At 43.1% G+C, this 72,089-nt stretch overlaps 2 protein-coding genes across 2 annotated transcripts; one reads left to right on the top strand and one right to left on the bottom strand.

The window, feature by feature from the left end:
* The first annotated feature begins 13,660 nt into the window (after window positions 1-13,660).
* Window positions 13,661-27,549, top strand: dpy19l1l (dpy-19-like 1, like (H. sapiens)). The gene is made up of 22 exons (XM_067237784.1): window positions 13,661-13,879; window positions 14,195-14,219; window positions 14,332-14,419; window positions 14,508-14,645; window positions 14,846-14,966; window positions 15,370-15,463; window positions 15,750-15,807; window positions 16,333-16,424; window positions 16,813-16,912; window positions 17,725-17,802; window positions 18,709-18,795; window positions 19,089-19,148; window positions 19,238-19,318; window positions 21,764-21,865; window positions 22,106-22,177; window positions 22,606-22,679; window positions 22,891-22,918; window positions 23,633-23,752; window positions 23,887-24,061; window positions 25,204-25,303; window positions 25,531-25,656; window positions 25,796-27,549. Exons 1-22 carry the CDS (start codon window positions 13,663-13,665, stop codon window positions 25,965-25,967), a joined length of 2,208 nt encoding a protein of 735 aa, XP_067093885.1. The 5' UTR covers window positions 13,661-13,662; the 3' UTR covers window positions 25,968-27,549.
* Window positions 27,550-27,714: 165 nt separating this feature from the next.
* On the bottom strand, window positions 27,715-32,567 carry LOC136943812 (uncharacterized). Its single transcript, XM_067237274.1, has 13 exons — window positions 32,525-32,567; window positions 32,289-32,357; window positions 31,852-32,128; window positions 31,480-31,637; window positions 31,077-31,145; window positions 30,640-30,916; window positions 30,268-30,425; window positions 29,865-29,933; window positions 29,428-29,704; window positions 29,056-29,213; window positions 28,658-28,720; window positions 28,217-28,493; window positions 27,715-28,002 (listed from the first exon to the last, which is right to left on the bottom strand). Exons 1-13 carry the CDS (start codon window positions 32,565-32,567, stop codon window positions 27,816-27,818), a joined length of 2,082 nt encoding a protein of 693 aa, XP_067093375.1. The 3' UTR covers window positions 27,715-27,815.
* Window positions 32,568-72,089: the final 39,522 nt, after the last annotated feature.

Raw genomic sequence — 72,089 nt, 5'->3', positions numbered from 1 at the left:
ATGCCTCTCGTCATTAGCCTCAACATAATCAAATCATTTTACTCATTCAGAAGTTCTCGGGAAGGCTGCACGGATGACAAACGCCGCCGAGAACGGTTCACTCTTTAACTCTTCTTGGCCTGCCTCCTGCCAGGAGACCCGGCTGGTGTAAGAGTAATGTTGTTGCCAGAGCAGCTGTTAACAGCGTTCACTTGAACACTCATTGGTACTATATGCACTCATGTGGAAATGTGTTTTTTATTTGACCAATAGATAAAACTAGTAAACATATGGATACTGTGTCTCGGTTCAGATATAATTATTGGGGTATTAAAACACTTTTTATTTAACTATTTAAAAAAGGTTTGCAATTTAGAAGTATTTATCATCCAACATCTTGCCTGAAATCTCAAAATATATATATTATGGAATGTTAAGTATTCTAAACCTCTGTCTCTACTGGATATCCCAGTATCGCCCCCTAGAGATTCAGGCTACAAAGGCTGCATAGACCAAGAGATCAAGGCAGCTTTACATCCTGTACTAGATAAAAGATAGTCAGTCCAAGCTACACTGTATTGACTTGGTTGTTGCTTGTGGACTTATAAAGGATTTAAATTCACATCAAGCAAGGTGAGGCAAAGGTGACAAAACGACAAGTAAGTTACAGGTGTGAGACGAGATGCTGAGATTGATGATGTTTGGGTGTCTGTGATATAATTGGGACAGCTAGTATATGTCTTTGTTTATTTATATGTGTGTGTGTGTGTGTGTATGTGTATTGGTTTCTCTATGTGTATGAGAAAGTGTGAGTATATTAAGTCTCTGGTCCAGCTGCTAGTATTTGTTTGTCTTTGGTCTGAAGGCCGAGGGACTGGCCCAACCCAGTGACAGACGTGCACAGTCCTATAACGCTCTCCTGCCTCCGGCCTTTGAGAGAAATATAGTTCCCTGGAACTCTTGGTTCCCATGAATCCATGCTGTGTCCCAGGCTGGCAAGGGGAGCACACCCCAACACATCAATTCATCAACGCCGCCGCCCAATCTCACATGTGGCCATCTCCTCACAGTGTGCCAGGGTGTGTGTGTTTGCAAGTGTGTGTGTGTGTGTTTTACACACATTAGTCCTGAACACACAGCTCCTTTGTCTCTGACCCGCCTGCATATCTCCTGACTCTCAGTCTCAGTGTCATTGTTAATGCAGGGCTGACGGTGATAGAATCATGTTTACTATAGGTGTTCAGTGCTTTCTGAATGGCCTAAACAATAATGACAGTTATGAGCATTAAACACTAGGCACAAACTGGAAATGTCACACATAATATATATAGGGTATATAGTATACATATTACATATGACCAATTATGTTATGGTTAAATTAATTAACTAAATATTTCATTAGTAGAAAAGCTAACTTTAACCCACTAAATCTTTTTGAGAATTTCAAATGTCTGTGTTATTGATTTTGATAGGCTACAATTGTAATTTGGCATTTTAAAGAATATGTGTGACAGTTTTAAGTAAATAATTTTTTTCTGCCTTTCACTTAATAAAATAAAATAATTAATTAATAAAAATAGTTAAGAAAACATTAATTGATTGTGTAGACTTCAGTATGAAGAAAAAGGTCATTTGTTTTACAAAAGAAATGAGTAAAAGAATAGAATTGTTTCTCATTCTCTAGATTGGCCTAGTATAAATTACAAAGTTGCAAAACTGCATATACATTTTTGTTCAAATAAAAAGAAATACTATCTTGCCTAAATGCATCTAACTTTGCTCTTTTCGATTTAAAATTCACTTTCCTGATTAAACCTAAATAGCCTTCAGGGACTGTTTTTTGTTGGTAAACTGAGAAACCTATTATAAATGTTGGCTATATACATTGTTTAACTCCGCATGATGTGTACCAATTATCTCTGAATTTCTTGTCAGTGTCAACCACCTAAACTTCATTCAGGAAAAATAAACCTGAAATTCTATTAAATCTATTTAATTGAATGTAGAGAACTGCATGTGTCTGGCAGGGCCATGTGCAGAGGCTTACATAATTTATCTAACGGTAGCGTTTATGAAATTGTCGAAACATTAAGCTAATCTTATGCTAAACTTGTTCTTTTAATTCAAATTCTGAACGATGATGTTTGGCAATAACTATTGTAGCTATATTGACAATATAATTGCTTATGACGTTTTCATGTAGCCCTAACAGTTTATCCAGAAAGTGTGTATTATTTCTATCCTAAAGAACATGCCTAGATCAATCATTCTGATGAAAAAAACAAAATATTCCTATGAGTTTAGTGCCTCTGCTAACATTCAAAACAATTGTCAGAAAGATAAATATGCGCGGTGAATAGCTATCGTAAAATTGCCTCTCTGTTCCGGGAACGTCCAAACATAATCCGTTCCGCTTCATCATCCGTCCTCAATGACAACGCAGTGCGTCTTGCGCGCGGTCGGACCGAAGGAGAAGTCTCATTTCGCGGGTAAGGCTCAGGCTTGTGCTACCTCATGTTTGGGCCTTTTGCCATGGAAGCCTCCGGTTGGCCTCGGCTGGCGAAACTAAATAAAGATGTTTACTGACAGCCTAATGAACGGATGAGCCTTCTTGATTTAACCTTGATGAATGGTTTGCCCAGGTGTTTTCAATAACGACAATAAGCACTGCAAGCCACAGGCCCACAGATACTAGTATAATGCATTATTAGACCATTAGAGGCAGGAGAAGGGAGACCACTTACGCACTAGCCTATCAATAATGCCGTGTCCCAGTCTGCATTTAGGGCCGGGGAATTAGTCATACTGATATTCTATTTAATAAAAAATCACAAGAAGACGCATAAAGAATCTCATTACATTTTAACAGGGTTACAGTAACCCTGGAGGACCACAAGTTTAATTTTCATAAGAGCACCCATTCCTCAATTATGTCAAGCAGACAAAATGTAAATGGCAAATGGAATGCTAACAATATCTCTAGCAGCGCATTGGCAGATAGAAGAGCAAGGGTTTGGTAAGGCACTGAGAGGGGAATATGTGTGTCTGTGTGTGTGTGTTGCGCTTGTGAGTAAACAAGCATTCTTATGTAGGTATATACAGTACCAGTCAAAAGTTTGGACACATTTTTCCATTCAAAATGTGTCCAAACTATTGACTGGTACTGTATGTGTGTATGTGTGTGTGTGTCTGTGTGTCTGTGCAGTCTCATGCAATTAGGTGTAAGAAAAAGAGAGACATGGAGAATGTGCTGGTTCAACATTTGTTCAAACTGTTGCTTTACGGACGCCACACTTGTCTACAAAACTAACCTGTTGAACCCCAACTCTTTAAAACACACACAAACACATACAGAGTGGGGTGAGGTGGTGGGGTGGGGGGGTCAAAGTCTATTTGGGGGAGGACAGGAGGAGCCCAGTTGATGTCTGGTGTTACCGAAGACAGAGATATCTCTGGTTATTTTTGGTTTGTATGCATCCCTCCAATCCGTCCAAAACACCACCAACGGCCACACACACACACACCACACCCTGGGCATTTCCAGCACCATACAGTAAATACTAGGGTGGAAGTTGACACAAAACAACTTTATCAAGTGTACTGTACAGTCAGTGCAACAGTTTCTTCTGCATTACCCTTTATAGACACTTACTAACAATGTCACCAACACCATTTACATATTTTCTCAACTGTGTCCTTTGTTGACTGAGGTGAGTGAAAGGTGCCACTCTTCACTTTCCCCCTTTCTCCAAATACAAACACCCCTAGAGCTCTCTCTCTCTCTCTCTCTCTCTCTCTCTCTCTCTCTCTCTCTCTCTCTCTCTCTCTCTCTCTCTCTCTCTCTCTCTCTCTCTCTCTCTCTCTCTCTCTCTCTCTCTCTCTCTCTCTCTCTCTCTCTCTATCACACACACACACACACTCCCCCAAAGTGTCAGTAGCAGTATTGGCATGTGGCTATCAGCGCTCAGTGGCAGGGGGCCTCAGTAATAATAAACGACTAATTGAGCAGCGCTGTGAGCGGCCTGTTAGCGGGCCGCCCTGCCGCTGAAAGATTACTGCGGCGAGCCTGGCCACCAAGGTGCTGAAAGAGGCTATTACACCTCACCTCTGTACCTGGGAGGAGTGTTAATATAAACTCTTGGTCTTCCAAATACAGACACACAAGCACCCACACACACAGGTAAATAAACACAGACTCGCACATCAACAAACACACACATCCACACTTGCAAATGCACCTACAGTCATTTACAGTACAGACATGCAAACACACACACATATTACTTTCTCAGCAGTAGTTCAGTGCTAATCTAGTTTACTGCTTTTGGAACTCTTTGGCACCAGTAAACCATATAAAAAACGTTTTCCATTTGTAATGGAAGTAATGTTAAATCAAATCTTTGTAAAGAAACATTTTGTAATATTCTTCCAGCACTGTGTTGGGGTCAAGCCATCAAGTATGCATCCCCTTTTGAAGAAACAGAGAAAAAAAATCCTGTTTCCGCTCACCCTTAGTCTCACCCCCTACAGGACAAGTGGGGGCCCCTGGAAAACAAGCCCTTATGCGGCGTGCATGAAGCCATGCAGAAAGCTCATAATCTTTTAATACGCACACAGGCAGCAAAGATTAAAACGTTGGGGTGTTGACAAGTGACAGTGAACTTTCTCAAGTGTGTAAGCCGCTCTAAAGAAGTCACAGAGCACGGGGTCTCCCCACCAAACGGTCAGGGGCTCTTCACCTTAATTAAAGTAATTGGCTTTCCAGATTGCTTTCCCAATAGTTGATCAGGTACATCTGTAGAATAAGAGGCTTAGTAGAAATATTTTGCTTAATGAGAGAGGGAGGCCACAGTCTAGGGGGGAAATAGGGTTGAGTGTATGTGTGTGTGTGTGTGTGTGTGTGTGTGTGTGTGTGTGTGCATGTGTGTGCGGTGTAAGTAAAAATATAGAGTAACAGAAGATAGACTTACTTAACTTCCTCTTGTGCATTCTTGGTTAGCAAAACATTTTAATTTCCTATCATGAACACTGACAAGGTAGAGAAAAATGCATGGACTAAGGCAAATGTCGTTTTCACCACTGCATGTCCTCGATATCACCTCAGTTAAACCCCTTACCATTTTAGAATTGCTAATTTGATTGACAATGCAATAATTCTGACTGTGATGGTCTCCATTAGTTGGCAGGGCCCAGCTGGGTCACCCTGAAGACGGGGGAGTGAGGGGAGGCTGGGGCCCCTGGTATTGTGTAGGGTCTGAAAGAGAGGTTAGCATGTTAGGCTAATTTAATTACACAGATCCTCAGTGCTAGTTAGGTCTGCAAGTGAGTATAAAAGTGTGTGTGTCTGCATCTGTGAAAGTCTGCATGTGTTTCTGTAAAAGTGAGTGTGTCTGTGTGTGTGAGAGAGAGTGTAAAAGTGTGTGTGTGTGTGTGTGTGTGAGTGTGTGATCGATTGTGTGAGTTATACTACGACAACATTTAATGTCTGTAGTAAGCACGTCTGTGCAAATGTGTAAGTTCACATGTAAGTTCAACAGCAGGGCTGTCCAACTCTCACCCTGTTTCATCAAACCGAGAATGTCTTCATCTCTTGTTGACAGAGCTAAACGTTAGCGCTGGAGGCTAAGCGCCAGTGCTAATATGTAGCCACATAACTTCTGTGCTTTTTTTTTTTCTTTCTCTACAGCTTTCCAAAGCGAACTAATCCCTCAGTTAGCCCGGCCCTGCACTGTTGCCGTTGCGCTTGGTTGGTTTCCACGCTCAGTACGGACCCAGTGGCGTGAAGCCCATCATATGACTGCATGCTCTGCACATCGGTCTAATCATATGGAAGAGATGATCACAGGGCAGGAAATCGTAGCACAGGGCCAAAGGAAACAATCTTTCTGCACTGGCTTAAGCCAATCATGTCCTCTCTCTCTCTCTCTCTCTCTCTCTCTCTCTCTCTCTCTCTCTCTCTCTCTCTCTCAAGGCTGGACCCCTAGCTTGCCCTCTTATTTTCTCTCTCATTCTGGTATTTGGTTGTGTAAGGTCCTTGTTCTGTACGTGGATTTTTATTTTGTAGCAAAAATATGAAGGAGAATGGTTTTCGGATCTAACTTAAACAAAGCAATTTGATGTCAATGATAACTAGCTGTAGTAGTAAACATAAAGACTTGAACATTTTGTTTGCATCTAATCCTCATAGCTTTGCTTGGTAAAAGTGAATACAACATCATAAAATTCCATTTGACAAACATCAGGAAGGAAAGACCTTAGGAAGATTTGACACATCAACCTTCACTGTAGTCTCATTAAACAAAGCCTCCCTTGCCTGATAGAAGGACAAGGAGATTCAAGAGAGCATTGCGAGTCATGCTTATCTTTGCTACACACAGAGTTCTCTCTCTTATCTCATCACATCAGTTGTCCTGCAGGTGAGCCTCGCCAGTGCTTTATCTGTGGAAGTCAGATAGCTGAGGTCAAGGTGTGCGGGTAATCCAACCGGCATTTGTAGGATTAGGATGAGGCAGACTGCCCTGTCCTCCGCCGCAACACCACAACAGGTGTTCAGATCACCTTGGCTTCCTTGACAACCACTGGAGCACCTGCTGAACTCGTCCAAGATGGAACACAAACTGACAAAGCAAGGTAACATGGCAATGTGATGACCCTGGAGAATAGTTATGGGAGGTTAATCAAAGTTTTATTTCAGATCACTTTAAATGATTTGATAATAGTATGTTCATTTTTAGCAGAAGCATTAATCCAAAGCGACGTACAGGGAGGATTTGAACATTTAAGCTCTTGATTTGCTCTCAAATGCTTTACCACTAAGCCTAACCTATCTCCCTATCAACTACAGTAACTGTAGTCACATGCGACCAATTGTCTCATCCCAGACAACACAACATCACATTAAATTGACACAAGAATGCAACAAATTACAATAACCATTGCAAGACAGTGTATCTGTTGCAAGACAATGATAACTAGCTGTGTGTACCCATTTGTGAAAGGCAATGACGTTGCGAGCACAGTGTGGTAAGTGTGTATGTAGTAGCTACATTGCTTCATAAAGTAGCATAGAACATAGGTCATCGAAAACCTAGCAACAACGGAACACTACAAGACAACTGCAAACAAAGACCCAATTTACAAAACTTCCCTGTCTGCCCCCCCCCCCTTCCCCCCATCAATTCCCCCTCACAGTGAGTGACGCATCCCCCCTCCACACACAAACACTGATTTGACAGGCGCTCTCCCTCTCTCCCTGATTGATGCAGTGTTGCGGCCCTGTACCCCTGGAGACCCCTAATTGAATTGGTTTCCAGAGAATACTAATGGGGCGTAATGTTGAGATAACTGATACCCAAAGAATAAGTGATCATTGACAGCATGTGTTTCTTGCCAGTAATAAACATGTCACAGAAAACAGTGACCCAGTTGGTGCATAATTCATTTCACTTCTGACACCCTACCACTACACACACACACACACACACATACATACACACATATGGGCACACACACAAACATGGGCACAAACACAACCATTATGTCTGAGAGAACAGACATACAGTATATTCAGCTTCAAGTTGAAAATGAGCTTTTCTATAATTACTCTATGAATGGATGAAATACATCAAAATGTTCACTCAAAAACTTTAAAAGGTTTGAAATGTGCATGGACTCAAGCTCTTACACACACATACAAACCCTAGCATCCACTCACTGTCAGTGATCACAGACCTCTTCCCACTGTCCTGTGGTTATTTTGGCACCCATCGCCAGCCCCAGCCCCAGATGCGTCCCAGTTTTTGGGCCCATCTGGAAGATGTTTGTCCAGTGCAGACTTGGGAAAGCTTCAGTGTCCTGAAAGCTTAGTACATAAACACAAGTCACTGATTCACACTATAGCCTGCCCATCGTGTCATTTTTTACCCAAGCTGCCAAAAAAACACACTTACACTGCTCTAATAATGGGATATAGAACAAAACATGTTTTATGTCAACATGTGGCTTACTATATGATTAATTATTAAAAATTGATATATTACCAAACAATTCTGTAGGTGCTCTTTCAGACAATTGATCAATGTGATTTGACGGGATTAGTATATCTCCCTAATAATGCCAGGAATCTGTGTGTGTGTGTGTGTGTGTGTGTGTGTGTGTATGTATCGGTGTACAAATTAGAAATGGTTTAGTTTCCCACGATCAACTCAAGAACCGGGCACTCTGCAAAGTTCGTATTTTGTAGGTGTCGTTTTTATAATCCAACACACAGCAGTGCTGCGATTGACGTTGTTTGGATGAGCCTTTCGACATAAAATAATGAAAAAAGTATTAGATGCCAGCTTGGCTTGCTTTCTTCGCTCTGGACTCAGCCATCTTGAGTTGACTGAACTGCACTAAGATAGCTCTCGCAAGCCGAAACTACAGTAGGCCTATATGGATATAGCAAGGCATAAGACATGAACAATATTATTAATATCAGTGCGATACAGAAAATCCAAGGCTATTTTACTGAAGAAATACTGGCTAACTAACTAAGACAAATACTATATTTAAAGTGGTTTATTTCAGTATGGTATTGGAATTATTAGCCTATCTACAATTGTTGCTATGTAGACTAATGGCTCTGGACTACAAATCACAACGGTTTAGACTAGAAAGACAACAGGGATTAGATTTTCATTGCTTTAGGCATCATCACTTGCTGGACAACCTTTCAATTGGCAATTCACAATACGTTATTGTGTACCGTATAGCCTACTGTTATTTAGAACCGAATTTTCTTTTATAACCTATATGGCCAGGTTGGCAGTGCTGACTGCTGGCATATAAATCAGCTGCTTTCAAAGTGTTTTGTTTATGGATGATATGCTGGCTAGTAGGGATGGGCGGATCGATCCTTAAGTATCGATATTTTCGATACTGGCATTGTATCAAAAGGATCGATTCTCAATTTGAAATATCGATCCTACCTGGGATTTTAGAATATTTTTATAATAGTTGTAGGCCGTATAGTATATAAATTTACTTAAATAAGAAAGTCAATGGGAACTATTTTTTCTTCCGCTGTGTCTTTGCTTATCATCAGTTCATCAGCGGCAGCGCCCCACGCTCTCTCACTCTCACTCAGTGAAAGCACACTCAGCGCAGATTCGAGTGCATTGCTGCGGTCATGACTGAAAGAAAAAGAAGCATAATCTGCAGTTATTTCACTCCAGTTAACAACGATGAAGCTTTATGTGACATTTGTCAAACAACAATACGCCATTATGGCAATACCACAAACATGACAAGCATCTAAAAGTTAAACACCCTAAAGAGCACAACGAAGTACAGCTGACGCGAGCAGAGGAGGCAACACAGACACGTAATGCCTATTGCGGTTTCTTTAATATTAATAAGGATGGCTTTAAGAATGAATTATAAAATTACAAAAAAATATTTCATAGAAGTATCGGTAACGGTATCGATATCGACGATACTGGTCTGGAAAGTACTTGGTATCGGATCGAAAAAAAATGATTGGTATCGCCCATCCCTACTGGCTAGCTAACAGAAGGAAAATATAAAGTGGATACTTTAAGTATAGATCATTGAATTTTGTTAATGTTCGTTTATTTAAATAAGTTAAATATGTTAATGTAATGTTTTTACTGATGTCAAAACAGCCTGCACATTGCAAATGTGCTACGACATTATAATCACCAGCTGCATCAGGGACATGGGCACCTTCCTACCACTTTAGCCTCCTTGGTCATTTTCTTGAGGCATGGATATAGCAATCCACAAACGGGCATACGACAGGAACAATACTCTACGAATTTTGTCTCATCGGTCAGTAGTCGTGTCTTATGTAATGATAAATGAGAATTTGCTTTTATGATATGCATAAGTGACTAGAAAAGATGAGGTCGAACAAGTACTCCAGAGAATTTTAATTGTGATCTGAGAAATATATAGGTACCAAAGCCACTGAGAAGAAAGTTATCACCAGCTGCATCAAGGGCACTGCACTATCTATCTATAATTCCAGAATCCTGTGTGTGCCACCAACTGCATCAGGGGCACTGTGCAATAGTCATATTAATTATAAAAAATAGTTCAGATGAGAGGTTTAACATAAAATATGAACACACCAGGGCTACCTAACATATAATGTTGGCATTTTAGCCTCTTCTTCCCAGAATGTTATTTTCTCTCAGCATGGGTTGTGTGGACTGGCTGGCTTCAGTTACCAGGTCTACAGTCAGCAGCCCCAGGGCCTCCTGGACAGAAGGTGTCATCAACCCCCGGGCCATCATCGGTTCACTACGCCAGAAGCGCCACACATCTCAACCCTCGCTCTGCTCTACTCCCCCTCCGTCCACTCGGCTTGGGGGCAAGCCAAGCCAGCGGCTCTGCTGCGCTCTGTTTGGTGAAAAAACAAATGCCCTCAGTGTGGCTGCAAGCTGAGCTAACAGCACAGCAGTTTTCAATGGTTCATCCCTTGCCCTTGCCCGCCCCCCCTGTCCCCGTCCCTAGGCCCACCACCTCTGATCCTGTGAGGACGGATAGGGACTCTGCCCACACTTACTGTCTTTGGGATCAGTCTAGCACTTATGAATCAGTCAGGAGGTTGAGAAAATGCCACCCTGTGCTTGGCATTGGCTGGGGGGTGTGGTGGTGGGGGGTGGAAGGCGTATGGAGAAACTGGTGTTGGGTGGGGCAGTGATGTTGAAAGCTTGGCATTTGGAGGCAGCAGAGAAAAGGGATTGAATTCCACATGACGTGCACATGTGCTGGCACAGGAGTGGCCGGATGGCTGGGGCTGGGACAGGAGGGCAGGAGACAGAGGTAGGACGAGAAGGAAAAGGGTGATGACGTACTGAACCAGACCGTTCCAACCACAACTGCTCCAGGGTGGTGTAACAATAAGCATCCTGTCACATATGTGTACGTAAAGGTCAATAAGAGGTTGTTGGAATTGGGAGGGGGCAGTTGTCCTGTTTCTGCAACGTTAATCTCAAAAGAGAAGACATTTCATGCCATAGAGGTGCTGTACTCCATCTCTATACTCTGAACCAATGACATGGGTGGTTAACACTGAACCACACTCAAATCCATATAAACAATATTAGAGCCTTTGACCATTATCTACTGAAAGCACACTTTGTATAGAACAAAGATAACGGCCATAGCACTGATATTTTGTTATAGATTGTATTATAGCAGGTATGTATTTCATGGCATATAGTTATGTAGAATGATCTTCCAATGTTTTACTTCTCACAAAACGAGCAAGCTCTGATGTTTGTCATCAATGTACGTTCACAGGCACCTGTCCAGCCAAGCATCCGAGTGGGCAGCTTGGGGTCAGCTGAGCTTCCCAGGAAAAGCGGGCAGCGCTCGGGTGACACCCAGACACGGAGAAACAAACACACAGTCTCCTGAAACCCCTCATTCCACTACATCTGCCCTGCTTCCCACCACCCATTCCCCGACCGGGAAACAGTACGCCAATCAAGCGACTCACATGTTTGTTTGTGGAGATGGTGAGAAGCTGTCATGATGTCACCACCACAAGGCAACTCCAGCTCAGCATGTCCCTCTCCAAGCAAAACAGATGTATTAGTTCATCTTTCCAGGTCTTCCCACTCCTTTGGACAGTCAAACCACCCTTCAAACATTAAGCACTAACTCAATGTTATACAGATGAGGCAGGTAGCTTATGTATTGCAGTCCACAAGGACCTTGAGGGCTCAACACTACTTGACCAAGAGAAAGAGTCATGACTGCATACTCATGCAGAGACTTAAATGGTGAAACAGATAACCTGACAAGAGAGATGAAGATGTTGATATGAACATTGAGCCCTCTTTTGTATCTCACAGAAAATGTAAATTTAGCAGCAGCAACAACATCAAATTAACATATATTTTTATATTGTCTGCTGTTTCAACATTAAAATATGGTACATGCAAGCAGAGGAAAAATGTAAGTCAAAGTTTTTAATTCATAGCTCTGTAGTGACATCTTGTGGTTTTAGTTTAGTAGTTATATTTAAATTAAGAATTCACTGGCTTTGAATGCTCACATTGTTCAAGGAGTTATCAAACCAACCCTACAATCTCGTAAGGACACAATACGACTAGTTGAAAACACAGCTTCAGTTCGGTTTATAGACAGAATAGGCTTGTGGTTTCCTACGCAGATAAACCCATATTTAAGGGGGGGGGGAATAAATGTGTGTTGGCCTGCGGAAACCCGTCGACCCGTCGCATAAAGATCGAAAATCGTTTTCTGTCAAAATTGAGATTTTTGATGTTTTGTATAGTTAACACCCTAAACTTCATTGTAATGTACAAAAAGTATATAATTACTTATGAAAAACTGTTAGTTTCAACGTTTTTTGGACATGTTAGCTAGCAACATTTTCAAGCCCTGTCAAATCGAATTATGAAACGGAGTGGAATCTTTGAATGCAGTTTTCTCCCTTATCACTTTTTGACACAGGTCAACATTAAAATGATGTTCAACTTCAGTTGTGATAAAGATATCTGAGTGATTTAAACAGATTTGTATTCAGGAGAGTTTGTAGTTTTCGAATATGTATAATACCCAGAAAGTCAAATGTTCACGATGTGAAGGGTTTCCGCAGGCCGCCACACAAATAAAAAACAACATAACACATCACTCTCCTCTCCTGCCCATGTCCCATGACCAAGAAGCGATGGGATAAAAGGCAGATGCGACTTCTCCGGTAGACGCTCTGGCATGCGTGTGTGTCCCACTAACTGTAAGATTAATAGCTACATTTAATTATTCCCTTTTTAAAGCCACGGCAAAGGTAGCACTAACAGACATGTGGACATAACATATAGTGATGATACAGCCGGCTCTTGAAGGTGAACGTCGGGAGGTGGCTCGCATATCTGAAGAGCCGACTCTATTTTTAATAGATTAATACAGCCTATAAAAACTAAATGATTATGAAAGAATGAATTTTAATTGTATTTAAAATAATTGACTAATTCAAAGAACAACAAAAAAATAATTGTAGGCTTAAAGGCGCACACGATCATCCTCACATTCTGTTCCTGTCAATCCTGCATGAGGGAGGGCCGAGCCAACTCACACACAGTCAGAGAGTAGTCAAAACTCGGAGGAGATGACAAATCAATGCATTTTTTAAGATATGTGGTTACGGTCGAGTATGATTTCATTTCATAATTTAATTCAAATTTTTTAAAGAGCCGTTTGGGAGCCAAAAGAGCCGGCTCTTTTTGGTGAGCTGAGCCATACGAGCCGGCTCACGAAAAAGAGCCGGAATGCCCATCACTAATAACATAGCCTACATGAGATGTCTGTGTGTGTGTGCACATTGAGTGTGCAATTTCTATTCTATCGCGAGACAAATTGAGTATTTTAAAGGAAAGTAAAGTGGTTTGAATGGATAGTACCAATTGATGTCTTCGTTACCATGGTTACTACAAAAGCGTGAAGTTTGTAGTATCTTGCTATTTCCAGTTGGGGGCGAGTTTTCACAAGATTTATGAGACACTGTGAAAGAGTGAACTCAAAGCATCATTGCCCAGGTAAAGAAAGAGCAGCAGAAGCTTGAGCTGTCGCTACTAGGTACAACTGTGCACCAACCTAGGAAACAGCCTTTCACCTGACCTCAGACTCATTATTTTCACCCATGAAAACATGGTTGTAAAAACAAGAAAACAAAACGTGAAGGATCAAGCGCCCCAGGCAAGCGACAAAGACAGGAGTCCGCTTATGTCGACAGGCATTGGGAAAAGTAGGCGAACAGGCAAAGATGGCAAAGGGACCTCTTTCAACAGCTTGCTGCAGAATAAGAATGGATTGTTCCCTGGGCATTCATTAATCAGAAACAAGCTTGGATTCACGCTGGCACTGGGTACGTGTCACCACCAGCAGCTACTGTAGCTAGATAGCTAACGTTAGCAAGCTAGCTAACGCAACGACGTTAGCTGGCTACTGTAGTTAACTACAAACAGTTACAGTATCGGACTACAGCAACAAGCTAGCTAACCACACTTGGCTTCTTGCAATTGTACTTTCTACTGCTGACTTCAATCAACATTTAGCAATAAGTCATTTGCATTAGCTTGGTGCAGTAGGACTCTCTACCCTAGCTAGCTAGCTAGCGAGAAACATGTTTGGCAGTTTTAACTGGGTTCAAAGTTTAAAGTTTTGTCTTGTTTATTCACAGCTGCTCTGGCTGGATACCTCCATTGGTAAGGAGTCTGCAACCTGTCGGGAAATTCTCTTATTTGTCCCTTAATCATTATATTATAATGTGCTTATCATTTTGATGAAGATAAGCTGAAAGTTTTTTAATTTTTGTAGGTACCATCTCACACACCTTTTTGAGAATGACAGACATTTTTCACACCTGTCAGCCTTGGAGAAGGAAATGGCCTTTCGTACAGAAATGGTATATCTGACAGAATTATGGTATCTAAACTTCAAGATTCTCTTTTCTTGCATAGTTTTCATGTCTGATAGTTCAACTCCTGTTACAGGGCCTATACTACTCCTACTTCAAGACCATCATTGAAGCCCCGTCCTTCCTCAGTGGCCTGTATCTGATCATGAATGATCATCTAACAGAGTATCCCCTGGTTATAAACACACTAAAGCGGTTCAATCTCTATCCAGAGGTAAAATGATGTAGTTACACCTTGCTAAAACTAGCTGCCATTTCTTAAGCCTATATCTTTCTACTTGGTGTACGGTATTACATCTGTTCTATAAATCTTCAAGGCGAAAGGAACTCTCCTAAAATGAAGACTTGTAAGAGTCTTTGTAGTGGGTTTTCATCCTCTCTCTGTTTCACAACCACTTCTCCCCTGTTCCCTAGGTTGTCCTGGCCAGCTGGTACAGAATCTACACGGGCACAATGGACTTCTTTGGACTCCCTACTAAGATGTGTTGGTCTATCAACAGAGGGGATGGGTTGGCCCCTGTTGACAGCTGTGAAGGTACTTTTCCAATCACTTTTGTTAAAATGTGTTCATATATTAGTGCAGCTATAATCTCAATATCTTCATAGGGACTCCAAGGACATGTAGGCTTTTACTTGTGTTGAAGGTCCTATGGGCTAGAGTCAAAGATCCCTACAGTATCTATCTTTCTTTTTTTGTCCAATGACCAATAGTCCTGTTCTGATCTTCAGTAGGTTTTGGTACACAAGAATGACCCCCTCAGTCTAGAAATGAAAATAAATTGTCTTCCGACTAAAGATTTCCACTGTGTATTTGCATGTCGGTCAATGTAGGAAGGCTGATATTATACAGTCTCATTCATTCAATCATTCTCTCTCTCTCTCTCTCTCTCTCTCTCTCTCTCTCTCTCTCTCTCTCTCTCTCTCTCTCTCTCTCTCAGGTTTGGGTGACCCGGCCTACTTCTATGTCACTTTTGTGTTTATTTTGAATGGCCTGATGATGTGCTTGTTCTTCCTCTATGGAACTTACCTTAGGTAACCCTTCACTTTTGTTACTGTTGTGGGAAAATGTATATGGTCAGTCAACTGTGTCTGGTTCCTCTTGCAAATCAATGTTGGGCCTGGATTATATGCTGTACTGACTGTACTATTTGTATGACGCTTTGGATAAAACCATCTGCTAAATTATTGTAATGTAGAATGTAGATGCACTTGGAAGAAAATGAAAATCCTCCCTTAATCTCTACCCTGATGTTGTTTTTGTCCTTCCACTCTGATCTCATTTTCTTTTTTTCCTTCCCCTTTCTCTCGCTCTCTGCAGTGGTAGCCGGCTGGGTGGCACAGTTACGGTCATCTGTTTCTTCTTCAACCACGGAGAGGTGAGTGCATCACACACACACACACACACACTTCCCCACTGTCACTGCCCTGTGGAAATATACTTCTAGAGAATCAGGCTGGCAACACCACCAGCCATCATAGAGACTCCCAGTCAGTATTTGCCAAGCTGAGTGCTTCCCCACTGTCTTCAATACAGTCAGCATCTCACTCTATTCCTTATCCAGATCAATACGCTGACATTTCTATCACACCCTCAGCTCTGCTCCTCAATACTTGCCCACTCGCGTCCTTCACCTCCTGCTTCCTCAGTGGATTTTTGACATTTTGGAAGTATCTCTGGCATTTGGCTTTTGAGGGTGTCAATGTACCCTCATGGCAATGTGGGCTGTTGATGAGTAAAAGTGTTTAGCCAATATGAGTCTGCATCCGTAAGTGTATACAAATAGCTTGCCAGTTGTCATCATTGCGTGTTCTAGAAATCCCTTCCCACGCATCTGTGACAGTGAATGTGTTAACGCAAATGGTGAGTGTGTGTGTGTGTGTGTGTTCCCTCCGTATCACAGAGCACCCGTGTGATGTGGACTCCGCCCCTGAGAGAGAGCTTCGCCTACCCCTTCCTGGTCCTGCAGATGTTGCTGCTCACTTACATCCTCCGGTAACACCGTCATCCCTCCTTCCTCCCTCCCATCCTTTCTCCATCCCCCCCCTAATCTCTCTTGAATTCCCATTGTAGCAGTCTACAGATTTGCGGTACTGGATGCGGTCACATCCCCTCTTTGTCATATATATTTCACTGTAACTAAATGATCTGACACACTCCATTTCCACCTGGGCTGCTGTGTATATCTGAGTTAATGTGCCTACTATTCTTACTGTGACTTTATCGTGAAAATTAAAGTATCTAAATAAGCATAGGGCAACATTTGAAAATAGTGTCTGTGTCTTTGTCTTGAATGCATGCCATCATATCTGCATTGGAGTACCTTTCATCCTTTTTTACGTTTGTCTCTCTATTTCCCTCTCTGTGTCTTTTCTCTCCCCAGGACCCGGAACCCGAGCAGAAAGGCCATGGTGGCTCTGGGGGTCTCCAGTTTGTTCTTCATGCTGCCTTGGCAATTTGCCCAGTTTGTACTGCTCACCCAGGTGAGAGACAGATTGAGAAAGAGAATAAAGAGAGGATGCTTTCATAGGTGGGAAACAGACAATGGCCGCGTTTCCCAGATTCGTTAAGAAGCTCTTAACGCTAAGAGCTTCTTAGGAGCGTTCTTATGGAAACGCGGCCAATGTAATTCTAAGAGAATGAGAACAAAATACAAAGGGATGGAGGGGATAATAAATTGTGTGAGAAGGAATGGAGAGGAGGTGGACAGGAGGGCGGAGGAAGAGAGAGAGATGGAAAACATCCAAGCAGAGAAAAAGTAAACTTAAAAAACAACACAAAAACATGTTGAAGTTGAACTGACAAAAGGTACAGTCACTGAAAAATTTATCATTATCGAAGGTCAGTCACACTTTCACAACAACAGAATATGTTGGCATACATGCCTAGCAACACAGAGAAGAGAGTAGCCAAAATTCCTCAGCTAGAAACTGTTTCCAAAAATGAGTTTTGGTACTGATACTTCAGCTAACAAAAGGACAGAATTTTTGTTTTATTATTTATACCACACGAGGCTTGTCTAAGGTTTTCCAATAGTTAGATTAAGCCTTATAATTTGGTAGTTCAAAGCAAAACTGAAAAGCTGAAGAAGCTGAAAACTGAAGAAGGAAATAGTGTGGATACTGCCAGAATGCATGGGAGAGATGCCATTTTGAAGACACTTATAATATCTACTTTTGTGTTTTTCCAGTTTTGCTTATTTTAGTAATTTGTCATATATCCACCCTTCAATGCAAATTTCTCTACTAAAAAACTATATTCCATGCTGATTCTTTGTTGTATCTTTGTGTTTTAGGTTGCTTCTCTGTTTGCGTTGTATATTCTGGGCTACCTGAGTCCCAGCAAGATGCAGTCACTGCTGGTCACTCATATGGTAAATACTGTGTCCTGTACAAGAAGAAAGGTTTATTAGTCTTACTGCAATGACATAATACTCTGTACATGGATTCCGGGAGCAACACCAAGAAACATACAGAAGTGTCCCATGTCCCAAGTGGACCATGTCCTTTGTTCTTATTTATCAACATTGTCTATAATACAGTGGTGATTTTGTCCTTTCTCGGTGAGGAAGTCGACAACCTGGACAGGCTTGGGAACGGGGAGGGCAGGATTAATGAGAGTGTGTGTGGGTGTACAGAGGAAATCCAGACATTTCATCCTTCCACAGGAAAAAGTGTGTGTGTAATTCTGGCCCTCAACATCCCACTCGTCTACACTCCCTAATCCTCTCAGCGGTCCAGTCTGTTGGGCTGCTAGGCATAGCAGAGCTGGAGCCAGTGTGCTCCAGAGATAAGGAGAAGAGGGGCTTTTGTATGTGGAGATGGTCTAGATTTGTGTCAGTGGGGGACATATCAAGAAAGTGGCAAGTGTGAAAAGACATGCTAACACTAGCTCTCACTGCCATCTCAACAAGCTTCTGGATTGTGCTGTGGTTTATAGTACATGAGCGTACACGGCTATGCCTGGGTGATGTGATTGTAAATTCCACTTGCTTTTTTGCTCCATGTAATCAAGTCATAGGTACGCAATGATATCTGTGTTCTTTACATACTATTGCTGTTTATTTCCAACATATTTAGAGTCCATTTTAGGAAGTCCATTTTATAAAGCTTGTCCTGTTGCTATCCACTGTGGCTTAGAGATTTCAGCCACATGCATTGTGGAGATCTACACAGGCACATCTAATAGAGTGAAGTAATTTGCTATAGAATCAGTTTGCAGGTGACAGAATGCTGGTTCTTTGCACAAATCACAAAGGCCTCCTCCCCACTCTGTCTAGATCACCCTGGGCGTTTGCTTCATTTTGATGTTTGGCAACAGCATGCTGCTGACCTCCTTCTATGCCTCCTCGCTGGTGTCCATCTGGGTGAGTGCAATCGGTCTGTCCTGGAAGCATGGAGGAGTTGGTGCTTAAAATTACATTTAAAAAAATGGATGCTCTTCTGATCCGCTTTGTGTTGTACCAGAGTGTACCCTGAAAGAAAATCAATCGGTTTTCAGAATTTTTCTCTTGGGAGGATTAATGGTGGTACACAGATTACATTTATGTTTCATGTATTTTCTAGTGTTGAGCCATCAGTGTTTTGGAAGGGTGTTAAATGTCTTGAAGGTTCAATCGGGAGATGTTCAAAAGTGACAACGTTTCTCCCCTTTTTATAGACAATAGTTGCGTTGAGGCACCGATTTGCGGATGCCTTCCAACCTGGCCTCATAACTTGGGTAAGGGTCCCTGGAGTGTCTTGAAATGTCCATCTGTGAGTGTTTGTGTGTGTGTTTCTCCTGGTTTACTCGTTTGTCTGATCTTTAAGATGATGCAGGGCCTGACGTGGCTCATCTCTACAGTGATCCTCAAGTTCATGATGTCTGCCATTTTTGGAGCCTCAGATGACGTAAGTAAATGCAGTATATACACTCACCGGCCACTTTATTAGATACATCTCTCTAACTGCTCGTTAACGCAGATATCTTATCAGCCAATCATGTGGAAGCGGCTCAAGGTTTTTAGGCCATGTAGACATGGTCAAGACGATCGGCTGAAGTTGGAACTGGACCAAGCATCAGAATGGAGTAGAAAGGTTATTTAGGTGAACAGGGTATTGTTGTTGGTGCCAGATGGGCTGACTTAAGTATTTCAGAAACTGCTGATCTGCTGGAATTTTCACGCACAACCATCTCTAGGGTTTACAGAGAATGCATGGTCTGAAAAAGAGAAAATATACAGCGGCAGTTCTCTGGATGAAAATGCCTTGTTAATGTCAGAGGAGAATGGCCAGATGGGTTTGAGCTGATAGAAAGGCAACAGTAACCACTTGTTATAACCAAGATATGCAGATGAGCATCTCTGAATGCAACAGCATGTCGATCCTTGAAGCAGACTGGCTACAGCAGCAGAAGACCACACTGGGTGGTGCCAATCCTGTCAGCTAAGAGGAAACCGAGGCTCCAATTCGCACAGGCTCACCCAAATTGGATGATGGAAGACTGGAAAAACGTTGCCTGGTCTGATGAGTCTCGGTTGTTGCTGTGACATTCAGATGGTAGGGACAGAATTCGGCGTAAACAACATGAAAGCAGGATCCACCCTGCCTTGTATCAAAGGTTCGGGCTGCTGGTGGTGGTGTCATGGTTTGAGGGATATTTTCTTGGCACAATTTGGGCCTCTTAGTTACCAGCTGAGCATCGAATGCCACAGCCTACCTGAGTATTGTTGCTGACCATGTCCCTTTATGACCACAGTGAAGTCGAAGAAACCTTTATTATCATGCGACGTGACGCGCGCGCAGGGAGCGGCAACATCAACGCATATGTGATGTCCACCAATGAAATTCACTTTCTGCTCTCCTCCCATCCCAAAGTTTCACCCATGTCCTGGCCAGGGACATGGTCAATAGAATGATCTGTTCTGCATGTGTTATATTGGGGTTGTTACTCCAATATTGGGGTTGTTACTCCAATATAACATTATTATTAACCCATGTGAGCACAGGGGCAACTTGCAAACTCCACATAGAAAGGCCCGGGCCCACCAGAGCACTGGGGCTGGTTTTCACACACACTTTGTGATGTATACAGATTTACTTGACGTGAGAATGTGCGGGCTGTCACGGAAACCTTTGAGCAGACGTGAGAATGTGCGGACCGTCCGCAAAGTCTTGTCTGGCTCTGTAACGTGGCGAGTTCTAACTGAAAAGTGCCGAAACTCACCAAACATTACAAAATAAAGTTTCCACTACTACGTTTATGACGTTGACTATTCAAAAACATAAAAGTAAAAGTTTGATCATTAATGTGGATGATCACATCAAAATGCCAAAACCCAAAACGGGAAATGCTATATAGCCTTCTGTTTAATCCGCCACCACTTAATAACATGTTAAACTTGAGGGTGTCAAACGAACGACAAAATCACTCAGGAAATGCATGTCACGCTAACCCTATAGCTGCCATGCTGTTACGATGCGCCACCACTCGTTACTTAATTTAAAGTTTTACATCGGACCTTTCTTTTGTCGCTAATACCTGATGACAGGCCGACAAACAGGACACATTTTCTCGTCTCCACCTCTGTTGTCAGAACCTCGATCTTACAGTCACCGTATTTCTTCAAAAAAAACGCAGCGGCGTTTATTAAATAACGTTCATTTTTGGTGCAGCGTTTATTCGAGGGCGGCGTTTATTCGAAGAAATACGGTAATTCAGACAAAGAAATGACCTCAGGAGTGCATTTATGGTCCATCTGCATATTCATTTATGGGAGGAGGCAAGGCGGGGTCAGTGGCTCGTTCACGTGCGGTCAATCTCACGTTGATTGTGATTTATAAAGGAAAGGTGTGCAGGACCTGGCGTACGACCGGCTTTATACATGTGAATATTTCTGTGCGTAGGTACTTTTCGAGTTTTGGCCGTACGCCATCTTCTGGTATGAAAGCTGAGCAATCCTTTATACATGAGGCCCCTGGACTTTGCCTGAAAGTGGGAATCGGATCTTCTTGTTGTGGGGCGACCATACCCATCTTCTTCTGCCTATTTCCAGCAGGGAAACGTGACATGACACAAATGATCTCAAACTGGTTGTGGTCATGACAATGAGTTCACTGTACTCAAATGGCCTCCACAGTCATAAAATCTTAATAGATCAGAGCACCTTTGGGATGGGGTGGAGATACGCATCATGGATGTGAATCTGACAAATCTGACTTTTGTTCTTTTTTTTATGTAGATTTGCATAACAAAATACAAGTTTACCTCATTAACTTAGCAGTGAAGAAGAAAAAGAGACTAAATGTAGAATTGTGTCAACAATGAACATCAGTGTCTTTGTTTCCTCTGTGAAGGCTCACATCAGTGGTTTGATCAAGTCCAAGTTCACCAGCTACAAGGACTTCCACACATTGATGTACACCTGTGCTGCTGAATTTGACTTCATGGAGATTGAGGTGAGAGACCTGGTTTAAATTGAACTGCCTGGAGCTCTTTGGCTCTGTTCCTGCTTTCGCTAGAAGTAAAATTGAAGCTTGATGAGCTCTTGTTTCCCAAAAGCCAGGAAAAGGATAATCGTTTGTCAGTTGCCATTTAACAAATCATGTCCGTGGGATTTGGCAAGTGATGAATGGGAGAATGTGCTTGTGTGTCTGTGTTGAAAGGGGTATTGACGTTATGAGATTTATTTTTTGCAGACCCCCCTGCGCTACATCAAGACCTTGTTGCTCCCTATCAACATGCTTGTGGTTGCAGTCATTGCTGGAAGGGTATGGAGACACACACACCTGTCCTCATTGCAAGCTGTCGCCCTGATAGAAGTCAGGCAGCCTTCAAACATTCTACATTAGACACAAACATTTATATCAAACTGTCACGTTTGGACTGCCCAAGAGCTGAAGCATAAAAATATGGGATGTAAACTTCCATCAAGCGTTTCTAAATTTGACAGATTAATCTGTGTGCCAAAAGATTATTAATCACTATTAATTTAACAATTTTTATTTCCATGAAAGACCTGCTTTAAACAACAAGACAGCTTTTGATTAAGCAAATATATACAGTAACAATGTTACTTTCCAATGCACAGAAAAGATGTTAATGGAGAAGATACAGGCCACATATTGTAAATAAAAGGATATGGATGCCAGGTTAATTGGTTGCTTTTGCTCTTTGTCATCTTTGTGTCCCTGTTCAGACTATCCAGGATGTCGTGAGCTTCCTGAGAGGAGAGAGAGAGTCTGTGAAACCTGAAGACAGTGACTCTGAAGAGTAAGTACAGGCCCTTGAATAACTGTTGCTGACCTGGAGTCAACAGAGACACCACAATTATGAGCTTGACTCTTTGGGAACTCATCTTCTTGTGTGTAGTAGTAGCAGTAATGTTATTCTGGTCTTTATTCAAACACAATGAATGCACATTAAATGAATGTCATTAAATGTAAAGGAAAACCTTTTTATTTTATTTTTTCTGTTGTTACAGTGCTCCTTCAATGTTGGCAAAAGGAGAGGTAAGCATTGTGGTGGTGGGGGCTCACTCTTGCTACTGCTCTTTTAAACCCACCCTTAAGGCCTTTGCACACCGAGTCCGAAATTCGTGTCCGAAATGTTTGCACGTTAAAAAATAAATACGACCACACGTTATGTCAATCGCGCTTACACACCGCCTCATAAAACTTTCATCCGATCCAAAAAGTTTGGATCGTGTTCGATTTTCTGCGTTTTGATAGTTTTTTTGGCAATTCAGAGCCACCGAATTTTGAGGCTGACGATTGCAAAAAAAACGCATACGAAACTTTCGCAGTCAGTGTGCAAGGGCCTGAATATGTTTTGAGAGCTGATTTAGACCTGCAACGCTCAAACACACTTTCACATCGTAGTGCAATCTCTAAGCATTACACATATTACATTATATGTCCTTGCTTAAAAATTTTTGCCTTTATTATCATGCAGTGATCATTTCCTTTTCTTTCCAACACAGCTGTTTTCATCCACTCACAAAAACTAGAAATAATACAAAATAAGTCATTTGATTTAGATTTTAAGTTTTGATTAACTGTTCTAGCTTTCTCAACTTTCACTCACGTCTCTTTTTTTCTCATCACCCTGCTCCTCCTCCGCCCTCTTTCTTTTTCCCTCCTTCACACCCCCACCACACCTCCGGGCTCTGTTCTCTCCCTCCACCTTGTCGTCCTTTGATGTGGACCTTCCTCCCTCTGTCTCAGCTGGTCTACCACAGTCTACAGCTGGTCGCGTTCGCAGTCCTGGCGGTTCTCATCATGAGGCTTAAGCTCTTTCTCACGCCCCACATGTGCATCATGGCCTCCCTCATCTGCTCCAAACAGGTCAGCACACTTCAGAACATACAAAACGTTAGCGAGCCCGTTACGATACTAGATCATAGCTATCCTCACGTTCCTCCTCCTCACTGGGCTTATGTTGGTCTGTCTGTTTGTCGTGTGTGTGTGTGTGTTGCCAGTTGTTCGGCTGGATTGGGGAGAAGTTCAAGCTCCAGATGATGGTCTTCGCCGTCCTCTCCATCATGGCCATGCAGGGGGCGGCCAACCTACAGGCTCAGTGGGGCATCATGGGGGAATTCAGCAACCTCCCCCAGGAGCAGATGCTGGACTGGATCCGTGACAACACCCAGCCCGGTGAGTCACCAGTGCTGTTTCTCAGAGTATGCACTGACGCAGAACTTTCTTGTAGGCATTTGTGTAGATTTGACAATGGCTCAACAACATCGCATGAGCAGATCTGAATGATCCCAATACATTGTGGTGCCGTTCCATTTGGGACATTATAGGTCTGAATGGATTTCATATATCCAGGTCTTTTAGTCAGTAGCAGCCGGGACTTTGCAGAGGCCTCCCCGCAAAGCCGGAGCTCGAGGCCCCTCCCCTAAATCCACTCAAAATGTATCTCCATCTATTATCTTATACCACTGCCAATAGACTGATTGCTGTCTACCTTTAACTATAGCCTATATTCCCCAATGTGAGAGAGAAATAACAAAAGAGAAATATGTGAGAGAGAAATAACAAAAGCTCAATTGCGTCAGCACAACAGCAGCCTATTTGTCATTGTTCAAAACCACAAAAACACAGCGCTATAGCCTTCTGATAGTTCAGCACCAAGGATAGCATTGCCACTATGAAATAACACACAATCAATGGAAGGAAAGGAAAACATTTATTATTGACAATAAGTAAGCAAGTATATTTATTGTTGTTTGCTGGTGAAGACGTGCGGTAGTGTTTTGTCTGTGAAGATGCTGATGTTAGCTTCCTCTCTGGCTGGTCTAAATAAGTGTGTAATCTTCGGGTGTTTTGCTCGAGCTTGTTCAGATAACAGTTTATTGCTGCGCTCTTGAGCACCGCTTGCATATTTTCTTTTACTCATGTTTCTACCGTCATCTAGCAAAACGTAATGATTAGCATTTTTTTAATGTGCGCGTCCAAGAGACGTAATGGCGTAGTAGTGCACGTAAGCTACGCAAAAGCCATTGTTGCCAGATTCAGGGATTTTTAGACTATTTAGCCCATGGAAGGATGAAGATCTGTTGCCTACATTACGAGATTCCTTTAACTGAAAGTTGAAACTTGGTGCTCTCAATGACTGCCCTCAAAGGTTTTTGCCTTTATTTATATATATATATGCCGTCTTTTTTTTTGCTATGCAGGGCGGGGCCCTTGGGGGCCGCCCCACCTTGCGTTGGCTGCGGGGGTTTCCCTGCCGCTACTGCTTTTAGGGTACTCTACTCTGATAAGTGGTTGTTACTCTTCGTGTCTAACAGATGCTGTGTTTGCTGGAGCCATGCCCACCATGGCCAGTGTGAAGCTCTCCACCGGACGGCCCATTGTCAATCATCCCCACTATGAAGACGCAGGACTGAGGTGGGCAGTGTATTGCCTGAAATCCATACCCTTACTAAGGACTTTACTAGTAAGGGTATGGAAATAATTCATTATTGGGGGGGAAACAAGCATGAAGATACCACTGACGGCGATACAGAAATGTGTCAAAATTGGTGTATGATTTCAGATATGACAACCGTAGCCCCCACACACACACACACCTACACACACACAAAAAGCGTAATCCATCTATGCTGTTCTTCTAGGGAGAGAACGAAGCTGGTGTACTCCATGTATAGTCGCAAGTCAGCTGAGGCGGTCAAGAGGAACCTGTGGCAGCTGGAGGTGGACTACTTTGTCCTGGAGGACTCGTGGTGTACACGTCGCACCAGGTGATTCAGCGAGTCATAGTCCTAATATTTACTGACATGGCCTGAAATGATTGGTGACCCTGACAAATTAGTTGACCGGGTATATTAAATTTGCAGAGCGGTTAAATATTCACCAGATTCTGTTGTTTGTCCAATGCAGGCCCGGCTGCAGCATGCCAGAGATCTGGGACGTGGAGGACCCCCAAAACATGGGTAAAGTTCCCCTGTGCACGTTCATCTCCAGGGACTCCAGACCTCACTTCACCACAGTCTTTCAAAACAATGTTTACAAAGTCTTGGAAGTTCCCAAAGCAGCTACAGACTTCAGATAACAGCAGGGCCAATACTGTTTTTAGCCACGCCTTCTAGTATTTTTCAATGGCTCTGGTCTGGTGTGTTTTTTAATAAGGGATTATTCCTCTATTTTGGTTGGTCAGTTTGCCTGTTAAAGAAGCCACTTACCTGTGCTGTGTCTGCTTCCTATTTGGTGAAGCTCTGGTTCTGATAGGGGAGGTGGTGATGAATCAATGTCCCTCTTTGTGTCGTGAGGATGCTTAGGATGATCCTACTGGTTCTTCCTTGTGTTGCTACTTTTGAGAGCGTTTGTGTTCCGACAAATCTGCCATCAATAATGCTGCATTTTCAAAGGTCTGTTATTGTTGAATTTCTGAAATGTAGTACTGATCCTGTGGTGTTACAGTTTTCCCTGGTACTCACTGTTACCTGAGATGATAATTGTATGTAATTGTTCAGTTAATTGAACAAGCTATTGAAGCTAAGCTATACAATGTCAGTATTATTGAGAAGTTTAAAAACGCCCCTTTTTTTGGCCTATTTTTCATTATTACATAGTTCCTGGCTGACAGCATAGGCTATCTTACAGGTCATAATGTGAAGCAATATCTTTTCAAACTTGACAAAGGCTTTATTCATTCTTTACAATGATTATACGATTTCACGTCATTGTCTAGTATACATTTATGATAATTTATTGGTCGTAGCAATTTATTTGATAGCTTTATGCAAACCTGTGCTAATTGTTTTTGTATCGCAAATTGAACTTGTGGTATATTTTGTATGTTAGGTTTTTATTTTGTGTTTAAGGGCCTGTTCAGTGTGTACCAATATTGTTCTATGGCCTACTGATTTTAATTTGTTTGTATTTACAGTACATAGTGTTATGTTGTCATAAGTTCAATTCCTGTTATTACAGATAAAATGTTCTGGTTCATATACTGTAAAGCATATCTGAAATGTCTACGAGGTAACACATTACAACTAGCAGCAGTACATTTTGCCCTAAATCATAAGATACTGTATTTTTACTCTCCTTGGCATTCCTTTGAGACTCATGAACATTTATTTTAATTAAAGAAAGACTCATACTCTGCAGCACAAGGAGGGAGATACTGCACATTTGTATGTATTTGTAACATTTACCATAGCACCTGTTTTCAACAGTGGCATTTGAGCCTAAATAAAGTAATTGGACACAGTAAAATGTGGTGAGGACATCTATGTTTGAAAACATGAATGCATTGCACCCTTGTAATGCTCTTGCTTTCTTTTTTTTGTAACAGTCTAGTTTATTCAACCCTGCAAATGTCCAAATTCTGGACATTTTGCTGCTCACCTATAGTGGAGATGAAATCAGTCAATCCAGTAGGCACAATTTAAAAGCTCCAAGCAAGAGACACTACAAAGTGTGTTTCTGAAAGTTCTGTGAAGAAAATCACTTAAAATGTTAGCTTTACAGTTGTGTAGTACAGCTGGCCAAAAATGTAATTGTGGTCCTAAATTCCTGTTTTTCTTATGAGGAAGTTTATACAGTAAAAATATGTGACATTATTTTTGGATTATTATTAATGTAACTTTTTTTTTAGGTATAATTAATACAGTTGAGAATTTGCATTTGGATGTTAAAGGACTAGTTTGGTTTACAATGTATTTTATAATAATTGTTAATTTGATCTTTTGAAAGCAATATTCTCTCAAACGTTTAGTACAAAGTTTTCTGAATAAACGCTTATAAACAACTGAGATTCAGGTGTCAGTTTTGAAATGTTTTAATTCAGGACATTCAGTGTCCGTATTTCCTGAACACTGATACAGACCGTTGTTGTAAGTTACACCAGTCATTTCATAGAACAAGATTTGTGACTTTTTTATGTTTATTTAAATCAAGTACGTCTGGCATCTTTAGGGTATGTTGTTGTCTTCCTTGTTGTGCCACTGTGGACCTCCACCTCACAGAGGCTGAGCTTCTTCTCCTTCCCTGGCAGGACAACAGTGACGTAGCGCCCCTCCATCTCGCCACATGCAAACTCCCTCACCTCTCCATCTTTCATCTCATGTATCACAGCACACCTGGTCAATCACACATAAGCACACAAACACATAATGTAAGTAAGTTGGTAATGACCATTTTGTGGAGAGCACACTTCAGATTGTCTTGATCCTGTTTGTAGAAAAGCATCAGTACTGCCAGGTCCTGTATATTTAAAGATGAATTCAAATGAGAAAAAGTTCTAGATTGTGTGAGCATTATCATACTATAAAGGATCATATCTTATCTTCTTACAGAGGGTTATTGACTCCATCCATTCCATTTCCTACGTGGATCTCAGCTCCTGCAATCCTCTCACCACAGCAGTCCCATCTGTTGGTGATGGTGACGGAGGTGATATTATAAGTGTCCAACAAATCCACTCTCCACCAAGGGTTGGTCTCAGGGTTTGTGTGGGTACAGGAGCCACACATGTACTTTGCGCCACGCTTCCTGTCTATGGCGTTGCTGGCACTTCCCAGATTGTCATACTGGGACGACTGAGTAGCTGATCCAGACGAAGCCAGGTTCTCTGAAAGAAGCACGATTAAACACAGGCAATAATAAATAAATACATAAGTAATGAACAGCAAATTAGCTCAACTTTCCCAAAATTCATGATTTCAAGGATATATTGTAACGACCAAAGCCAATTATTTTGCATGGCAGTGAGGGCACACAGCGATTGCTCCTTACCAGGTACTTTTTCATCCTTACAAAGGGCACTGAAAACATTTCTCCCTGGAACAGTTGGCAGTTCTTTGGAGCAAGAGATGAGTTGAGAAGGTTGTCAATGGCATGTTTGGAACAAATTACATGAACTAATCTTGTCAAAATATGTAACTTAGAGTCCAGGCATCATATACAATAGGACACATTCTATAAGGGTCCTCGATCAACCAAAAGTTCAGTTTCTTATAACTGTACTTTTTCAAGAGTAGTACATGAGTAGCCATCTTTTCAGATGCAACTTTAACAAATATGGAGGTGAACTGGAAACGGGACATTTAACATTTGTACTCTATCTGGAAAAAATTATAGGTTTCATTTGGAACATCCGGTGGATGTACAATATGTGGATGCAAAGGAATTACTTGTTGTCTTCCTTGTTGTGCCACCGTGGACCTCCACCTCACAGAGGCTGAGCTTCTTCTCCTTCCCTGGCAGGACAACAGTGACGTAGCGCCCCTCCATCTCGCCACATGCAAACTCCCTCACCTCTCCATCTTTCATCTCACGTATCACAGCACACCTGGTCAATCACACATAAGCACACAAACACATAATGTAAGTAAGTTGGTAATGACCATTTTGTGGAGAGCACACCTCAGATTGTCTTGATCCTGTTTGTAGAAAAGCATCAGTACTGCCAGGTCCTGTATATTTAGAGATTAATTCAAATGAGAAAAAGTTCTAGATTGTGTGAGCATTATCATACTATAAAGGATCATATCTTATCTTCTTACAGAGGGTTATTGACTCCTTCCATTCCATTTCCTACGTGGATCTCAGCTCCTGCAATCCTCTCACCACAGCAGTCCCATCTGTTGGTGATGGTGACGGAGGTGATATTATAAGTGTCCAACAAATCCACTCTCCACCAAGGGTTGGTCTCAGGGTTTGTGTGGGTACAGGAGCCACACATGTAATTTGCGACACGCTTCCTGTCTATGGCGTTGCTGGCACTTCCCAGATTGTTATACTGGGACGACTGAGTAGCTGATCCAGATGAAGCCAGGTTCTCTGAAAGAAGCACGATTAAACACAGGCAATAATAAATAAATAAGTAATGAACAGCAAATTAGCTAAACTTTCCCAAAATACATAATTTCAAGGATATATTGTAAAGACCAAAGGCAATTATTTTGCATGGCAGTGAGGGCATACAGCAATTGCTCCTTACCAGGTACTTTTTCATCGTGACAAGCGGCACTGAAAACATTTCTCCCTGGAACAGATCTATAAGGCAGTTCTTTGGCCAAGAGATGAGTTGAGAGGGTTGTCAATGGCATGTTTGGAACAAACTATATCAACTAATCTTGTCAAAATATGTAACTTAGAGTCCAGGCATCATATACAATAGGACACATTCTATAAGGGTCCTCGATCAACCAAAAGTTCAGTTTCTTATAACTGTACTTTTTCAAGAGTAGTACATGAGTAGCCATCTTTTCAGATGCAACTTTAACAAATATGGAGGTGAACTGGAAACGGGACATTTAACATTTGTACTCTATCTGGAAAAAATTATAGGTTTCATTTGGAACATCCGGTGGATGTACAATATGTGGATGCAAAGGAATTACTTGTTGTCTTCCTTGTTGTGCCACCGTGGACCTCCACCTCACAGAGGCTGAGCTTCTTCTCCTTCCCTGGCAGGACAACAGTGACGTAGCGCCCCTCCATCTCGCCACATGCAAACTCCCTCACCTCTCCATCTTTCATCTCACGTATCACAGCACACCTGGTCAATCACACATAAGCACACAAACACATAATGTAAGTAAGTTGGTAATGACCATTTTGTGGAGAGCACACCTCAGATTGTCTTGATCCTGTTTGTAGAAAAGCATCAGTACTGCCAGGTCCTGTATATTTAGAGATTAATTCAAATGAGAAAAAGTTCTAGATTGTGTGAGCATTATCATACTATAAAGGATCATATCTTATCTTCTTACAGAGGGTTATTGACTCCTTCCATTCCATTTCCTACGTGGATCTCAGCTCCTGCAATCCTCTCACCACAGCAGTCCCATCTGTTGGTGATGGTGACGGAGGTGATATTATAAGTGTCCAACAAATCCACTCTCCACCAAGGGTTGGTCTCAGGGTTTGTGTGGGTACAGGAGCCACACATGTAATTTGCGACACGCTTCCTGTCTATGGCGTTGCTGGCACTTCCCAGATTGTTATACTGGGACGACTGAGTAGCTGATCCAGATGAAGCCAGGTTCTCTGAAAGAAGCACGATTAAACACAGGCAATAATAAATAAATAAGTAATGAACAGCAAATTAGCTAAACTTTCCCAAAATACATAATTTCAAGGATATATTGTAAAGACCAAAGGCAATTATTTTGCATGGCAGTGAGGGCATACAGCAATTGCTCCTTACCAGGTACTTTTTCATCGTGACAAGCGGCACTGAAAACATTTCTCCCTGGAACAGATCTATAAGGCAGTTCTTTGGCCAAGAGATGAGTTGAGAGGGTTGTCAATGGCATGTTTGGAACAAACTATATCAACTAATCTTGTCAAAATATGTAACTTAGAGTCCAGGCATCATATACAATAGGACACATTCTATAAGGGTCCTCGATCAACCAAAAGTTCAGTTTCTTATAACTGTACTTTTTCAAGAGTAGTACATGAGTAGCCATCTTTTCAGATGCAACTTTAACAAATATGGAGGTGAACTGGAAACGGGACATTTAACATTTGTACTCTATCTGGAAAAAATTATAGGTTTCATTTGGAACATCCGGTGGATGTACAATATGTGGATGCAAAGGAATTACTTGTTGTCTTCCTTGTTGTGCCACCGTGGACCTCCACCTCACAGAGGCTGAGCTTCTTCTCCTTCCCTGGCAGGACAACAGTGACGTAGCGCCCCTCCATCTCGCCACATGCAAACTCCCTCACCTCTCCATCTTTCATCTCACGTATCACAGCACACCTGGTCAATCACACATAAGCACACAAACACATAATGTAAGTAAGTTGGTAATGACCATTTTGTGGAGAGCACACCTCAGATTGTCTTGATCCTGTTTGTAGAAAAGCATCAGTACTGCCAGGTCCTGTATATTTAGAGATTAATTCAAATGAGAAAAAGTTCTAGATTGTGTGAGCATTATCATACTATAAAGGATCATATCTTATCTTCTTACAGAGGGTTATTGACTCCTTCCATTCCATTTCCTACGTGGATCTCAGCTCCTGCAATCCTCTCACCACAGCAGTCCCATCTGTTGGTGATGGTGACGGAGGTGATATTATAAGTGTCCAACAAATCCACTCTCCACCAAGGGTTGGTCTCAGGGTTTGTGTGGGTACAGGAGCCACACATGTAATTTGCGACACGCTTCCTGTCTATGGCGTTGCTGGCACTTCCCAGATTGTTATACTGGGACGACTGAGTAGCTGATCCAGATGAAGCCAGGTTCTCTGAAAGAAGCACGATTAAACACAGGCAATAATAAATAAATAAGTAATGAACAGCAAATTAGCTAAACTTTCCCAAAATACATAATTTCAAGGATATATTGTAAAGACCAAAGGCAATTATTTTGCATGGCAGTGAGGGCATACAGCAATTGCTCCTTACCAGGTACTTTTTCATCGTGACAAGCGGCACTGAAAACATTTCTCCCTGGAACAGATCTATAAGGCAGTTCTTTGGCCAAGAGATGAGTTGAGAGGGTTGTCAATGGCATGTTTGGAACAAACTATATCAACTAATCTTGTCAAAATATGTAACTTAGAGTCCAGGCATCATATACAATAGGACACATTCTATAAGGGTCCTCCATCCACCTGAAGATCAGTGTCTAATAACTGTACTTTTTCTAGAGTAGTTCATGAGTAGCACCTTCTTCAGATGCATCTTCAACAGATACTGATGTGAATTGGAAACAGGACATTATATATTTCTATTGTACTTTATGTCAAAATATCCAAAACTATCATCCCCGTATATATTCTCTTATCTCAACAAATGCTTTGAGATAAGATTTTTATGGGTGTAAATCACTAAGCTATAGGCTCCTGCTGTACTAGTCTAAAGCATCTAAAGCTCTTTACGTAAATGCATGACCCTTCTATGACCATTGAGACATGATGCTGGAAAAAATATTTATAATTTGTGTAAAAATCTTTGGTGTTATTTTTTTCAGGTGTATTGTATAATAGGCTTTAGAATCTACTTTTGTTGAACATCTTAAAAAATTACAGTGTTCCCTTACAAATAATAATTAACCATATGTAGAGGGATATGTATGGGAGTCAGGTGGCTGAGCGGTGAGGGAATCGGGTTAGTAATCCGAAGGTTGCCAGTTCGATTCCTGGTTATGCCAACTGATGTTGTGTCCTTGGGCAAGGCACTTCACCCTACTTGCCTCGGGAGAATGTCCCTGTACTTTCTGTAAGTCGCTCTGGATAAGAGCGTCTGCTAAATGACTAAATGTAAATGTAAATGTCCCTACTTCTGATACTGAGTTATAAACATCTATATTTGCTGAATAGTTTTTTCCACAAATTGTCTGGCATTGCTAAAAGTATTCTCCACTCCAACTGTAGGCCTATTTTCAATTAAATCCTATTTCTACTAAGTTACAAGCCAAATTAACTGTGGATCTGAATACATTTACATTTACATTTACATTTATTCATTTAGCAGACGCTTTTATCCAAAGCGACTTCCAAGAGAGAGCTTTACAAAGTGCATAGGTCACTGATCATAACAACAAGATAGCCAAAAAAACATCGCGAGTAGCCAAAACATGAAGCACACATTGTGAACAACCAAAGTAAGTGCCAAAGGGAAGAACCATAAGAGCATGTAGTTAAACAAGTCACAACCAAACAACATGAACAGCTACAGTGCAAGTGTACCTGTGGGAAAAAGCAAGCAACAGTAATAAAACAATATATCACAGCGAGAACCAAAAATTTAAATCAGTTACCACTAACCACAAGAGCAACAAGTCTCTAAGAAAGAGTCATTGTGATCCTTGAGGAAACTAACATCGGGTCAAGCGAACCGTTCCTAAGTACCGTTGTACTCCCGGAACAAGTGCGTCTTGAGCCATATAGAGAATAACAACTTAGTTTTACCTGTAGTTGGATGATTTTCCAAACACTGTCCAAACCATGCACCTCCAAACAGAAATAATAAAGAAATGTCTTTCATCTTTATGAAAAAGGCGTTATTCAACATTATAATCATGTCAATATTACACTCAGAATTCAGCTATTTTATTTTCCTTAAGTTGTATAGTAACAGTATACAGGCATGTTGTGTAGGCAGTAGGCATATACAAAATCAGTCTGAAATAACTTATTGTCTCATGCCCCTCAGGCCGTTGATCAGGCCATGTTTACAGTCTCAAAGATCAAGGTCAAAATGCTGTATAGCATCCAAAAGTAATTTTCCTTTTGCAATTTTGCAAAATTGCTTCACTAATACGATCTGCTTACAATGGTTTGTTGGAGTTCAGAGGAAAAGAAGACATCTGGACAGCAAACATGAAGCAGATAACATGAAACGTTGTATTCTTAGATTGTTTAGTTCTTAGAAATAGTTAAACTTGTGTACTTTTACTTAATTTAAGATTTGTATATGTTTAGTGTTTGGCCCTCCCTGCCACAGTAAATTCTGTGTTTGTATAATATACATGGCGAATAAACTGAATTCAGATTCTGAAACGTCATTCATGTGGAGAAATGTGTCTTGAGAAACATTTGTATTCTGTGAGTTGATACAGAGATGAACTATTAACTTGCCCATTAATGGTCTACTGTAGATCAATCTCACAAGCTATGAATAAAGTGGTGATGAGGTGGCTCCATCCCAAAGAATTGTGAAATACTTTTATTCAGATGCATGCGTCACAGGCTCGACTTGAGGTACAGTGTGTGTATATGTAGTTGCAGTTGTATGTAGTATGTCGTTATTTCTTGGTTTGCAGTGATTTGTAATATGGTTTGTTTTAGTTGCCGTGGAGTTGTCTATTTGTCAAATCAAAAAATCTAATCTAAATGTATAGCCATTTTAACAAGCAATATCACAGAGGGCTTCACATACGCCCATAGAACTGCCCCTCAACTAACCTAAACCCTCAAGGAAGACAAGGAAAAACTCCCAGACAAACTCACTAGAGGAGAAAAAAATTGAAGAATCCTTTGGAGGAGCAATTCAGTGAGGGATCCCCTCCTCCAATGGTAGCATGCCTCCATTTCCCCACATTCAAATTCCTTCACCTCTCCCCCTGTCATCTTGGGTATCCCAGCACACTTGGTCAATCACACATACTGAAAGTTAAATAGTTGAAGAACATTTTGGCAAGAGCATACTTCAACTTCCTTTTGACTGATTTTTATTATTGCATCAGAGTAGTGGCATAATTATGCAGAGTTTTATGGCACAATTAACAACACAATCTATACAGTATAAATGTATCATTCTATCAGTCTCTTCCAATGCTGTTTTATTTTATTCTTTCAGAGGATAACATGATTAATAATCTTGGTTAATTCATAACTTTCAGTCATGAATTAACAGTCAATCATAGAACACATAGGCAGAACAGTCAAAAACAACACATTGGACCACAGCTACATTTACATTTATTCATTTAGTATACGCTTTTATCCAAAGCGACTGCCAAGAAAGAGCTTTACAAAAGTGCATAGGTCACTGATCATAACGAGATAGCCCCAAACATTGCGTGTAGCCAAAACATGAGCATACATTGTGAACAAAAACAAATAAGTGCCAAAGGGAAGAACCATAAGTGCATGTAGTTAAACAAGTTACAATTAAACAACATGAACCTCAAAAAGTGCAAGAGTGTACCTGTACAAAAGCAATCAACAGTAAAATATTTCACAGCGAGTACAAGAATTGTAAATCACTTACAACTAACCAACAAGAGCAACAAGTCTCTCAATAAGAGTCATTGGGATCCTGGAGGAAACTAGCATCAGGTCCAGCAAACCATTCCTAAGTACCGTTGTACTCCCGGAACAAGTGCGTCTTAAGCCCTTTCTTGAAGGTTGGGAGACAGTCAGTGTCTCTGATGGAGGTGGGGAGTTGATTCCACCATTGGGGGGCCAGACAGGAGAAGAGCTTGTGTTGGGACTGGGCGCTGTTGAGCGGTGGGACCATCAGACGGTTGTCAGAAGAAGACCGTAGGTGGCGGGTGGGGGTGTAAGGCTGGAGGAGAAACTTGATGTAGTTGGGTGCAGTCCCGTTCACCGCTCAGAAGCAGGGGCGGTTTTAGGCACGGGCGGACCGGGCATTTTTTCATGTCACGTGGGGGGCGCACGAGCATAAAATAAATAAATAAAAATCTCTGCGCCGCGAAGCGGTTTTCTCTTTTCTATCATTTGACTGTGTGGGGAATTGGCAAATTGGCGCCCCCTTCAGGCAGCTGCAGGCACCCCTGCTTGCTGAGAAGGTGCCGTGCACAGAAGCTGTGTGAAAAAAGGGGAGGGGGACAGACAGCTCACTTGACTGGGTCTCCCAAATGGAACGGAAGCTTCCAAATAACGCACATTTCATTCATAATGTTATAAATATAGGCCTAAAGTTCCTGCACATTTTAGGTTTTTTTAATTGTGTGAAATGGCTAATAAAAATATGTAACACAAAACGATTGTGGTCACCAAGGTGAATTGGTTTAGTCTTGACTTCTGGTCGTGAGTGACAGTGTTGGGGGGATGGGAAATCTGTTGACTGTTGAGTGCCAAAGAAGATGGACAGGAAAAGGTCAAGTAAGCCATCAGGTGCCCAATTTCAAAAAAAAGAAAAAGAGGAGAAACGAGAGAAAGATAAAGGTATGCAAATATGTCTGTATGATTATTACGGTATCCATGTCATGAATGAAGGACTAATGTTAATTGGTGGGTATAGGCTAACTCTTACGTTTGTTAGCCTTTTTGCTATGATGCTTGCTATGCAACAACAATATTTCGGTTTTAACTCAACAAACACGAGATAACATTTCACCATAATATTGTGCTTTGAAACAAATTAAACTGTTACAAGTTCAGTTATTATTTATTTTCATTATTTAGGTTAGGCCCTGTAATTAGCCAACGGAATTTTCAAATCTGTAGGTAGAAGACGAACATTTGCTATTTGCCACAACTATATTTCGTGACAAAGTATAGTTTAACGTCATAACTAAAAGTGTTCCTACCTAAAGGTTTTAGCATGTAATAACAGACATTTAGAGTGTAAGGGCATGTTTATGTAACCCTCCTATTATGTTTGGTGTCAATTTGACCCCAGGCTGTTTTAGCTGTATAGAACATAATCGGTCTTACCATAACAGCCTTTTGATTTCAATGGGGGGGGGGGGGGGGGGAGGGGAGAGTGGAGGGAGATGAGGAGCGGGGTAACATGGGAGCGTCTGGGTAGGTTGAAGACAAGGCGGGCCACTGCGTTTTGAATCCTCTGGAGAGGGCGGGTTGCGCATGCTGGGAGATCGGCGAGCAGCGAGTTGCAGTAGTCCAACTTTGAGAGGACAAGTGTTTGGACTAGCGGCTGGGTGGAATGCTCAGACAGGTATCTCCTGATCTTCCGGATGTTGTAGAGGGTGAATCTACACGACCGGGAGACTGCAGCAATGTGGGCTGTGAGGGAGAACTTGTCATCCATGGTAACCCCGAGGTTCCTGGCAGAGGATGAAGGGGTCACCGTCGCAGTTCCAGAGCCTTATAGAAAGAGAGAGGGCAGGTGGAGAAAATCTGGATAGGTATCTAAGGTAAGAAGCGACTACAAGAGTTCTGTTGCTCCTCCCGAGGTTTCTTCAATTTTTCTCCTGTAGTGAGTTTTTCTGGGAGTCTTCTTGAGGGTTTAGGTTGGTTGAGGGGCAGTTATATGGGCGTATGTGAAGCCCTCTGTGACATTGCTTGTAAAAAGGGCTATGTAAAAACATTTTTTGATTTGTAACAAGATTACAAGAAGATAACAAGTGTTTACCATAGACATCTTCATTGATCATTGTAGTCTGAGGACTGCAATGCTATAAGTAACAAAAAAAAAGTTAAGATACATTACATTTTAAAATGTAATGTATCTGGTCACTCACTTAGAAATCTGTTCATTTATGCCTCTTTAAATAATTGATTTAATCATGTATGAGAGCAAATTTCAGGTTTTAATCAGGTAAATTGTCTCATCAGAATACAACATAAACAATATTAAAAAGTTTGACTTCACTTACAATGTGGACTTTTGCTCCTTTGTAAACAACAAGCACAATATGCACATTATGGATTTTGGTATGTCGTCCTGTGAGTTACTGTAATGGATAACATACAAGGTTGAAGGGTGCTTGCAGACACCTCCACCTCATACAAACTCAAGTATTTTCCCTGGCATTGAAGAAGAATGTTGACATTATGCCCCTCAATTCCTCCACATGGAAATGTTCTGGCTTGGCCTGGAGGAATATAGGTTATCATAGCACTGCTATGGAAAAAATATATTAAATAACGTTTCTGAACAGATACAGAGAGAATAGCTTAACAAACAAGATATATTTTTATTTGATTGCAAAAGATTTGGAGTGGGATTTTATTGAGGATTCCCATAGCTCAATGCAGGTATGCAGCCTATAGTGGTATGTTGTAAGACGACTCACATTGTGTTGTCATTGCCATTGTTAAGTAGGGTATCCCCAACATGGATTGCTGCACCATTGATGCTCTGAGGACAGCAGTCCCCTCTGTTGGTGACGCTGACCAAGGTGACAGTGTAGGTGTCTGTCGGAGAAATTAAGAATGTGATGTTTTATACTGAACAATACAGATGCTTAGCATTCCTTGTCAGCAGATAACAGAGCCCCCCAAACTAAACTCTATGCTTTCTTATCACCCTGGGGGAAGGGTGAGCATTTGTTAAGACAAGAAGATGTTGGGGGTTTTGGTTGTTCTATGGAGATACTGTGTGAGAAGGTATTAGGTGGAGACACAACGTCTGTTGACCATTTGTGTCACACTTATGTGAAGGAGCTTTTGCAACATCAGAAGATCCTGTTGTTGTGTTTCAATCAGGGTTGATGTCGTAAACATGCACACACGTAAACACGCGCGCCAAGTCTATGCAAGGAGCCACTGAAGAAGAGCCATGGAACATTTGCATGCCTTTGTATTAACCAATGACTGTCAAGAGCGCATCTGTTTAAATAGGTACCTAGCACAACATGCTAGCAGACAAACTTTGTATTGCGATCAGACTTTGTCTCCTTGCTGGCAAGCATTAAACTATTGTACTTTCTTTGAATCCGACGACTCTGTGCATTACTTGAGAAATTATCTTTACAGTGTCCTTCAAGTCCACTTGTCACCAGGGGTCAGTTTCCCCCTGGGTGTGGCTTGGGGATTGAGTAGCAAAACCTCCAATGGCTACATTTTCTTGGGTATAAAATATTAAGTGATCTGTAGAATGACTGAAATACAATGTTACGTTAAAGGCAGGCACGTTTTTCCATATTTGCTGACAAACTTCACATCCTGATAGCAACAAATAGGCCTAAATCAAAAAGTTTGACAATAAAATGAAATCAACCCGATATCTGTGGGCGTCGCAGGACTGTAATAAACATAATAATGATTTGACGGTATTCAGATTGAATGCAATGATTGGACAGGCTACTTGTCTGTCCTTCTCCCTACCATGTTCATGTATTTCTGGGGAGTGGCCTTAAAGGGAGGGAGTGGGATATTTTGGTGTGAATCTCCACAATTCATTATGGTGTGTAATATAATTTATGTGGGTTTCAAGAGTGATTTTAATTACGATGGTTTCATGACTATTGTTAAGGAACATCCTCAGACTAGCTTACAGTTAGCAGAAAAGGAGTTAGGTCAAGAGGGGGTGAAGGATTTAAAGGAATGTTTGTTTGTCCTGAGGCTCCCTTAAGAATTTGGGGTGAGAACGTGGGGCCAAGGAGCTCTGGTCTGACGTCTATGGTTGACGCAGGAACCAACGGTGAGAATTCCTTTGACGGTCACTGTGTGCTGCAATTGTTTGCCGGTAGTTTGGGATATTTAGGTCGAAGTCATATATAATTCCTCATCAATACTTATTAAGAGGTTAGAGGCCTGTTACGTTGAAGTCGTTAAAAAAAGGTTTGAGGCTCTAAAAGATGCATCAGAGGAAGTGGAATATTGACGAATACAGATAAAAAGTGGAACTGGTTTAAATAAAGGTAAAAAGTGGATCAAATTAAGTAAAAAGTTGATCAAATTAAGTAAAAAGTGGATTAAAAAAGTAAATATATTGTGGAAACCAGCTGTGTTGTAAAAAAAAAAGAAAAGAAAAAAATATTGGTTTTATTTGAGTTGTTCTTTGAGTGAAAAGAGTAAGAGTAACTATTTTAAAGTGAGAAGGGTGTTACATTAAAAACCATATACAAATGACAAATATTCAAGTAAAAGATTTACATTTTGGGGGTTTTGGTCCTTACATTTTGATTTGAGAAGTTGGTAAAAGTTTTTGTTTGGATATAAAGTTTTGTCTGAAGGATCAGAGATCACAAGTTTATGTGCTAACTTTGTAAGTTAATATCATGAGGATGTTGGCTGAGAAGTTGACCATTCATTGACTGGGCTGTGTGCATTTTGAGTCCCAGAGGGTCAGAGTTCTGTTTGAACTTGTCTTGTCTACAGTTGTCATTAGCTAGATTCCTTTCTTCTTATCAGTGTCCTGATGGTCCTTCTGAAAATAATGTGATAATTAAGTTGATAGTATAGCCTGGGTGCCAGCCGAAATTAGCCCCACCCACAACATTCTTTGGTCAGGAAGTTCGGTCTGGCATTGCTCCGTTGGGGAAAAAGTATGCCCAAACAAGAGTTGTTCGTACCAATCAAATTGTCAGGGCGGGCTTTATATGATGATGGGCAGATGATCAACAGTAACGTAATCAACCACGTCACCAAAGAGCGCTTTGGTTGAATTTGTTTTCAACAAACATGGCTGCCGCTGGAAAGCTGAGATGTGTAGATTCTGCCATCGAGTCTGTTTTAGAAGACATCGACAGCGCATAAATTTTGAAAGAGGAACAGAGAAACGCTATCAAGGCATTTGTCGATCGAAAAAAGGTTTTTGCTGTCCTTCCTACGGGATTCGGTAAAAGTTAACATACTACGTTGTTCTGATTGGTTGTATGTCTATCCAATTAAGCGAAGAGGCATTTTTTTTCCGGGTTCGGTTCAAACACGCCCCATAATCACAGCCCAATGGAGCAGTATCAGACTCATATTCTGACTTGAATTATGAGTATGACAACGTCAGGCTATAGATAGTAGGCCTCAAAGATCAGAATATTTGGACCCCCCTTATCCGTTTGGACAAGGGGGGTCTTTTCGATGGAAGCTAACAATGTTTGCAGAGACTTTGCGTGGTTTACTAGCCAACATAGAGGCAAGTAGAGGAGAAAGGCCTTTAGCGAGGTGGCTTCTCAGTCAGACCTGCCCATGGACCCGCCCTTCCACCCTCCACAATTTCGCCCTCTTGTCCAAATATGGTCACTTCCGGCTCCAAAAACCCAAGATGGCGACCAGGAAGTGCAAAATCGAAGGCTTCAAAACAGGCTTTCACAAACCATGTAAGTCCATTCTTTATAAACAGTCAATGTTTCGAACTTAAGCAAAAATTATTAGGTTCGCAAAACGTACCGATCCGGCCTTTGAAGGTTGGGATGGGTTTAAAAGGGTCATGGGTTGGCAGTCCTTGCTAACTTAAATGGAACATTCAATGGAACATAAATTGCTACATTCTCTTGGGTGTAAGTAAACTGTTTAGAGTGACTGAAATAAAATCCTACCGTTTCTAAAGTACAGTGATGGGAATGAGCTGTGGGACTCATCATCACTAATGATTAAGTTAATTCAGGTGGTATGGATTGCTGGGAGGGGGGGCCTAGGAAAAGACTAGGCAGACAATGGGTAATTCTGATTAAGGACTAATTGGCACACCTGGGTGTGATTGGGGTGGTTGCATATGAGGAGGGAGCAAGAGGAAGAGAGGAGGACTGTGTGTGGATTGGGAATAGAGGAGGTAGAGTGCGGCAAGTGGTGAATGAGACGACACGCTACGGGGCAAGTCATAGACCAGGGCTCAACATTAACATTTTTTGGCACTGGCCCCATCGGGCCAGTGGGTTTGAAACTTACTGGCCCCAAGACAGTTTTTACTGGCCCCCCCTACAAAAGTTGTAATTTATCATTGTTACAACAAAACCAAAGACTTATAAGTTGTGTTATTCTGTTAACATGTTTAACCATTTATTAAACACATCCTGGATATAAAAAGAACAAAAATGAAATCAAATTGCTAGTGATAAAAAATTAAAAGGTAATAGTCAGCAAAACAATTGACTTTTAACCTCAAACATGACGTGCTCTCTTCCCTGCTGACAGCCATCTATGCACAACTCTGTCTGGCTGAAACTGAAACCTCTGATCCCTCAATGTTAATATATAAAAGCTTCCATAGCATTTCATCAGTATGATACTAAGTACCCAAGTCGACACCATTCTTCTGCTGCAGTTCAATAGCCTGGGGGAACGAGATGAACGGCTGGCCCGTCTTAATTACGTGATATGCCGTTGTTATAAGTCATGCAATAACACGATGGGCATCTACATTTAAATTCCTGACCAGCATGGTCAACGGACTCGAAGATGGATTGTCAACCATCCGCTTAGCTGTCACGCAAACCATGTGCTGTCTGCTAGCATAGCTGGTCAGGTATTGTTTTCGAAAATTGTCGGTGCCTCTGTAAAAATATCCACTTTTGTCTGCTTAAGACGGGAACATACGACAGAAGACACAGTGCATCTTCGTTCCATAAAAAAAGTTGCTTCCGTTTGAGCTCGTAGCTCTACTTTGCTGCCATCTTCACTTTATTGTCTCGCGCCAGTCTCGCGCCAGTTGTTAAAAAATGTATCGAGATTAGAGAATTACAATTTGACAACCAGTCATCACTCACTACTCAACTCTTGATTTGCCAACTGTGCGCCCCACGAGCTGCAAAGTTATTTATGCATTTAGCAGATAGCAAAACATATGAAGAATGTTAACTTTTACAATGCAATTTTTTTTCCCAATCAATAATTTGCAGTGGCCCGATCGGGCCAGTGAGTTGCTAGTTTAGCTGTTCCAACTTTACTTTTTACTGGCCCCGGGCCATCGGGCCATCGTTATTGTCGAGCCCTGCATAGACGGAGCCAAGCGACCAGGGGTATGTTTCCCGAAAGCGTCGTAAGCCTAAGTTGATCGTAGAATCCATCGTACGACGAATCTTAGTTTTACGGGCTGTTCCTAAAGACATCGTAGCTAAAGTGTCTCTTGAAAATTCGTAACTCTTGAAAGTACATAGATTAGCCTACTCCTTACGAGCATGTTTGGGAAACGCACGTTAGAAATATCGATGGTTTCGTTTTTTGCTCGATCCTTGCTACGATCCATCGTTATCGGGAAACGCAGCCCAGAGCCAGACGCTGATGCGAGCGGGAGCCTGGGGTGCTCAGAGCCAGAGGACGCGGTTCCGGAGACAAGCGGCAGACAGTGCAAGGAGAAGGATTACATTATCGCCACGGACTACGTGGAGTAGGGTACTGAGTACGGCATACTCCAGCAGGACGCTACTCACAAACGCCGCACTTCCTGACATTCCTGTCCGCCAGGATTGGAGATATATCTGTAGCGACTCTTGGGACAGGGCTCATTGGCAGGGCCGGTCCTTCCTATAGGCGACATAGGCAGCCGCCTAGGGCGGCATGAAGAGGGGGGCGGCATTTTCCGAAGTGCATCCGTGCTTGTGATAAATCTTGCTTAGGGCGCCAAATGTGCTAGGACCGGTACTGCTCATTGGGGTTGGTGTCGTGGACAGTATTTTAATATGGGGCTGGGCGAGTAGGGCTTTGGACTTGTGTATAGAGACAGCACTAGGCTGTCGGTTTTTTGTACCCACTTAATAAAGATACATTTCTTACGAACTGGAGTCTGCATTGTTCCATTTAACTCTCCCCCCTTCCTATACAAAAGTACGGTTTGCTACACTGGTGGCAGCAGTGGGATTGTGGGTGTTGGTGAATTGTTACAATGTGGCCTGGCAAAAAGAAGTTAGAAGTGGGACAGGCAGCCCCTGCTGGTGCCATGGCGCACCCGGTGTATATGCCTGAGAATTTCTCAGGAGAAGGTAGAGCGTGGGCTGATTGGTCCGACCAATTTGACCTGGCTAGTGAGATCAATGGATGGGATAACTTAATGAAGCTTAAAATGATGTCTCTTACTTATTGGGAAAGCCAGGGAGGTGTATTGGGGATTAGCTCTGGAGGCTCGTACCAGCTATGCTAGCCTTAAAGCAGCAATGGGGACTTATTTGGGGCCTGAGACACAAGCTGATTGGAACAGGGCCCAGCTGCAAGATAGGAGTAGGAAAGCTGGAGAAACTGCCAGGGACTTTGGTAATGTTATCCGCCGATTGGTTGACACAGCCTACCCTACTGTTGACATTTCTACCCGTGATATGTTGGCCAAAGATCAGTACGTTGCTAAAATTGGTAGTGGGGATGTAAGGGTGCAACTGCATAGTAGTAAACCAGACAATCTTGAGGCTGCTATTAATTTGGCAGCTGAATTGGAGCATATAAAAGCTTTGGAGAAGAAAGAAACTGTAGCTGCCATACAGATGCTCTCAGAGGGGTCAGAAGGGAGAGTAATTACTCATCAGGATATGCAATTAGAACTGCAAAAGTTACAGAACGAGATCTGTGCACTAAGGGGTCAGCAGGCTAAACCTGATTTGGGGACATCTAGTGGGCGTATGACAAGGAGACCTTTAAGGTTTGGCTTTTCAGCAAGCAATGGAGGGGAAAATATGTGGCCAGGATTGCGAACTGTTAGTTGATACAGGCCGCAAGTGTCCAACCTGTTTACGGTCCAATACCGCCCGCGCGACAGAACCGAGCCCTCCTCCTGCCCAAGTTACTGCGCACTCACAAACAAAACATATATTTTTAGACTGCTGCACATTCCATAAATCATTGGAAAGCTACGATTCTCGTGCTTGCATTGCTGTAATCCATTTCAAGATCAAGTAGCAACAGCAAGTACAGTCAACGTCTTTGTCCGGTCACAAATATATACGAAAAAGGTTTTACTCACCCTCCACGGTTCATGGTCCAGGTATGCAAAATATCCCATCAAACTTGGTCTGGTTACATTCCCAAAGATCCAAAGTATCTAACCCTGTCAAGTAGTTCGTCCAACTACAATGTACTTCATTCATAAATATCCATTATCCTTTGTTTCATTATGCAAGTTAGCCGACGGAAGAAACAACTTGTTTACATAAAAGTGGTCTTATCTCCGGTTAGCAAAGGAGTATTCACAATATGAAGGCGTCGTTGAACTCTCCCCTTTCGATTGACACCAAGATTGACCCAATAGGAGCTTCCATGCCCTGTTGACAGACCTCTAAAGCCAACTAGGTCTGTCCGTCCTGCCCCCCCTCTGCCCCCCCTCTGGTCTTGGCTGACTTGCAATGGATAACCTGTCTTGTTTATCTAGATGACATTATAGTGTTTGGAAGGTCTTTTGAGGAACATATGCAGCGGCTAGGGGTAGTGTTAAATAGATTGGCAGCTGCACAACTGAAAGTTAAACCATCAAAATGTGATCTGTTTGCAAAGAGGGTGACCTATTTGGGCCATGTCATTTCAGCTGCGGGTGTAGCCACTGACCCTGGAAAAGTAGAAATGGTAAGGCCGTGGCCCACTCTGACAACAGTGACTGAAGTGAGGAGCTTTCTGGGGTTAACTTCATATTACAGGCGGTTTGTGGAGGGCTTCAGTTCTGTTGCACACCCACTTCAGTGTCTCAGTGAGAAAAAGAGAGACGTTCAGTGGGATGAGGCTTGCCAAGTCGCGTTTGACACGCTAAAAAGGAAATTGATTACAGCATCTATTTTGGTTTATCCTGACACCGCAAAGCAATTCATCCTTAATACAGATGCAAGCGATACGGAGATAGGAGCTGGATAGGAACTCACTGAAGTGGCTGCATACTTTTAAGGAACCTGAGGGCCAGGTAGCGAGGTGGTTAGAGAAGCTAGCATCTTTCCAGTACATCATCCAGCATAGACCAGGAAAACAGCATAGTAATGCGGATCCCTTATTGTGCCGAATTGAGAGGGTGTCAACACTACATATCCAGGAGGGTCAGGGGTTAGAGTGGAACCTAAAGCAAAAACAACAAGAGGACAATGTTCTACGGCAAGTGATCTCACTCAAGTCCTGGGACCAGGATCCAACTCCTTCCTTTCAGACTACAGCTGAGTTAAGACCATTCCGGCTTGTATGGCAGTCACTATGTTTGCAAGGAGGGGAGCTGGTTTATGTGGATCCAGGGGGTAGAGTGGGTCCACGACAGGTTTTACCTAGGTCACTGGTACTGCTAGTCCTCCACAGCCTACACAACTGCAAAACAGGGGGGCATTTGGGGGTTGGGAAGTTGTCTGATAAAGTGCGCACTAGGTATTTTTGGCCAGGGTGGAGCCAAGATGTTAGAGTGGTGAGCTAACCTAGCCAAAGACACGGACCACGAAGAATGATATCTGGAGTTGGAGCTTTAATATGAAAAAGCAGAGGTTGCCATACAGAGTAACTCAGGTACTTTTCTCGTGCACAAAACAGGGATCGAGGGCGTGCTAAACTGGGGTTAATATATACTAGAGCTCCCCCTAGCGGTATAACCAAAAGAAACATTACAACAAGTGGTGTAGGGCATGCCATGACTGTGCTGCTAACAAGATCGTGGGCCCAACACCAAGAGCACCCTTGGCAACATCAGCCACTTCCCGGCCCTTTGAGAGGGTGGCGTTAGATATTGTAGGGCCCTTGCCAGTGACTATACCCAGGGCAACCGGTACTGGTTCTGGCTGATTACTTGACGAAGTGGGCAGAGGCTTTTCCCATGCCAAACCAGGAGGCGGGCACAGTTGCTAATTTACTTGTTGACTAGTTTATTTTGAGGTTTGGAGCCCCACGCTCGATCCATACAGATCAGGGGACCAATTTTGAGTCAAAGCTTTTTCGGGAGGTCTGGGAGCTTCTTGAAATTCATAAGACGCGTACTACCCCCTACCATCCCCAGTCTGATGGGTTAGTGGAGCGCCTAAACAGCACATTAACCACCATGTTGTCCAGTTTTGTGAATTCTAACCAGACTGACTGGGATGCATTGTTACCCTTTGTCATGATGGCATACCTTAGTAGTGTACAGGCCAGTACAAAAAACACCCCATATGAGGCAGTGTTTGGTCGGGACATTACATTACCTGTGGACATCCTGCTGGGTGACAAATCTTATCCAGATGTAGGAAATTATGTGCACATGTTAAGAGAGCGGTTGCGCTCGGTTGGGGGGGCTATTCAAAGGCATCAAGCGGTAGCTTCCGAGTTTCAGAAAGCTTTTTATGACTTGAAGGTGTCTCATCAGTATTACGAACCCGGGGAAAAGGTTTGGGTAAGGGACAAAAGGAGAAGAAAAGTCCAGTGCCCTAAGCTAAGACGACGATATGCAGGCCCATTCGTAATTATTGAAAGAATATCGGATTTGCTTTATAAATTGAAGGGGAGTAATGGGGAGAATGTTGTACATTTTAATCGCTTAAGCCCTGCTATGGTTGTGATTCTAGATTGTCTTCCGTCCAGCCCCAACCAGAGTTGGCAGTATCCTGTCCCCAGTCTCAACCAGACACAGTCCAACTACCCTTGTTGTGGGGGCCGTGGCCTCACAGCCTATGGTGGCCCATCTGCAGGCCCCTGAAGCCGTGCCTGGAGCCGCTGATGGAGACCAATCCCTGGGCCAGGCCCAAGAGAGAGCGGCGCCTGTGCTGGAGCCTCCTGGAGACTACCCTGTAATACCAGCTGACCAGGCAGTCCCAACAGGTCCTCAGAGACCTCAAAGGGCAAGGAGACCGCCTCCGTGGTTAAGAGATTTTCAAGTGGGTGTAATTATTGGATGCGAGGACGCTATCCACTTCAAAGGGGGGGGCAGTGTGATAAATGGAGTCTATCAGCCAAGTATAGACAATGGGTAATTCTGATTAAGGACTGATTGGCACACCTGGGGGTGATTGGGGAGGTTGCATATGAGGAGGGAGCGAGAGGAAGAGAGGAGGACTGTGTGTGGATCGGGAATAGTACAAAAGTACGGTCTGCTACACTGGACAACCTTTCAATTGACAATTCACAAATACATTTTTGGGTAGGCTTAGGGCCAATCCCAATACTCCCCCTTACCCCTAGCCCTTAGTTTACCCCTAGCCCTTTGCCCTCGAAACTGAGGGGTAAGGGCTACATATCACTAAGAAATGGGACGCCACTTGGTTACGGGTACGTCATCTAGCACGTATCGATATCTCCACAGAAAGTAGTGTTATGCACTGATATCAAACGAAATTTGCTGCTAATGGAGTTTACTTAAAACTGTAGACATGGTAGTGAGAGAAATGCGTGACTGTTGTGCGAATCAGCACTGTAACATTAGCGTAGCAAACTAGCTATTTTTAGAAACGTTTCAATTAGGAAAATGGTTGCAAATATAAATGTACAGGACTGTGTACAGCACAAAACAAGACTGTCATAATTTTTTTATCAATTCATACAAAAATATTACATTTATCGGACTCTGGATGATCTGGCCGCCATTGTTGCCGGTCGCGCAGTATTCACATAGCCCTAGGTTTCAAGTAAGCTCCCGATCTTACTTGGTTTTAACCCTTGTGCTACCTTAGGGTCGTTTTGACCCACAGCTATGTTGTGACAACTTTTCATGATAAAAAACAAAGTGAAACAATTTCTCTATCCTTCGCGCGGTATCAGGGTCGTTTTGATCCACAGCTATGTTGTGACAACTTTTCATAATAAAAAAATTAAGTGAAACATTTTCTCTATCCTTTGCGCGGTATCGGGTCGTTTTGACCCACAGCTATGTTGTGAGAGATTACCACGCCTCTACGACCCAGGGCGTGAAGTGACCGTGGATGAACAACTGTTCGCGTTCAGAGGACGGTGTCCTTTCAAGCAGTACATGCCAAGCAAACCGGCAAAGTATGGGATCAAGTCGTGGGTCTCGTGCGATGCAAAATCAAGCTACGCTTGGAAGATGCAAGTGTACACCGGGAAGTCGATCGACGGAGCCCCAGAGAAGAACCAGGGGATGCGCGTCGAGGGCCTGAAGGATCGCAATGTCACGTGTGACAATTTATTCACTTCTTATAATACGGGTGGTTGAAATCAAGCATTCTGATTGGTTGAGAGTGAGTCACGGGGTGTGCTTTTTTGAGCATAAAGTACTGTACGGTGTACATGTGTTTACAGTACGCCTGTTTACATTTGCCTTAAAATGGAGCGTTCCATATTAGTGCGCACTCAAAATAACGGTTACATTTTTGGTTGTCATTGGTAATTTTCGTTGTCACTTGGTTGTCACTTGGTTGTCGTTGTCATTTTGTTGTCATTTCAAGATTAACAGTAAGCAAACATGTTTCATGTTAACTTCGATCTTTTGGGGGGAAGAACTTTTGATGAGTGGTTATCTGAAGATGATTATTCAGGTGGGCGTCATGCTATTATCGATAATAAAGAAATTGAGGTCTTTGAAATGTTGCGGAACGAAAGAAACACTGTCAGCCAAACTAAGTGGGCAATTAACTGCTTCACCAACTGGTGCCAAGAGATAGGGAAAACCGTAGACCTGAAGACCATAACCAGGGAAGAAATGAATGAAATACTGCGGGATTTCTACGGCACTGTGCGCAATGGAAAGGGTGACCACTATGGGATCAGCAGTTACGTCTGCCTGCGTTCGGGACTGAACCGACACATTAATGATCCACCATTGAGTCGGTGCTGGTGTTTAATGAAAGAAAGCGCTTTCAAGTCTGCAAACAATGTTTTTCTTGGCGTTGTGAAAACCCGTAGACGACAGGGGCACGACCAAATGAAACATCATGGATCCATACCAGCCTGTGATCTAACATCAATAAAGGCCTAACTGGATCCAACCACACCAGAGGGCCTAGTTAGAAAGGTCTGGTTCGACATACAACTGCACGTTGGACGCAGAGGAAAGGAGGGTAACCGCCAGCTAACCAAAGGGTCGTTCGCAGTTTTTGCTGATGAGAATGGACAAAAGTATGCCAGCATGACATTTAATGAGGAGACCAAGAACCATAAAGATCCTCAGGAGCGCAAGAAGGACAGTCGCCGTGGATACATGTATGCTCTTCCAGGAAACCTTTGCTGTCCTGTCGCCTCCTTGGAGAAGTACCTGTCACTCCTACCCCCCAACGCACCTGCTTTCTACATGCACCCAAAGAAGAGCGCTGCCTCTTCAGATGACATTTGTTAGGTATTGGCTTTAGTAGGCTACTCTTTAGCGCTTTAGCCAACCCTAACAAGCATTAATAATAATGATTAAAAAAATTATCTGCCGCAGGTACAGAATGGAGCCAATGGGCGTCAATTATCTTGCAACAATGTTGCCCAGGATATGCAAGGCAGCAGGCACAACAGTCTACACCAATCACTGCCTGCGCAGCACCTTGGTGCAAACGCTCTCTAATGCTGGGTTGGAAGCAAGAGAAATCATGTCAGTGAGTGGACATAAATCCGAAAGCTCCCTTCAAAGCTACTGGACACCAAATTTCAATGAAAGACAGAGTTGGAGTAATATCCTTGCTGGAGAAGGCACTTCCAACACCGAGCCACCGGCAAAGAGAGCAAGAGTGGTCGAAAGCGATGTCATCCGAGACGAAGGGGACATGAGAAACGTTTTCCATGGATGCACAGTTAGTGGAAATATCCAAATCAATATAAGCAAACCGTAACATGTTTAGACCTAATGTTTAAAATAAATATTGTTTTACTGAAAGTGTCCCATTGTCATTGTTGTTATTTTAAAGGCAGCTTTTATGAAATGAGCAAAGTCAATTGCGAGATCTATCTAGCTAGCTAGGCTAACAAACGTGAAGTTCACAATGCTGTTTGTCTGTTGCATAGCAACAGCCATTGTTTACAGGGACTATTTTCTCTCGGCTACTGAAATGCGATACACAATGTTTGTTGTCTATAACTATTTTGTGCTGAAAGGCAGCTTACTATTTATTTACTATTTATAATTTCGCTGGCAACCGTATTATGAAAGCAATAAGGTACGAGAGGCAGTACTTTATCGCCAATAAAGTACGTGTTCAAGGGTGTTGTTAGGCCCGACGCGCAGCGGAGGGCTGGCAAACCCTGGAACACGTACACGATAAAGTACTGCCTCTCGTACCTTATTGCTTAATTACGAACTCGGAGAGCTCATGACGACGAGAAACATGACCATGGTTGGCACGGTCCGAAAGAACAGGTCCGAGGTCCCGTCTGAGCTGCTAGCGACAAAGGGGCAACGGGTGCTGTCATCGCAGTTCGCCTTCACTTCCACCACCACTCTAGTTTCCTACCTCGCCAAGAAAAACAAGAACGTTTTACTCATGAGCACACGCCACACAGACGCCGAAATCAGTGACAGAGACGACGGGAAACCGACCATCGTCCTCGACTACAACTGCAATAAAGGAGGTGTGGACAATCTAGATAAGGTTGTCACTTACTACAGCTGTAAAAGGAAGACTGCCCGCTGGCCCCTCGTCATCTTCGACAACATGAGTGACGTCTCCACCTACAACGCCTTTGTCATATGGAGAGAGATCAACCCCAACTGGATGCCTGGCAAGCGCAACAAAATACGTTTTTTCCTCAAGCAGCTTGGCAGGGCACTCGTGAACCCGCTGATCGAAAGAAGACGACGTGTCCCCCACACGGCGGCGGCGGTTGTGAGCGGTCTCCGGATGGCCAGCTGTCGCGGTCCGCCTCCTCAACGGCGACGCCGACGACGAGGACGACGAAACCCCGCAGCCTTCGCAGCCGCCTCATCGGCAGGACCGTCCTCCTCACCGGTCACCTCTTGTGCCAGTAAGAGGAAGAGATGTCAAGTCTTCCCGGTGAAGAAGGACAGTAAAACGACCACCGTTTGTCGAAGGTGTAAGAAGTATGTCTGCAGAGCCTGTTCGCATGTATACTGCCCCACATGCTCCCCCGAGCCAAAGGGCTTGGGCCAAGGGGGGACGCCGCGCTCACGTTGACCCTGGACGACACACGGGGGGGTAGAGACGACAACTGAGTTTTCAGTTGTGAGTCTGAGTTGTCAACTGAGTAAAGTGAACTCTAGCATGAGGGAGGGGTCATTTGCATGCATGGTGTATAAAGCTTTGTGCTTGGCATGTATCCATCCATTGATGTTTAAAATCAAGTCAGCTGAGACATCTAGCAGCAGTATGAGCAACTTTGATCAGCCAAAGACCATATCGTTCACTCCTGCCGACGAGCGTGGGCTTGTGGTCGGGGGACCATCAGCAACATGGACGTGGGCTCACTGGACCTGAATATCGATGTCGGACCCTCGGGTTGCCATGTTTATACGATGGCTCCGAGGCCTTCCGACACGAAGGCAGCTTCGTCTGAACCTAAAGCTAAAGATACGCACACCTCCGGTCACGGCGGCCGCACTCGGCCGGCAAGGATGATGACTCCAATGATCAACTGTGCCAATCCCTGGGCGATAGTGTCAGACAACGGAAGGATGGTCGCTACCTCGGCGTATGTCATCTACGACGGAACCCCACACCAAAAAAACGAAGCCAGCTTATGGTCAGAAACTGTTACGGTGTTGGGCTCCGAGATCAAAATTGTCTTCACCTCTAAGGATGGGGATACCTCCATGGGATCCTTTACGTATGATATGGTCACCCAGAGTGGTCATGCTCACGGTGGTTTATTGGTGTTGAACAATTCTGACAATGTCAACTGTAACCCTTGTGCTACCTTTGGATCATGTTGTGAATACTTTTATATACAATAAAAATAACTAAAGTGAAACATTTGTATTCCTCCCGTTGTCTACCTGGTGGTCTGTTATGTGATTCTCGTGCCGCTTCGGGTTCGTTGAGACTCACCGCACCTAGTCTGTTATGCCACTCTCTTGCTGTTTCCAAGTAGTTTTGACCCACCGCAGGGTCACAACGACTTGTTGCCTATACAGACGCTAAGGAGAGTATGAGGGTTGAAATTCACAGTAATGCGCCCGAACGTTGGATTCGATTGGGACACTTTTGTAATTCAAGTTAGACTAGGACGCACAGGGTAGAGTGGTTTTTTAGACCCGAAAATAAGATCCCCATTTCGGTATCTCTGTTTGAAGTTTTGTCTGGCTCGCTGCGTCGCGGAAATGCACGTGCGCCCGTCGGCCCGGCCTTACGCGTAAAGGCCTAGACCAGGCCTTTCCAATGAGCCTACCCTGATGATACTACGTTGCTGCTAACTGGAGTCACATATTTATTTTCCCCGCTTTGAAAGCACTCGTTCAGCTAAGGAGGGTGTGAGGGTTAATTCGTCTTAGCCCTACCCCTAGCTCAAAAAGAGTATTGGGACACCACTAGCTCTCATGTGAACGCGCAAAACTAAGGGCTAGGGGTAAGGGGGAGTATTGGGATTGGCCCCTAGGCTACCCTATAGCCTGGTGTTATTTAGAAGCTAATTGGGTGTGCTCAAGCCTTCGGCGAGAGCACAACCTTTGTTCTCTCACATATATATTTATTTATTTATTATTTATTTTCGCCCCCCTAAGGATCAGTCAATATTTGGACTACATACACAACGGCGGTGTCAAAAGGTTCGTCTTGGTAGCAATTGCGTTGGTTGTATTTTTATTTACGTTCCGTTGCATGGTTTAAGTAGAAATTGCGTTTTTGTGGTGAAAAGTGAAGCTAACGGTGGCTAATTTGCTAGCCACAGTCACTGACGTTACTAACGTCACTACGTCACTAACGTCACGAAAACTCGCGTGACTACCTGTAGCAGAACATTCGTTTCACATCTGTTAACTTGGGGGATAGCTAGGCTAACTATAGCTTTACTGCAAGGCAGCTGCAGGAACGCCACAAGCAAAGAGGCCAGGGTGATAACTATTTTACTTTGTGATGTGAAACACAATTATGAAATGTAATGTACAATATTAGCTGATATTATTAAGGAAGTAGGCCCACATCTACTTATGGAAACGGTAGTCTACTATTTCACTGAAGCATTAGCATCATGACATTAGCCTCTGTTGCCCGGGCAACACATACTACAGTGGTCTATCATCTGTTTTCAATCTTTAAAATAAACATTCCTCACAAATACATTTTCGTTGTAGGATTTATTATGACATTACATTACAAGTAAACGATTTGTGGGTGAAATTATCATTACCTGTGGTTTCAAACCAGTGTTGCTCACTGCAATGCTGTAGCCTACGCGAGACACTACAAAAACATCTACACAGCTGTAGGAAGTCAAACGGCGACAGAACATGTTCGGCACTCCCCTTACTTAATCAAAAGTCTATCTAACTACTAACCTGAACTTCATTGCCACAGCCTAAACGTTGCCAATCTGTTCATGAAAATAATTAATTTCAGCCTAAACCGTACAATGGAACGTTAAATCCAATTCAACCAACGCAATCGCTACCAAGACGAACACAGCAGTAGTCTACTAGTACTGTACCGTAGTAGTACAATTTACCGGGGCAGCTTCTCCACACAGGGCTATATCGCATTTTGCGTTGTTACTGACAATGATCGCTACCAGTGAGCTTTTTATGAATGAGCGATTTTCCACTAAATAAATGTCAAGCTTATTTACGTTTTGGGGGGCATATTTTCAGTTAGCAGATGGGACTGTCTGAATCGCGATTCCATCTTCTACTGCCGGGTAACGTCGTAGAATAATCTTCAAAGGGGGTTCTTTATTAATGAATGAATGCAATGAGTAGGCTACATGCCTGAAAATATCACGAGAAGGGAAAAACTTAAAATGACGTTTAAGTCATAGAGATTAGGTCCATTTTTACACCGGTCTGCCAAATTTATTCGTTTTGATTCAACGATGAGGCTGCCTCTTGCAGGGGAAATGAGAAGACATCTATTTCATTCTACACTTCACTCGTATTTTCAGTTGTAAATGAGCAGCAAAAAAAAGCCTTTAAATCTATTTAATCTTTATAAATAATAAGTATGCATTTTCATATAAAATATACAGAAATCAGTTGTAAAAATGTCATTCAAAAACGGACCCCTGTGCAACAGACGCAAGCAAGCACACCCTACAATTTCCCCAGAAATTGTACCCTCTCTAGTTTGCCTTTATAACTGTTATCTTCAGGTTGGCAGTGCTGACTTCTGGCATACTATAAATCAGCTGCTTTCAAAGGGTTTTCTTTATGGATGAAATGCTGGCTAGCCAATATAGAACAATAATATAAAGTGGATACTTGCAGTATAGATCAAGTACTTTTATTACATAAATTAAGGTTTTTTTTTATTTCAAAACTGCCTGCACATTGCAAATGTGCTAGGACATTATAATCACCAGCCGTGGTCACGGACATTGGCACCTTCCTACCACTTTAGCCTCCTTGGTCGTTTTCTTGAGGCATGGATATAGCAATACACAAACGGGCATATGACAGGAACAATACTACTAATTTAGTCTCTTCTGTCAGTTGTCTCAGTTATGCAAATGCGATACAGAAAATACAAGACTATTTTACAGCATTGCAGACATTTTTAACAGAGATATAATGCATTTGGATCAATATAACATAAGCAGACATAACATTGTTGACATTTCTGACATCTAAGGGCTGTTCAACATCTGTTTTGTAAATGGATGATTAATTAATTCTGATGTTTTCAGAATGTATAGCACTTCTTTACAGTAAAAGAAAGGGAAAAACTATTATGTATATGTTATCAGTGGTTTTAATGGTCTGGCCCACTGGAGATCAAATTGGACTGAATATGACCAATGACCTCAAATTAGTTAGACACCCCTGCTATAAACAGTATCCACCATGCACCACCAAAAAGGGAGAATAAAGTAATTACTTTAATCATCCTAACCCTTATAAAATAACTATACAGCCAATGCACTGTATATTCAGCTATTTTCATTACCCCTAACTTACAAAGTGACATACAGGCATTGGAACTACTGTATATGTTGAATTAACAAGAGTTGCATAATGTACCATCTGTTTCCCCGCATAGATTGTTGATTGAGTTTGTTTACGGCCTCACTTGGATCAAAATGTAGTCCAAACTCCAAGAGTCCTTTTTCTCTGTTGGGCCACCGTGGACCTCCACCTCACACAGGCTGAGATACTTCTCTTTCCCTGGGAGGACAACAGTGACGTAGCGCCCCTCCATCTCCCCACATGCAAACTCCCTCACCTCTCCCTCTTTCATTTCAGGAATCACAGCACACCTGGTAAACACACACACACACACACACAAGCATGTTAAAGTATCTTTTTGAGGACATTAACACTCAAAGTGTAAAACTCTAGACCCTTGTTATGATAAACAATGTAATAACTTCTCACAATAGGCTCTTCACTCCATCCAAGTGATTTCCTATGCGGATCTCGGCTCCAGGGATCCTTGTATGACAGCAGTCCCCTCTGTTGGTAATGCTAACGGAGCTGACACTGTAAATACCCAACAAATCCAGTCTCCACCAGGGGTTGGTCTCTGCCTTCGTGTGGCTACAGGAGCCAGAGTGGTACCGCGGATCACGCTTCCTGTCTATGGCATTGCTGGCACCTCCCAGGTTGTCATACTCAGACGACTGAGTGGCTGATCCAGCTGAAGCCAGATTCTCTGACAGAAACACATGAAGAAAAAAACAATGTACAGTAGTAATTATTAGCTTTTCCGTTGTAGCAGTCTTTAGGCACCAATATGTGAATGCACCAAAATATTTTGACATGTCAAGTAAGAGCTAAATAAAGAGGTTTGTGCATAGACCACATAGTAGTTCCTTACGAGGAATGTTTTCAACAGGACATTGTGTTTCGCATGCCTGCATGCACTCATGATTTATCATCTGACTCTCACTACTCTCTTGCTGAGTATCTGTCAATGCCTCTGTGGAAAAAAAGGGTTAGATTTGAGAAATGCCTAGACTAGAAGGCTTGCCTTCAATTTCAATCAAACATTTTCAATTTAAGCAAACTTTGGTATTATGGATTTTTGGTACACGTGTACAGTACACACCTTTAAAAAATTCACCATACACCTCCACCTCACACACAGTCAAAATATTCGCCCTTAAAAGTTTTGGAAAGGGTATCTCCCTTACGTTCAACCTTCTTGCGTGAGCTCTGACCAGTGGCGTAACTATAGGGAGTGCAGGGAGTGCAACTGCACTAGGGCCCGTGACGAAAGGGGGCCCGTCCTCGATCTCATCGTAGAAGTGAAACAACATTACCGGCCAAACCATCTGATTTCACATTGGAGAACTGACCGGGTCCCTCGCTACGCTCAAAACTTGGGAAGCAATATATATGATCCAGTCCGATCAATTCGCAATTTCTCAATTATGGTGTCAGTTATTCATAATTATGAGCTATCACCTGCCCAATAAACATTATAACAGTAATAGTCTCAACAACAGCAAATAATTCATTTTACTTCATTTGCCTTTTGCTGAATGAAACAAATCTCGTTTTTATTAAGTAATATTGCCATCGAAAAATAGCAAGGATGTCTGGGTAATATTGTTGTCAAAGATTCTACAGCCCGCCCACCCACACACGTTGCGATTGTTTCCCATCCTGTTGTGTTATGTTGCGTTGCGTGTTGAGTAAGCGATAAGTAGGCTACCCCATGCCCTTCAAACACAAAAGTGGATGCAGGAAGCGGCACGAACGCAAAGAGCATGATGAAAGGGTGGCAAAGCTGGAAAAATTATCTTCATTTGGATTTGTGGCGAAGAGTGTTCAAGACGACGCTACGCCTGACCCCCAGCCCAACAGCAATGAGTGTGAAACTCAGCCACCAGAGTAGGCTAATCACATAACGTTTACTGTCTGGTATAGCCTAATTGAATGCATTTAGATATATAAAATACACGTATAGGCCTATAGGCTAAGGCAGCAGCCAGGTTAGATAGGCTATTGTAAACTATGTGCAGGATGTAGTCTGAAAATAGCTAAAGCTAGATAGGCTAAACGTTACGCTAGCATATCTAACGAAAATAAAATCAAACATTCACCATTAAAGTGACAAGTATATATATATTTTTGACTATAGCTCAACACTCAATAATTTCGCCTGACGATAAGTCGGTTAAGGGGCCCGTTGGTGAGATCTGCACTCGGGCCCGCCAAGTCATTGTTACGCCGCTGGCTCTGACTGTAGAGAGAACTGTCATTTTGATCCCCCCCCCCCCACCCCCCTCCTTTTCTCTCTTCCATAGGAGTATGGTGCCTCCCTCAGAAGAGATCCCTCCACCTTGACTGAGGGCTGGAGAGGAGTGTACATGGGCCACCACCCGGCCGAGGGCAGGGGTCCCTGGGCTGAGGAGGGTGGACCTCCCTTTAGAGAGAGCAGGACCACCAGACTGGGAAGAGTTAGAATACTGTACTAAAATACACAAAATACTATAAATATTATTGATTCTGCTCATAGATAAGTGATTGGTATTGAAGGTATAAACTCACCAAAACATGGACTGAACTATGATACATGGAATTTTCTTTATCAACTTTGAGTTGAGATTCTGTGTTTTACCTTAGTCTATGTTCGAAACAAGTAGAGCAATGATGGTTGGCATGTAATGTTTTGACATGAAGGGTACAGAGAATGGAGGAGTGAACGTTTTGGTCAGATAAATGATAAAAGTTGTAGATCTATATTGATTTTTAACATAATTTGTAAATTAGTTTAATTCATCCCATTTAGACCGTCTCACCCAGTGAAAGTCAGTCTCATGTTCATGATGATGTCATAATCTATGCTGGGTCTATCCTCAAACCTCTGGTACATGTGGTTCCAGGGGAGTCAGTATTCCTCACCATATTCCTTCATCACCTTGAATCCCTGCAGATCCAGGAGAAGCAGGAGTGCCGGAGGCTGGAGAAGGTGGAGAGGGACCGGGCTGAGGCCAAGCTGGAGGCCGAAATAAGAAACTATAACCCATGGGGCCGGGGAGGGTGCGGCGCACCCCTTAGAGACACCCGAGGGGACTTGATTAGTACGTTGTAGCATGTTTCATTTGCATTCCCTGTTAGCTCACCTGACAGGATATTATACGTGGATTGTGTTAGATTGATATCAGACAATTCTGTCTGAAGTGTTTCTGGGACCAGGTGGACCAGAGTAGCTTTAACTGCCATGAAGTAGCTCACGCTACAGGCTTATGCCCACTATATATAGGTGCTCATCTGATCTGTAAAGCCCTCTGTGACATTTGTAAAGAGGGATATACAAATAAGATTTGATATTTTCACACTGCAGAAGGCCACATTTTTTACATGTCTACCATGTGGGGTAAAAAGGTTGCTGGTGTGGTTTTACTGTGGTTAAAATCTTTACTTTTGGGTCTTGTAAATAAAAAACGTCCTATGTTTTTTCTCACTAGCTGACCTGAAGCAGATGCACAGGCAGAATGAGGAAGCTTGGCTGAACCCCGAGACCTCTCAGAAAAAAGCCACAGTCACCAGGCCCACCCAGAGAGAGGACAGACTGCCTCCCATCGACACAGTCTCAGGTAGCCAGTCACTGCACCAGCTGGCACACTGCAGACATCACATTCTTTCACGTGAATGTAATACACACGTACACACAATGCACATGGCTGTTCTATTTTACCTTTGCAGGTTTTAACCCTCTCCAGACCTCCATGTATGCCAGAGGAAATGTGTTTCCTAACCAGCCAACGCTTCATCAACTCACTGAACTGGATAAGCATAAGCTTTGCCTAAATCAACAGGTACAGTGTGATATGGTTTGGGATGTGTTATGTTTACATTTCAAGACCCTGGCCTCTCGTGGCTGTAGGGTCTTTTAGCTTCAACAAGCCATTGATTTTAAGGATGTTGTGTACTGTACACAAACACACACACAGGTACATGATGTTGTATAACAAACTGTTTACCTCTCGGGCCCTGCCCAGATTGAGGAGAAGCACCTTAAGCAGGCAGAGGAGAGGGAGAAGCTACGCCTGGAGGAGGTGAAGGAGGAGAGGAGGCTGGCAGAGCAGAGGGCTCAAATCAAGAGGGAGTTTGACGAGGATCAGGAGATCCGAAGACTCAAGGAGATGAAGGTCAGCTGGGCACTGATTGGCTAAGAGGGATTTGGCAGAAATGACTGTTTATGCGTTTGCAATATACAGTATACAACTTATCTTACTTGGACCACACACTCTTGAATAACAATGCTAAACAATCTTGATAGTAGAATTGGATTTTTATGGTGTGGAAACACTTGACGTAAGGGTAGATTTTAAGCGAGTGTAACATATTCTTATGACTCAGCTGTTATTAGCTAAGTAAAGTTTGGTCTTCTTGCAACAGAAAACGGTCAAAAACAAGGAGCTGGTCCGTCTTGCAGAGGAGAAGAAAAAGAAAGAGGTGGAGGAGGAGAAGAAAGAGGTGGAGAAGAAGAAAGAGGTGGAGGAGGAGATTGCTGCTGGGAGGATACGCTATGAGAAAGAGAGACAGGCGCGCATTCAGGTGAGAGGACCACAAAACTTTATTAGAAAGATATGAACAAACAGAAATATCAGTATTATCCCCATCTTACTGCCTATCTGCAGGTGCAAAGGGAGATCTCGCCCCCCATCCCCACCCTCCAGAAGAGACACAGGGCCCCCCAGTCCACCCCCAGTCCCCCCAGCATGGACAGCAAACGCTCCACCACCCCCCTGTCTGTAAGTTACCCGCTTGCATAAACCATAAACGTACTATGGAGAGCATCATCTGAAAACAGGTAGAAACCGATGTCTTTGTCCCCCACAGACACCTTTTAGGAGTGTTCTCTTTCAGGAGTGTTCTTGTGACTCAGCTGTTATTAGCTAAATAAAGTGTGGTCTTCTTCTTGCAACAGCAACTGGACAAAAACAAGGACCTGGTCTGTCTCGCAAAGGAGAAGAAAGAGTTGGAGAAGAAGAAGACAGAGGTGGAGGAGGAGGAGATTGCTGCTGGGAGGGTGCGCTATGAGAAAGAGAGACAGGCGCGCATTCAAGAGGTGAGAGGACCACAAAACTTTATTAGAAAGATTTGAACAAACAGAAATATCAGTATGATCCCCATCTTACTGTCTATCTGCAGGTGCAAAGGGAGATCTCGCCCCCCATCCCCACCCTCCAGAAGAGACACAGGGCCCCCCAGTCCACCCCCAGTCCCCCCAGCATGGACAGAAAACGCCCCACCACCCCCCTGTCTGTAAGTTACCGCTTGTATAAACCATAAACGTACTATGGAGAGCATCATCTGAAAACGGGTATAAACTGATGTCTCTCTCCCCCCCACAAACACCTTTTAGAAGGGTTCTCTTTCAGTGCTCCAGTCCCGGACACACTCTGTCCCAGCTGTTAGGAAGGAGCTTGGAGCAGCAGGTAACACACACACAAAAACACGAAATGTTCCATATAGCTGGAACCAACACATTGTAGATTATTTGTAACTGGTATGTGATGATTGTGTGTGTATGTGTGTCAGGCTGCCTACCAGAGTACAACAGGGAAATGCTCTGTAAATTGTCTGCAATCCGTAAAAAGCTGCTCAGAGAGCAGAAACGGGTGAAGGGCCAGATGATGCGCTCAGAGTGAGAGGAGCTGGACTCACTTTACAGGTTAACACCCTCCACTACTGGGGCACTACTGCAAAGGTTTAGGAGAGAGTAGAACAGAGTTTGGTTATTAAGTATGAGACACTAAATCTCTCTATGTGGCTTAGGATGGAGGCTTCCGGGGAGCCTATCAGACTTCCAGATGACTACATCCTGTCAAGGTGTGGTCGAAGAGGGTGGACCCAAAGAACATGGGGAAATACTGACACAACATGAAGACACAATAACGTGACAAGGACTGTCAAAGGGAGCAACTATACACACACAGAAGGACCAAACTAGACAGGGGAACCTACGACAACGAGAGAACTGACTACAACAAATGAGAAAGCTGAAAACCTCACACTTGACAAGGCACAGACACAGAAAATCTGACCTACAGGAAGACTGGAAACACTAGGGAGCATGGAAAACACACGAGGGAAGGCCTGGGGCAAGACCGTGGCTGTGACACATCCTCCAATCAGAGTCAGCAGAGCGGGCCTGGGAGCGTGAACGCCACAACTGGACCAGGAGACTTCCGGCTCTGATGCACCGTGGCAGGAGAACATATGAGTTCACTGGAGACGTACACATCTAACTCACACAGAGGAATGGAGTAAAGTGGAGTACAAAGTTGTGTGCTTGGGTTTCAACAGAGAAGGAGTTAATAATGTTGATATTGACTGTAAGTATCCTCCCTAACTGCTAGTGTCTCCTCTACTAGACCTGTCTGATGATGATAAGGAGGAGGAGTGTCCAGGGGTCTCTGTCCTCTGAAGGTCTGTAGACACAGACGCCACAGAGCCCTGGATGAGACCTGAGTCATCGGAAACGTTGAAGCACTTGATGAGCGGTCCTTTCAGGAGGGAGAGGCTGCCCCTTCTCAAAGGCATCAACACACAGGACAGCGATGGTCCTGTGTGTGTGGAGTCCTCTTTTGTTTTTATAATTTTTCATTATTTTCCTTTAAAAACCTTAAATAAAGAACTCCATGCTTGGAATCAGTGAGTGTATTTACTTAATACATACAACATGGAACATAGTTGATTCACTATTGGACATAAATCGAATAGAAACCTGATGATTCAGAGGTGTGTCACAAAGCCTCATGCACCCAGCGGGCATCTAGTCCTTGTCACTCCCTCTTGGCCCCAAAGATCTGCAAGCACTACAAGCCAAAGTCGGAGTGAACAAACTCTTTGAACAATCTTGTTCTCAATTCTCCTAAGTCTCAACTGTCTTCTATATATGGCTAAGTAAACGTATATATAATAGAAGGGATATGTAGCCTGCCGAACTGAGACCCACACAGGACACAATTACTTTTCCCGGGTTCGTTTATTAACTGTTACTTTCGCAGAAAGGCCACCCCAAGAAATGATTTAAAACAAAATAATACAAAACAATACGGCAGTGGACTTAGGACACTGACATAGAAAACAAAACAATATAAATATACAGTCACGGAAACACTGGCGTTAGCCGCCACATAGGAATCCATAGACATCCATCCAAAAATCTATAATAAACACAAAACATCATCCAGTCAAAAGATGAACAGGTATAATTCAAACCTTTTAACATACACGTTTTAAACCAGTACTACAATAGTTACCTAGCTAGATGTGTACAGGGTTTACTCCGGCAGTTTCAAAGGCGCTGCTTTCATGCTCGGACAGAAAAGAAAAGAAAGAACGACCAAGATGCACAGCGTCAACACCTGGCTCGCGACACCGCCACCCAGTGGCCGAAACAAACAACCCAAAATGTACCCCTCAGGTCCTCAACAAAATATATATCCATACACTGCATTCACCCAGAAACAAAAGTGACGGGGGTGCTACAACAAATTCACCACCCGGCCACAGATAGATCATGGAAGCCTTGTCAATGGAGAATATATGTTAAGGAAACAAACCTGTAGCCTACAGAAAAATGTTTTTTCGTCATTTGATTTCACATTGATGCTTTGACTGTATATGCACTGCTGCATTGGTCAGATGGATTAGCTACAGAATAACAGATAGTGTGTGAATCGCTTATTAACGTTAATTTTGCAAGAACGCATTTTTCTAATGTTGAGTGAACATTTTATCCCGCGAATGAACTGAATCTCACATGTGACATAGGAAAACATTTTGGCGTTTAGAGAAGTTATCAATTTTCTGTCAATAAGAATACCCCCCCCCCCCCCCCCCCCCCCCTCTCTCTCTCTCGTTGCCTTTCTGAGAGTAGATTGTCTTCACTGAAACCTTCTTCCTCTGAATCCATTAGATCATAAAAAGTTCTGGAAATAAGTGGAGAATAAATGGAAACTTACCACATCTGGAAATGAATTGCTTGTTGAGGGAATTAAAACTGTATAGCATCATCATCAGACCTGCATCATTTGACGTCTGTTTTATTTACATTTGAATGTCCATTTTACGTGAATTGCGATGTTTCAGTTGAAAACGTAGTGGACTGAATAAAAAAGGTCCACTGAGGGTACTTATTAGTTGGTGTAGCCTAACTGAACCTTGTCTTTGTCACACAAACTCATTACATAAGACTCAAGATTGACTGGACACAACTTTTATTTCTAACATTATTTCCCTTCCAGCAAAGTATTTATTTTGCTTAAACCATTAATGACAGATTTCCCCTTGTAATATTAATACAGCATGACAACAGAAATAGTTCCACTGGTAGTATTTTTGGATGACACACACAACTCAAAGCATTTAGGGAATACACTGAGGTAATATACAGGCTTTTATTTCAGACCATTCTTGACAAAGAATTGTAAGATGTACTGAGATCAAATTCTTCATAATAACCATCAAAATAAATTACAGCTACAGAAGTGTTACTGATGTTGTTACTTAGTATTGATCACTTTCCGATGTAATTTATAAAAATAATTTATGAATTGTGTAGGCGGGATACAAATGTTTACTAAACATACGAACAAAAGTTAATGACCATGCGCGATTCACACACTGTTATTTTGTAGCCTAATAATATTATCCCTTAGCCGACATATTAGACATTGTGATGATTATATTCTGTTAATTAGGGTGACCAGACGTCCTCTTTTACCCGGACATGTTCTCTTTTCGAGACCTAATTTTTTTTTCCAAAATTGCATCAGGCGTGATATCATAATCAGAAGTTGACATAGCAACGGACACATCGTGGCATTCCAAAGCATTATGATGTCACGCCTGACGCTTTTTGGCAGCCGATATTAGCTAAGACTGACACAAACAGAAACTCAGTACAGAGATAACGTCTTAATGCGTACCACTAATATTAGTAGGTAAACACTGTCTTGTGTTCACAGAAGTGTTCACAATTTTCCATCTGCAAAATTGAGAAAACTGAACTTGAGAACTTCCTCAAGCAACAGAGGGCCAAAGTGTCAGAAGATGAAGCTTAACCCTAACTTCAAACAAGATGGTCCTTACATGGAAACAAGGGTGAGTTTCTCTTTATTCAGTAGAGTATAGACAGCTGACTGGCTTTTATTTAAAAAAAAATGGTGTGAGAGGAATACTGATCTAGGAATTGCACCTCATGTGTCGTGAGTAAATGTATTTTTAAATGGATCACTGCTCATAGCATGAAGGCTTTTCTCTCTTCCCTAGGAGTACGGTGCCTCCCTCAGAAGAGATCCCTCCGCCTTGACTGAGGGTGGACCTCCCTTTAGAGAGAGCAGGACCACCAGACTGGGAAGGGTGGAGCCTGTGGAACGGAGGGCACCAACGTACAAAGAGGAACTAGAACAGCAGGTGACCCCCCCTCCCCTCTATGAGTTGGGATACTGTACTAAAATACACAAAATACTATAAATATGATTGATTCTGCTCATAGATAAGTGATTGGTATTGAAGGTATAAACTCACCAAAACATGGACTGAACTATGATACATGGAATTTTCTTTATCAACTTTGAGTTGAGATTCTGTGTTTTACCTTAGTCTATGTTTGAAACAAGTAGAGCAATGATGGTGGGCATGTCATGTTTTGACATGAAGGGTACAGAGAATGGAGGAGTGAATGTTTTGGTCAGACAAATGATAAAAGTTGTAGATCTATATTGACTTTTAACATAATTGGTAAGTTAGTTTAATTCATCCCATTTAGACCGTCTCACCCAGTGAAAGTCAGTCTCATGTTCATGATGATGTCATAATCTATGCTGGGTCTATCCTCAAACCTCTGGTACATGTGGTTCTAGGGGAGTCAGTATTCCTCACCATATTACTTCATAACCTTGAATCCCTGCAGATCCAGGAGAAGCAGGAGCTCCGGAGGCTGGAGAAGGTGGAGAGGGACCGGGCTGAGGCCAAGATGGAGGCCGAAATGAGAAACTATAACCCATGGGGCCGGGGAGGGTGCGGCGCACCCCTCAGAGACACCCGAGGGAACCTCATTAGTACGTTGTAGCATGTTTCACTTACCTTCATTGTTGGGTCACCTTTCAGGTTCGCATAAGTGGATCTGTGTTAAATTGATGAGAGATACAGGCTTATCCCCACATATATATAGGTGCTCATCTGATCTGTGTGACCCTCTGTGACATTGTTTGTAAGAAGGGCTATACAAATAACATGATTTGATATAGTCACTTTGTAGAGGGACACATTTTAAACTGTTCTACCGTCAGGGGTAAACATGTTTGCTGGTCTGGTGATTTTTACTTTGAACCTTGTATTTAAAACACTTCTTATGATTTGCCTGTCTAGCTGACCTGAAGCAGATGCACAGTCAGAATGAGGAAGCTTGGCTGAACCCTGAGACCTCTCAGAAAAAAGCCACAGTCACCAAGCCCATCCTGAGAGAGGACAGACTGCCGCCCATTAACACTGTCTCAGGTAGCCAGTCACTGCACCAGCTGGCACATTGCAGACAACATACATTAGCGTTCATGGAATACACATGGTTGTAATATATTTAATCTTTGCAGGTTCTGATCATGTCCAGACCATTGAGAAATCCAGGAGTATGTTTGCTAACCAGCAGACAGGGACGCACTGGGGGAACCACCTGGCCGAGAGCAGGGGTCCCTGGGCTGAGGAGGCTGGACCTCCCTTTAGAGAGAGCAGGACCACCAGACTGGGAAGGATGGAGCCTGTGGAGAGGAGGGCACCAACTTACCAGGAGGAACTTGAACAGCAGGTGACCTCCCCCCCCACACCTCTATCTGTTGGGATACAGCACCAAAATACACCAAATGCAATTAATTCTGCTCATAGATAATGTTTCGGGATTGAAAAAACAAACTCACCAAAATGTGGACTGAACTGTAGAACATGGAATGTTCTTTATCAACTTTGAGTTGTTGTGGTTCGAAATTCAGATGTGGTTACTAAGATTCCAAGGTGTACCTTATGATGGTGGTCGTGTGAGGTTTTGACAGGAAGGGTAGAGAAAAGGAAGGAGGTGACCTTTTGGTCCGATGAAATAGAACAGTTGTACATCAAAGTAGAGTTGTGTTTTTTATACGTTACTTTAATTCACAAAGGAGATCCTTCCCATTTACACCCTTTAGCGACTCTGTTTCATCATGAAATAATCATTATGCTTTTATAACCTGATAAAGGTAAATACAAGACTACCTTTATTCCCAAAGGATGAATTATTCTAGTTGCGCAAGTTGAAAGTCTCACGTTCATTAGGATGTCATTGTGTACGCTGACTGAGTCTATCCTCAAACCTCTGGTACATGTGGTTCCAGGGGAGTCAGTATTCCTCACCATATTCCTTCATAACCTTGAATCCCTGCAGATCCAGGAGAAGCAGGAGCGCCGGAGAGTGGAGAAGGTGGAGAGGGACCGGGCTGAGGCCAAGATGGAGGCCGAAATAAGAAACTATAACCCATGGGGCCGGGGAGGGTGCGGCGCACCCCTTAGAGACACCCGAGGGGACCTCATTAGTACGTTGTAGCATGTTTCACTTACATTCCATGTTGGCTCACTTACAGGATTGGATAAGTTTATTGGAGTTCAATTGATGGCAGATATTTCTGTGTGGCGTCTGACTGTACCTTGTGTGACTAGCTGACCTGAAGCAGATGCACAAGCAGAATGAGGAAGCTTGGCTGAACCCTGACACCTCTCAGAAAAAAGCCACAGTCACCGGGCCCATCCTGAGAGAGGACAGACTGCCGCCCATCAACACAGTCTCAGGTAGACAGTCACTGCACCAGCTGGCACATTGCAGACAACATACATTAACGTGCATGGAATACACATGGTTGTAATATATTTGATCTTTGCAGGTTTTGATCATGTCCAGACCACTGAGAAATCCAGGAGTATGTTTGCTAACCAGCAGACAGGGGCGCACTGGGGGCACCACCTGGCCGAGAGCAGGGGTCCCTGGGCTGAGGAGGGTGGACCTCCCTTTAGAGAGAGCAGGACCACCAGACTGGGAATGGTGGAGCCTGTGGAGAGGAGGGCACCAACTTACCAGGAGGAACTGGAACAGCAGGTGACCCCCCCCCCATACACACACACACCTCTATCTGTTGGGATACAGCACCAACATACACCAAATGCAATGAATGTATTGATTCGTTATTCACAAAAGATGAATTATTCAATTTGCGCCACAAGTTGAAAGTCAGTCTCATGTTTATGATGATGTCATTGTGTACGCTGAGTCTATCCTCAAACCTCTGGTACATGTGGTTCCAGGGGAGTCAGTATTCCTCACCATATTCCTTCTTAACCTTGATTCCCTGCAGATCCAGGAGAAGCAGGAGCGCCGGAGGCTGGAGAAGGTGGAGAGGGACCGGGCTGAGGCCAAGCTGGAGGCCGAAATAAGAAACTATAACCCATGGGGCCGGGGAGGGTGCGGCGCACCCCTTAGAGACACTCGAGGGGCCCTCATTAGTACGTTGTAGCATGTTTCACTTACATTCCATGTTGGCTCACCCTACAGGATTGCATAAGTTGATTGGATTTCAATTGATGGCAGATATTTATATGTGAAGTGTCTGACTGTACTTTGTCTGACTAGCTGACCTGAAGCAGATGCACAAGCAGAATGAGGAAGCTTGGCTGAACCCTGACACCTCTCAGAAAAAAGCCACAGTCACCGGGCCCATCCTGAGAGAGGACAGACTGCCGCCCATTAACACAGTCTCAGGTAGACAGTCACTGCACCAGCTGGCACATTGCAGACAACATACATTAACGTGCATGGAATACACATGGTTGTAATATATTTGATCTTTGCAGGTTTTGATCATGTCCAGACCACTGAGAAATCCAGGAGTATGTTTGCTAACCAGCAGACAGGGGCGCACTGGGGGCACCACCTGGCCGAGGGCAGGGATCCCTGGGCTGAGGAGGGTGGACCTCCCTTTAGAGAGAGCAGGCTGGAGCCTATGGAGAGGAGGGCACCAATTTACCAGGAGGAACTGGAACAGCAGGTGACCCCGCCCCCCCCCCCCCCCCCCCCCCACCACCTCTATCTGTTGGGATACAGAACCAAAATACACCAAATGCAATGAATGTATTGATTCTGACAATCTTTATTCACAAAAGATGAATTATTCAATTTGCGCCACAAGTTGAAAGTCAGTCACATGTTCATGATGATGTCATTGTGTACGCTCAGTCTATCCTCAAACCTCTGGTACATGTGGTTCCAGGGGAGTCAGTATTCCTCACCATATTCCTTCTTAACCTTGAATCCTTGCAGATCCAGGAGAAGCAGGAGTGCCGGAGGCTGGAGAAGGTGGAGAGAGACCGGGCTGAGGCCAAGCTGGAGGCCGAAATAAGAAACTATAACCCATGGGGCCGGGGAGGGTGCGGCGCACCCCTTAGAGACACCCGAGGGGACCTGATTAGTACGTTGTGGCATGTTTCATTTGCATTCCCTGTTAGCTCACCTGACAGGATATTATACGTGGATTGTGTTAGATTGATATCAGACAATTCTGTCTGAAGTGTTTCTGGGACCAGGTGGACCAGAGTAGCTTTAACTGCCATGAAGTAGCTCACGCTACAGGCTTATGCCCACTATATATAGGTGCTCATCTGATCTGTAAAGCCCTCTGTGACATTTGTAAAGAGGGATATACAAATAAGATTTGATATTTTCACACTGCAGAAGGCCACATTTTTTACATGTCTACCATGTGGGGTAAAAAGGTTGCTGGTGTGGTTTTACTGTGGTTAAAATTTTTACTTTTGGGTCTTGTAAATAAAAAACGTCCTATGTTTTTTCTCACTAGCTGACCTGAAGCAGATGCACAGGCAGAATGAGGAAGCTTGGCTGAACCCCGAGACCTCTCAGAAAAAAGCCACAGTCACCAGGCCCACCCAGAGAGAGGACAGACTGCCTCCCATCGACACAGTCTCAGGTAGCCAGTCACTGCACCAGCTGGCACACTGCAGACATCACATTCTTTCACGTGAATGTAATACACACGTACACACAATGCACATGGCTGTTCTATTTTATCTTTGCAGGTTTTGACCCTGTCCAGACCTCCATGTATGCCAGAGGAAATGTGTTTCCTAACCAGCCAACGCTTCATCAACTCACTGAACTGGATAAGCATAAGCTTTGCCTAAAACAACAGGTACAGGTTTGGGATGTGTTATGTTTACATTTCAAGACCCTGGCCTCTCGTGGCTGTAGGGTCTTTTAGCTTCAACAAGCCATTGATTTTAAGGATGTTGTGTACTGTACACAAACACACACACAGGTACATGATGTTGTATAACAAACTGTTTACCTCTCGGGCCCTGCCCAGATTGAGGAGAAGCACCTTAAGCAGGCAGAGGAGAGGGAGAAGCTACGCCTGGAGGAGGTGAAGGAGGAGAGGAGGCTGGCAGAGCAGAGGGCTCAAATCAAGAGGGAGTTTGACGAGGATCAGGAGATCCGAAGACTCAAGGAGATGAAGGTCAGCTGGGCACTGATTGGCTAAGAGGGATTTGGCAGAAATGACTGTTTATGCGTTTGCAATATACAGTATACAACTTATCTTACTTGGACCACACACTCTTGAATAACAATGCTAAACAATCTTGATAGTAGAATTGGATTTTTATGGTGTGGAAACACTTGACGTAAGGGTAGATTTTAAGCGAGTGTAACATATTCTTATGACTCAGCTGTTATTAGCTAAGTAAAGTTTGGTCTTCTTGCAACAGAAAACGGTCAAAAACAAGGAGCTGGTCCGTCTTGCAGAGGAGAAGAAAAAGAAAGAGGTGGAGGAGGAGAAGAAGAAGACAGAGGTGGAGGAAAAGAAGAAAGAGGTGGAGGAGAAGAAAGAGGTGGGGGAGGAGATTCCTGCTGGGGGGATACGCTATGAGAAAGAGAGACAGGCGCGCATTCAGGTGAGAGGACCACAAAACTTTATTAGAAAGATATGAACAAACAGAAATATCAGTATTATCCCCATCTTACTGCCTATCTGCAGGTGCAAAGGGAGATCTCGCCCCCCATCCCCACCCTCCAGAAGAGACACAGGGCCCCCCAGTCCACCCCCAGTCCCCCCAGCATGGACAGCAAACGCTCCACCACCCCCCTGTCTGTAAGTTACCGGCTTGCATAAACCATAAACGTACTATGGAGAGCATCATCTGAAAACAGGTAGAAACAGATGTCTTTGTCCCCCACAGACACCTTTTAGGAGTGTTCTCTTTCAGGAGTGTTCTTGTGACTCAGCTGTTATTAGCTAAATAAAGTGTGGTCTTCTTCTTGCAACAGCAACTGGACAAAAACAAGGACCTGGTCTGTCTCGCAAAGGAGAAGAAGAAGAAAGAGTTGGAGAAGAAGAAGACAGAGGTGGAGGAGGAGGAGATTGCTGCTGGGAGGGTGCGCTATGAGAAAGAGAGACAGGCGCGCATTCAAGAGGTGAGAGGACCACAAAACTTTATTAGAAAGATTTGAACAAACAGAAATATCAGTATGATCCCCATCTTACTGTCTATCTGCAGGTGCAAAGGGAGATCTCGCCCCCCATCCCCACCCTCCAGAAGAGACACAGGGCCCCCCAGTCCACCCCCAGTCCCCCCAGCATGGACAGAAAACGCCCCACCACCCCCCTGTCTGTAAGTTACCGCTTGTATAAACCATAAACGTACTATGGAGAGCATCATCTGAAAACGGGTATAAACTGATGTCTCTCTCCCCCCCACAAACACCTTTTAGAAGGGTTCTCTTTCAGTGCTCCAGTCCCGGACACACTCTGTCCCAGCTGTTAGGAAGGAGCTTGGAGCAGCAGGTAACACACACACAAAAACACGAAATGTTCCATATAGCTGGAACCAACACATTGTAGATTATTTGTAACTGGTATGTGATGATTGTGTGTGTATGTGTGTCAGGCTGCCTACCAGAGTACAACAGGGAAATGCTCTGTAAATTGTCTGCAATCCGTAAAAAGCTGCTCAGAGAGCAGAAACGGGTGAAGGGCCAGATGATGCGCTCAGAGTGAGAGGAGCTGGACTCACTTTACAGGTTAACACCCTCCACTACTGGGGCACTACTGCAAAAGTTTAGGAGAGAGTAGAACAGAGTTTGGTTATTAAGTATGAGACACCAAATCTCTCTATGTGGCTTAGGATGGAGGCTTCCGGGGAGCCTATCAGACTTCCAGATGACTACAT

Source organism: Osmerus mordax, chromosome 6, assembly GCF_038355195.1.
Source record: "Osmerus mordax isolate fOsmMor3 chromosome 6, fOsmMor3.pri, whole genome shotgun sequence".
NCBI lineage: Eukaryota > Metazoa > Chordata > Actinopteri > Osmeriformes > Osmeridae > Osmerus > Osmerus mordax.
Note: the sequence above shows the minus strand (reverse complement) of the source record. Positions and strands in the feature narration are given on the sequence as shown.

Coding starts and splice junctions, on each gene's coding strand:
- dpy19l1l (XM_067237784.1), top strand. CDS start 13,663: ATGGTTGTAAAAACAAGAAAACAAAACGTGAAGGATCAAGCGCCCCAG. Junction 14,420..14,507: donor TGGCCTTTCGTACAGAAATG/GTATATCTGACA, acceptor CTCCTGTTACAG/GGCCTATACTACTCCTACTT. Junction 14,646..14,845: donor GGTTCAATCTCTATCCAGAG/GTAAAATGATGT, acceptor CCTGTTCCCTAG/GTTGTCCTGGCCAGCTGGTA.
- LOC136943812 (XM_067237274.1), bottom strand. CDS start 32,567: ATGCATCTGAAGAAGGTGCTACTCATGAACTACTCTAGAAAAA. Junction 32,358..32,524: donor CATGAACTACTCTAGAAAAA/GTACAGTTATTA, acceptor TCTTGGCCAAAG/AACTGCCTTATAGATCTGTT. Junction 29,934..30,267: donor CACAACAAGGAAGACAACAA/GTAATTCCTTTG, acceptor TCTTGGCCAAAG/AACTGCCTTATAGATCTGTT.